The sequence below is a fragment of the Pinus tabuliformis genome, chromosome 9 (assembly GCF_031772625.1).
Source record: "Pinus tabuliformis cultivar Carrire ecotype Pingquan chromosome 9, CPIR1, whole genome shotgun sequence".
NCBI classification, from domain to species: Eukaryota; Viridiplantae; Streptophyta; class Pinopsida; order Pinales; family Pinaceae; genus Pinus; species Pinus tabuliformis.
Window position 1 is genome coordinate 758,616,690 of NC_142307.1, and position 72,089 is coordinate 758,688,778.

Genomic DNA, 72,089 nt, shown 5'->3' on the forward strand with positions numbered 1-72,089 from the left:
AGGAAGCAAAAATAAAATTGGAACCTGGAGTAGTCCCTGAAACAAGAACTCGATAGCTATGAAATCAATCAATTTCAGAGTATCTCATCAAGTGGAAGAACTTACCCACTGAAGATTCCACATGGGAGGACAAGAATTTTGTACAGAAGTGTCAAGAACTACTCAAGCGTTGAGGACAACACTTTTTGAAGGAGAGAGGCATGTTAGGTCCCTACACTACTAGTGTAACCCCTTATTGTTATTAATACAATCCCCTTATTATATTGTTGTGCCCATTTAGTCTCCATATTTTTATTATTGTGACCCATAGAAGCCCACTATTGTTATTATTGTGCCCTTACATTATTATTGTTATGTCAAATCTGATTATATTATGACCCCTTAGACTCCTATATATAGAATTTAGGATGTCTTGTCATTTGTGTCATTCAAGAATTGTTCATTTTTGTAATGTAAAGGAGGTTTCCCCCTCGAAGAGGCTTATTTCTAAGGCGTTCATCTATCTTTTCTATCTTTTTGTGAGCTGGTTTCATAACAAAATATTTTTATTTTCATGGAAGAAAGAGCTACCAAGTTACATTTGAAAATTTATTTAAATACAGAAATTACATGATTGTGTTTTTTAAACCAAAGTTGATTTGCAATCGCTAAAATCTTGATTATCGCAATGTTGGTTAACATATTATCACTAATGTTGAGTATCATATTATTTACCTTACTAAGAATCCTGCAATGAAACTGTATGTATACAAAAAATTAACAGAAAAGATGTTGACCTACGATATAAAAGTTTCAAATCATCATAATAGGCCATAACTTTGATACATCCTAAAACAATGATGCAGCTGACATAATATGGCCATGAAACTATTAGGAGAGTTAGATATATTTATTGATCCAGGGAGAGATTTTGCAGTTATTGTAAGCTTGTAATTGAAAAAAGTAAAATTAAATATCGTCAAGATTAAATTCTTTGGTGGTTCACATTTAGATACACGATAATTAAAATATTTTATAATGGAGGAGTTGAGTGGATGCATACCTAGGACAGGTGGTAATGAAAATATTCCTGGCTGCAAGTGACATGCAAGGAAGTGACCATTATTTTTTCAATTGCAATTTTTAATATTTTCCGCAGTTTGCTTCACACTCCCTCGCAGGAGAACCGTATATATGCTTCTCAGACGAAGCATATTCTAGGCATATCCTCTCTAGATTTAATCTTGATCGTTCAAATTTTTTTATTTAAAAAATTCAACGTTGGCTCTTACACCCTAGTTTGAAATAGGGAAGCCTTCGACTAATTAAAGACATCACATGATGACAATGAATGATATAAGATGTAACTTATAAATTTTGGAGTCCAAAAGGTCTTGGTGGCCATGCCATCCACATTTTTTGAAAATTTATATTGGTTATGGAATGGTCAACCTCAAGCTCATTATATACCAAGAATATATACTACAACGTATGAATTATAACCTTTGTACACATGCAAAGGGTGGTATAGTGGTGTTTGATATTTAACACAATATAATATTTAAATATGATATTATATTTTGTTATGGTAACATGAGTTACATATAATAAACATTTGTGAAACCATACAGCAATGTGCATAGGTCGTGAGCTGATCATTTATGTGATATGTTGTGCACTAAAAGGTGAGCCACACCCTAGGTTGCCAATTATGTGAGGATAGTTGGCAAGCCTCATTGCAATCCCATAGTAATAATTTGGCCCTTCACTTCCTAGTGAGAGCTTGGAGCATTGATAAGAACCATAATTTGACATGTCAAGAGATGAAGGAACCATTTGTAACTACATATTGACACCATTTAAGTGTTTATATAGAGGTATTATTCACTTATAGCTCTAATTGTGAGGAACTAATGGACATCTTAACATGTAATTTTTGAGTTTTGATCTATTTATTGTTTTATGATGGGTTAATCCCATTTCCATCATCTTTTCTTGTTAACGTTTCCCCATGTTGAAATTTCTTTTCTTAGCATGCAAAAAGAAACTTTTTTATCTTGATTGCCTCACTTGTAGCCTATAAATGTATAGGTTTCTAGTATTATCCATTTTTCTCATTTTTGGTTGCACCCTCAATACAAGAATGGTTGTTTGCATCTACAGATAAGCTTCACCTTGCATCATGGTATATAAATATATAAACCTGGTTTAATTTTTGATACATTATACTCTATTATTAGCCTTATTTTGACTTTTTTGTGCACTCCTAAAGGATAGCCTGCTAAATTACCGATCTATGGAAATAAACCATGTTTTGAATTCATATAATACTAAAGTTATAACTCCCTCTTTTTTGCCATACTTTTGAAGCCCTGCATTATTATATTGACAAGTTGATTATCTTTTCAAATTTTCCTTGTCTTCATGGCTACCACGACCTTTCAAAATAAAGAAAGGGATGGTCATTTTCAGATTTAGATTGAAAAATAACCCTATATGGAAAATAAAATAGAGCATTCGTCGAACATTTCCTTTCCTTTGTCAGGTACATATGGAGCTTTATTATGTAAAACATCTCACGACTTAATATTTTTTAATACCTAGGAGTATTATCTTGTTGGCTACAAGTCGAAATGTCCTACACTCCCTCTACGCATAACTCAAGTATTATCCATTTGTGGCACTACTCTTAAACCCTCATTGCAATTTTTGATTACTTCTTGGTCAATAAAAATATCCCATTCAATAACATTCTTGATAGAAAATTTGAAAGAGATCAGAGAGAGATTGATCGCACACAACAAAACACACTTAGATCCTTTTATTGATCACCAGAGGTACAAATATATAGGACATAATTTACTGGCTTCGACACATCTAGATCATGACTATGACTAATACATTGGAAACAACAACTTCCATATTGACTCCTCGTAACTCCTAATGACAACTACACATGACATGGAAGCATTACTTCCAACAATTCTGAGTTCAAACAAGAAATCAATATTACTATGAGTGAACCATCAGATGAACGATAAGTAATTCTCCTCCTATTCCATATATCTCATAGCACATGTCATGCATACCAATCAAGTTATTTCTATGAAACACTCTATGAATTTAGATAATGTCCAGAATTGATTTTTTTCTTTACAAAAAGGAACTCATTCTGGACCAATCATAACGAGTCAATTGTCTTTGTATGGGTCAAAGAAAATGCATGTTTTTCAAATAAACATTTTTATCTTGTCATTATAAGTAAGACATACATAGACTTTTTCACTTGACATGCTATCACTTTACATCACCTAGTGCCACCATGGCGCCCCCTACTTCACATACTTTCTATTGTATTTCTCTTCCATGGCTCACAATAAGGGTATATAAAATATATGTCACCTCCTAATAAGACCTGGGAGTATTTCCTCAAATGATCATCATAGTTGTACACACATAGTTTTGTGGGAATTACCCAATGAGAAGTATGCTATAAAAAAATTATCTTCATTACTTATGTAGTTGTTCATTTATATTTTAGTTTCTATCAAAGATTTATTTACAAAAAAAATCCCATTGTGTTTCTAGAGAGGTATGACCATCTAGTTATTTATACATAGACACTTCGCCCAATCTCATATGAGACTGGATCATGTATTAATCATTTTTTTGGATGCATGGTCTTATTCTTATTTTAATTCACTCAAACAAAATCATGTAGTTCTTCCATACCTTCCACTTGCACTAAAGTCACAGTTTCAGTAAAATCAAGATACAAATTATGCCTCATTTCTCTCCAAAGCTCTAAGAATTAATATGCTTCAACCATGCATATGAGTATTTCTATTTCATTCAGAAATTTCTTTCCAACCGTGAAAAATAATGTTATTCTAACATTTCTTTATTTTTTCATGCATAAGCTCTCTCCTTCCCTGTATATGGTGCTTTCCCCTGGATGTTTCATCAAAAAGCTCCATTAATTACATAAGCATGAGTTTAGACTAGATATACTTTGTTGATTTGTACACTCATGTTTCAAGATCCACATTGCATAATAAATAAATTTCACTACTGCAGATAATGATTTTTTTTAGCAAAGGTTCTCGTGACAATAGGAGAGGACATGGTAGAAGAGGAAATATGTCATCGAGAAAGAATAAGAAAAAAAGGATCAGATTCTCAATTCATTTTGATTTGGATTCTGAGGAATTTGACCAATTTACTCAGACTAGTCACATTTACCTTAGAGGCCCTCCACTGCATCCACCTAACCCATTGACCTCTCAAAACATACCACTACCTCATCCCAACATAATATAAATTCCAAAACCATAACCACAACAACAGGCTATACATTATTGTGGATGGGATAAAAATCTCCTTAAACCATCATATAGACATGCACATCAACATTCTCTTTCATATCACCGAGTTCCTCCCCTCATCACCACTCATCATGCACCCTTAGTTTTCTCACAGGCCATGTATCAACATCCTAACCAACCTCTTCATTCATTTTCTCACATAATGGTATGAAAACTCCATTTGTTTACAACACTTGCACACTTCTCTTTAGAAGCCACTTTTTCATATTCTCATACCAATGCATGAGGGACAAATGGGCGGAGAGAGAAGGTTTAACCGCGAATGTAAGAAAGAGTGAACCCCTATATATCCATCTTATCTGTAAACACATGAGCCCCTACCAGTCCTCTCCTTAACAGTCGAGCCGATGGCGGCCTTATTAATTGAGCATGCTACGCAGGCTGTACTTTTCATTCGATTTGGTTACCACGTGCTTTTCACTTTATGATCATGGTCCCTCAGCTCTAAGAATCTTATCCCCAAGCTGGGGACCTAGCTGGGGACCTAAGGAATAGCCTAAAATGGCCATTTTCACTTCCACTTAGGAATGCCCCAAACAACATTGGATCAGATAGAAGTAGAAGGGCTGGCTTCCTCCCTCCGTATTGAGATGAGGGGCCTTATTCTTCATAAAAAGTTTCTCTCCTTCGAATACATGCACCCAAGGGTATAAGGAGGATGAGGGAAATATAAGAGTAAGGGAAATGATCAGGAGACCATCTACAGTAGATGCCATGAGTTAACATAATGCTACAATTTTATTTTATTGTCTATTTCAATTTATGCAAACTTATATTTATCTACAACATACTTTTATCTTCGAATAGCATATCATTTTTGGACATGATATATACTCTAATGATATAATTTTTTTCGAGGCACGAGGTGTTCTCTACCAGTTTATACATGATGGATGACATGGTATTTTTGATATATCCATGCTTTCATTTCATAATGTTATGGATATACATGCTACATATGGGAGTCACAATGATGAATTTTTAACTTATAAGATATATGAGGGGGGCCACCTACCAATGGTAATAAAAAATTAATTATAACTCCTTCTAAATGCCTCTTCCCTAATAACAAAACATGTTTGAAGTAAATTAATTAAACAATTTTCATGGAAATTGTATTTTCTAATTTTCCAAATAAAGTACAAATCTAGAAGAAGGCAAGGAAGGAGGGGATGGAAAAAATACTGAGAAAAGGTATGCTCTAAGTTTAAAAAGCTGTCATCTTCCTCTCTGATTCATATTTTTCTTGAGTACGAAAGGTTTATCTATTTGTTGACAACAAAACTAAAGAGAAAACACATATTTTTCTTTATTAATCTTCTTAGGCTATCAATTATTTTCCTGCATTATTTTATGCTAATATAAGATTCAATATTTGTTATGTCAATTCTAGCCTCAAGGATTAGCTCAATTGGTCGAGCCTCCATCGTTAAAAGTACATTTTCTATTAAGAGGTGATGGGTTCAATTCTCTCGAAACCTTCGGGTCAAGCCATGGTTGATCTACGGAAAGTAAATCATGATCGAGAACACAAATCATTAAAATGCATCAAGTTTCAACACACATACACCGAGATTTATCTAGGGGAAATCAACTTCTCAAACCCCTTACTATTTTTATTTCATTAATCAAAGAATAGAGAAGAAATACAATGCTTGCTCAAGACTAAGCATACCATGCACTACTATAATCTATCTCATTACCTCACAAGCTCGCTCAAGCCAATAATTAGCCAGTTTCTCATCCTACCAAGCTCCTATTTCCTTCCGTTGTTTGATGATGAATTATCCCCCTATTAATTAGGTAAATTACTCATTGAGAATTGCACAATTCCTTTAGGACCTTCTTTGACTGCATGCACCACATGTACAACTTGGAATATTATACAACTGATAGTACACTACCCTTGAACTCCAATCTCAACTTGGTATCTTGAATTCTCTGCATGAATGAGTTAATTTAAGTTGATTGATCTATTTAGCTGGATGATCACTCAATGTGAAAAAAGTTAGACACCCTTGACTGAACCTATACTAGTTCTACTAACAATGAGAAATAGTTACACTGAAAATAATTCAAATTAATTGATTTAAATTTCTACAAATTAGCAATCAATCATGTAGAACTAAAATCAAGTCTCTCCAACTCAAATTAACTGAGTTAATTGAGTGACAAGAGTTATGTCACCTTTGTTAACTACCTCCAAGTATTCCACTAAAATTTAAATTTGAATTTATCCTAATTTAATTAAGGAAAATCTAAATTAGGAATTTCTTGTGCCATTTTCAACACTCCCTCTCAGTAAGAAAGGGATTCACATTTACCCTGATCCAGCATCTTTGTAATGTACTGCATGCAACACTTCTCTCTGTTTTTGCCGCTACTACAACATCTGTAGCTGGGAAGCATCCAAAAAATGAAAAAATAAAATAAAATTTAATCAATCTCCAATTGTCCACTGGGAAAATTATGTTTCTACTGAATCTGCAACTGAGCCTCATGCTCAACCATCAACACTGCTATGCCATCCTAAGTATCTTACTGACACTGATCCTCCTACTACTGAATATTGTGGTCCCCCGTAGCAAGGTAAGGATCCATGAGACAAACACACCTCAATGGACCCTGCCCAAATTTATGCAACTTTTGGATTATGGCTTCACATCGCCCCATCTCACACCTCGAGGTATGGATGCATGTGCTCCTCTACCCACCTGGATCGAACTTCCCCCCTAGTGGAAGTTTTTTCTTAGGTGGATGACTCCACTTTGTCTCCTCTCTTCTTCTCCATTTGTGGTTGCTCCACAACTTCTTGAGGTTGCTTCTAAGGCTCCATTTTGAGAGGAAAATTATGATCCCTCTCAACCACCAAGTCTCTAACCTTTCCATTTCTCCTCAAGGCTTTACATGTATCTTCTACCTCAAGTGCATACATGTTATTGAATCTATCACTGATATGTTTCACCTTCCTTGTAGCTATGAGTCTCATAAAGGCTTTACCTTTATTAAAGATCACATCATAACCACAGTCTTCCAACATCACTACGAAGACGAGATTATTATTTTGACCTGGAAAAAACAACACATATTTGAGCTTGAAAGGGGAGCCCGACTCCCTCTGAAAAGTAATTGTACCAATACCAGTTGTGTTGTACCTTCCATCATCTCCAAACTCAATGTCCCTCTGGAGATCTTTCTCCTCCAAGTCACTGATGAATTCTCTATTCCCCTTCATGTGGAATAAGGAACCACTATCTATATACCACACACTCCCCATCATGTTGCTGACCATGCATGTGTTGAGAGTGAAATCAAGCTTGAATTATGAAGCCAAAGCTTCACTTGCTGCAGCTACTGTAGGTTCCTTCTTTCTTGCCTTATTTTGTGGACACTTCGTGGCATAGTGCCCGAATTTATGACGGTGAAAGTACTTGATTTTGGATAAGTATTTCTTCTTTCCCTCTTGGATGGAATCAACCTCATGATGGGACTTTTTCCCCTTGGCCTTTATTCCTTTATCAAAAAATGGAAAGTCCTCCTCCACTTCCTTGGATGATGTCCCATCTCTCTTATTCCACCTTATCTCCTCCTGTACCAAATCGGACCTTAGGTGTTACCAATTTGGTAGATTCTCCCTCCCATTTACCTAATCCTAGTAGTTGTGCAAACTCTTGGGAAGTCCTAGAAGTGCTAGGCTTACCAAATCATCCTCTGCTATGGTAACACAAACTTGAACAAGTTCATCACGACATTGTGTGAACTTGCTTAGGTACTGCCGAATGGTGTTGTTATTTTCCATCTTGATCTTCTGAAGCTTTTCCTTGAGTTCCATCTTCCTATGGTCACTAGTATTCTAGAACAAATCTGTCAAGGCCTTCCACATTGGAAATGGAGTCTCTTTCCCATGGATATTCGATAAAATATGGTCTTGAACTCCCTCCAATATGATCCTCCTCACCTTTGATACACAATTCTTCAATTTTTCTAGATCTTGAGCATCAAATGTTGAAGGCTTCAGGATATCATTATCTATGAATTCCATTAGCCCATTATATTTGAACACTGCCTCCATCTTATCCTTCCAAGAAACATAATTCGAGCTACCCTCAAGGGCATAATCGAGTCTCAGTCCATAGAAAGCCATCTTGCTAGCTCTAAAGAATTGATCCTTCAAATTCGATTGACCTGCAGAGACAACTTCAAATTCTCTTCTCTACTATGATTCCTACTCTGATACCATGTAGAAATTTAATGTGTCGATACAAAATTTCTCATGAAATTTACTTTATCATAAAACTTGAAGCTAGTCTACTCATCTGCGGAAAGTAAATCATGATCGAGAACAAAAATCATTAATATGCATCAAGATTCAACACACATACACAAACATTTATGTAGGGGAAGCTAACTCCTCAAAACCCCTTGCTATATGTATTTCATTATTCAAAGAATAGGGAGGAAATATAATGCTTTCTCAATCGTAAGAATCCCCTGCACTAGTATAATATATCTCGCTGCCCCACAAAATCACTCAAGCCAATACTTAGCTAATTTCTCATCTTGCCAAGATTTTATTTCCTTGCACTGTTTGATGAGGAATTAGCCCCCTATTAATTAGGGAAATTACTCATTGAGAATAGTGCAATTTCTTTAGGCCCTTCTTTCAATATATGGACCACCTATACAACTTGGAAAATTCTACAACTAATAGTACATGACCCTTGAACTCCAACCTCAACTGAATAACTTGAATTATCTGCATGCATGAGTTAATTTAGGCTGATTGGTCAGTTTAACTGAATGATCACTCAGTGTGAAAAAAGTTACACACCCTTGACTGAACCTCCTCTAGTTCTATTAACACTGAGAACTAGTTACACTAACAATAACTCAAATTAACTTAAATAGATTGCTATAAATTAGAAATCAATAATGTAGAATGGAACTCAAGTGTCTCCAACTCAAATTAACCGAGTTAACTGAGTGACAAGATCTATGTCACCACAATTAACTACCTCCAAGTATTCTGTTGAAATTTAAATTTAAATTTCTCCTAATTTGATTAAGGAAAAATTAAATTAGGAATTTCTTGTTGTTGTTGGGCATGGAATACCCCCACAATATGTTTTGGGGCTCAAAGCCCAAGTTTTGGTCAAATGTATTGTAAAGACTCCACGTATTATGGGCGCGGAGCACGAACTATAGGTTGGGTCATAGGGTTGTCCGCCCTAAGTATTGTAAAGTAATGTAATGTCATGTCGGCCTACCCATGGTCTGCGGACCATAGGATTGTATAAATAGAGCGAGGCTCTAAGTTGTAAAGAGAGCATATTAGGGAGATAGATGAATACGAATGGTTCAAGGATAGAGTAATAATCTAAGTGTATTGGGTCGTAGTAGTAGGAAGAGGATTTGCAGCTGAGTGTGCAGAGGCCTAAGTAGAGTTTGCAGCTGAGTGCACGGACCCGTGTAGCTAAGTGCGCAGGGCGGTGTCGAATCTGTAAGATGGAATGAAGAATAATAAAGAGAAGTTGATTCCACCTTTTGTGCATCTGCTTGTGTATTTTCTTCTTTACATTTACACTATGTTGTTTATTGCGCACACTTATATGATTGTTGGATATACTGTTAATTATCTCTAATATTACACAAATAAGTTGAGTAATCGGGTGATAACAGATTAAGTAGCAAAGAACTTGCGTATAATATGGGTCGCGCCCGAAGTAGGGCTATGCGAAAGTAGAATCACAAGTTGCGAGGGACTAACAGGTGCACGTAGAGACGTACCGCGGACCTCCAGAAGCTCATCAGACATCCCTAGGGTGTGGAAATCTAGTTCTAGCACCCTACCATACTACTTTGGGTGAGACCTCAGTCCGCGCTCCGCGAACTGTTGCTGAAAGGGCCTGTAGTACTAGGATTTGCTTGGCTAAATCACCTCTGAACTTGGGTCAGGCCCATACAAGCCAACAAATGGTTCCGTTGCTAGAACCAAGATCTGCATAAGGGATGTCTGATGCCATGCCACTGGAATCCAACAAAGAAAGAATTTGAAGAGTGGTTGGACAAGAGGATTCATGAATTCGCGGTGCAGGAAAACAGAAATTCATGAGTAACTAAGGAATAGTGGTTGGAGTGCTACTTGTATATGGAAATCCACGAAATTTTCTTTGCATCCTTTCCTTCTGAGCTGTATGAGTGGATTGCAAAGCTAGCAGACAGTCAGGGAAGGTGTAGTCTCGAAAAACCAATCGTGTGGACTCCAAAATTAGTGTGTAGATTAGAAGCGTCAGGAGATAAGATCGCACGAGCTGTGGACCATTGGCTCGACCGAATTATATGAGGATTTATGACTGAGTTTTCGTAGACATGACTATCAGCTACAATGAGGCAGAGTGACGTTTCCTCAAGGGACCACAAGGTAAGTATATTAAAGCTTTAACACTTGGATTAAGATGCTATTGTGTGAAAAGCGGGTTATGCGAATAAATTAATGTTTGGGACTACACGAAGTGGGAAGATATACAGAAGCGAAAGTAGTGAAGAATTGTGAACCAATACCTTAATTTCCCCCTCGCGAAGAAGCGAGGAAGAGCTCGCGAAAGTTTCTTCGAGAAGAGCGGCCAGTTTGATAAGGCAGTGCATTCCGTGGTTACCACCTCCACACATACTGCCACTTGTCTCACCCTCCTCACCTACATCTCCACCCACCCCACCTCCGCCACCACCAAAATTCAGTATGGTGAGTGTGATCAAACTACCGATATTCAAAGGAGTAGGAAATGAAGATCCAGACCAATTCTAGTTCGTGGTAAGAGCAGTATGGGAAGCACAAGGCGTCGCATATGACAATATCAGGAAGGCTATGAGTGCATTGTAGGATCGCACATTAACATGGTACATCAAGCATTCTAATGACCATCCAAATGCAGGAATTGCAGAGATCCAGGCCGCACTGAACAGGGAATTTAGCAGGCCAAAGTCAGAAACACAATCAATCATCAGGTTTAAGGAGATCATGATGCTCCCAGGTGAGACCCCCTAGGATTTGGACCAAAGACTGAAGGGTATGATTCGTGAAGCCAACATGACATTGATAGATGGACATCACCGCACATGGTTTGTAGCGTCACTGACACCGCCCTTAAGGACAACGCTGTCATAGCAAAAACTTTCCACCCAGGCTAAAGCTTTAGAGATGGCGATGAGATTGCATGAGACCCCTATACAAGACCTTGGTCTGGGAGTCCAACAAATCTATCCACAACTGCAAAATCTATGTCTGGAAATGCAAAGTTTGAAACAGGACAGGACACCTCGACCGGAGGTGCATGAGGAGGTATGGTGCATAAAATGCAAAGGCTAGGGGCATGACAAGGACCATTGTCCATTGTTCACGAACTGCTTGGCAGGAGGAGGGTTGATGTCGTTAAGACTTGAGGCATAGGCAAGGCCGAGTGTGGTGCCTGCATTATGGTGCGCGATCTATCTGATAGGAGAAAAACACACTATGAATAATTGTCATCTATTTCAAAAGTACACGCAGACGTCCGAACAATTATTTTGTAACTTCTACAAGTCGGTAGGCCATGATGAACGCACTTGTAGAAGCTATGAACTAATGATGGATCAGACTCCTGCCTACAGGATGCAGGCATAAACGCGAGCCCTTGACCCAAATGCAGGAATCGCGTGCGCTGGATTTCAGGGGCGCAGTTGAGGTCGAGGTGGAATGGGACCAGGAAGGGGTCATAGACAGTTAATTTGTTATAATTGCGGAGGGCCATGGCACTATGTCCGCGATTGTACAAACTCGATGAGGACATCATGTTTATACTGTACTTAGTTTGATCATGAGGCAGAAGACTGCCCTACCTTGATAGCAAGACTATGCATAAAAGGGGTACTTCAGCCCCCTCTGACTCAAAATTTGCAGATGATGAGGTCTAAACCGTGCGAAGAAGACCTGAATGTAAACATGATGCTCAGGAGTGGTATGACCACTAGCGATGATAAAGGTAAGTATCCAGAAGAAAGTGTGTGGGTTAGCAAGGCTCCTACTAAGGAACCCGAATTTGATTTAGAACGCGCGAAGGAGACATTCATGGAAGCTAAGAAGAGCTTCATGGAGCCCTCCACTTCAAGTAGTAAGGATCAATTAGAACTAGGAATGGATCCTTCAATGCTCACTACCTTTCTGGAGACATGCATGAAACTGCTACGCGACAGCAAGGCAGTAAAAGGGCTACAAGAACTTATCACTAGGTGCATAGGGTCAGGAGAACCGTGCGTGGTCCAGAAACTTGTAAAGCATGCATTGCATATAGGAAGGGAAACAAGGTTTACTACGCAAATCAGCCAGTATGAAATGGATCAGGTAATCCTGGATCTGGGATCGGATGTGAATGTACTACCAAAGAAAACATGGGAACGCATGGGCAGACCTGCACTACAGTGGTCTCCTATTCAGTTACGAATGGCGAACCAACAGAGGATCTTGCCCATGGGAAGATTGCAAGGGGTAACAGTAGATATTGAAGGTGTGAGCTTGCAGGCAAATATTGAAGTGATAGAGATTGTTGATGATTGTAATCCCTATCCCGCCCTTTTAGGAATAGACTGGGCCACTGATATGAATGGAGTCATAAATTTGAAGAAGCACAATATGATCTTTGAGAAAAAGTCACTACGCGTAGTAGTACCGCTAGATCCAGCCAAAGGAGCGCGATACATTGAACCAATGCGCGATGACGATCTTGATTGTATTTACAAGATAACTGCATGAGAAGAGGATTGGGTGAATCTGATTGTAGATGCAAGGATTTCATGGGAGCACGAAAGCTCCCACACCTCGGATTCAGACGAAGAGATAGAGCGATGGCAGAATCGGCTGCACGAAGTAACAACACTTAATTGCAACATGATGGTTAGATCACTGCTCTACGTGACAACAAAGGCAAGGGATCTGCCGACATATGATGGGTTGACAGTGGTGGATGATTTCCTGAGCAAATTTGAAAGCGTAGTACCAAAACAACGATTGTAGTATTATCCATTTTTCTCGTTTTTGATTGCACCGTCAATACAAGAATGGTTTTTTGCATCTAGAGATAAGCTTTACCTTGCAACATGGTATATAAATATATAAACCTGGTTTAATTTTTGATACATTATACTATATTATTAGCCCTATTTTTACTTCGTTGTGCACTCTTGAAAGGATAGCCTACTAAGTTACCGATCTATGGAAATAAACCATGATTTGAATTCATATAATACTAAAGTTATAACTCCCTCTTTTTTGCCATTCTTTTGAAGCCATGCATTACTATATTGACAAGTTGATTATCTTTTCAAATTTTCCTTCTCTTCGTGGATACCATGACCTTTCAAAATAAAGAAAGGGATGGTCATTTTCAGATTTAGATTAAAAAATAACCTTATATGGAAAATAAAAGAGAGCATTCATTAAACATTTCCTTTCCTCTTTCGAGTACCTATGGAGGTTTATTGATGTAAAGTATCTCACGACTTAATTTTTTTTAATACCTAGGAGTATTATCTTGTTGGTTACAATTTGAATTGTCCTACACTCCCTCTATTCATAGCTCAAATATTATCCATTTGTGGCACTACTCTTAAACCCTAATTGCAATTTTCAATTACTTCTTGGTCAATAAAAAAATTTCCATTCAATAGCATTCTTGATAGAAAAATTGAGAGAGATCAGAGAGCGATTGATCACACACAACAAACCACACTTAGATCCTTTTATTGATCATCAGAGGTACAAAAGTATAGGACATAAATTACTAAATTTAAAACATCTAGATCATGACTATGACTCATACATTGGAAACAACTACTTCTATATTGACTCCTCGTAACTCCTAATGACAACTAAACATGACATGGAAGCATTACTTCCAACAATTCTCAGTTCAAATAGTAAATCAATATTACTATCAGTGAAGCATCAGATGAACGATAAGTGATTCTCATCCTATTTCATATATCTCATATCACATGTCATGCATACCAATCAAGTTATTTATACGAAGCACTCTTTGAACTCAGATAATGTCCAAAATTCATTTTTTTCTTTACAAAAAGGAATTCATTCTGGACCAATCATAATGATTCAGTTGTCTTTTTATGGGTCAAAGAAAAAGCATGTTTTTGAAATAAACATTTTTATCTTGGCTTTGTAAGTAATACATACATATACTTTTTCACTTGCCATGCTACCACTTTACATCAACTAGTGCCACCATGGCACCCCCTATTTCAAATACATTCTATTGTATTTCTCTTCCATGGCTCACAATAAGGGTATAGAAAATATATGTCACCTCCTAATAAGACCTGGAATTATTTCCTCAAATGATCATCATAGTTGTACACACATATTTTTGTGGGAATTACCCAATGAGCAGTATGCTATAACAAATTTCTCTTCATTACTTATGTAGTTTTTCATTCACATTTTAGTTGTTATCCAAGATTTATTTACACAAAAAATCCAATTGTGTTTCTATAACGGTATGACCAACTAGTTATTTATAGATGGACACTTTGCCTAATCTCATACGATACTGGATCATGTATTAATCATTTTTTTTAATGCATGTGTTAGAGAATTATATATTACGGAGCAATGGAACACATAAAATATTGCAGAAATATAAACATAGAAAACGCACAAAACAAGAGAGACACAGACATATGTGGTTCACCTAGTTTGGGCTATGTCCACCCCGAACAGCCAGTCCTTCCTTTCTATTATCCAGCAAAATGAAGAGACACAACCTACAACAAATCCGTTGTAATATCCTTTGTTTTCTCTCACAGTCTCACATGTCTGTTTCTCGCTCACACAGAATACACATATATCATACAGCCTCAAATACAATACCCTCATACAAAGAGAGGGGTTGCCTTCTAGGGCAAAAAAACCCTAAACTAAACATAAGTTCTACCGTCAGATCATCCGCCTAATGAACGGCTCAGATTGACTAGAAATTACTATACTTTTACAAGGCAATTTTACAGTTGTTTTTAGCTTCGGGGGCGCTGCCGCCAAAACCCCCCGCCAGGGGGGGGGCTCCCAAAGGTCGTAGCCGCCCCCCCTGGACCCCCCCTGCAGTGAATATTTTACGGGCGGCGTTGCCGCCCCCATTTTGAACTGGGGTCCTATGTGGCGATACCTTTGAATATAGAAGATAATCAGGCTCCACACCCAACAATCTCCCACTTGGAGACTGATTGTAGCAACTCCACCGCTGCTCCATTTGCTGGACAATGACTCCTCTTTGGACCTGGTTGTTTCTCATCTTCATCGTCATCCTTGAAGACCAACTGAAACTGAGCATATTCTCAGTTTCTCCCTAGTTACAACTTTTGTTAGCATATCTGCAGGATTCTGGCTAGTGTGTATCTTTTCCAGCTTCAACTCTCCATCTTCCAACACTTATCGTATGAAATGGTACTTGAGCTGTATGTGTTTAGTCCTGGAATGAAATGCTGAGTTCTTTGCAAGATTAATGGCACTTTGGCTATCACTATATAACGTGCCCATATCATGCTCCTTACCAAATTCACCCATAAACCTTTGTAACCAAATCATTTCTTTACTAGCCTCTATAGCAGCAACATACTCCGCTTCTGTTGTTGAAAGTGCAACAACACTTTGGATTTTTGAAACCCAACTGACAACTGTTCCTCCAACAGTAAATACATATCCTGTAGTGCTCCTCCTGTTATCTCAGTCACCTGCCATATTTGCATGAACATATCCTTGTAGGGAGATGTTTGAACCACCAAAGCATAATGCTTGGTTTGTGGTACCTTTCAAATATCTGAGAATCCATTTCACTACCATCCAATGTTCCTTTCCTGGATTGTTCATGTACCTGCTTACAACTCCCACTACATGTGCAATATCAGGCCTTGTGCATACCATTGCATACATTAAGCTTCCAACTGCTGATGCATATGGAACTTTAGACATATAATCCATGTCTTCTTGGGTCTTTGGGCACATTTCCTTGCTAAGTTTGAAATGGCTAGCAAAAGGTGTACTAACTGGTTTTGCATTGTGCATGTTAAATCTTTTCAACACCTTTTGTATGTACTCATTCTGAGATAATGTTAATTTACGATTTTTCCTGTCTGTAGTTATTCTCATACCAAGGATTTGTTTTGCAGCTCCCAAATCCTTCATTGCAAATGAATTTGCCAATTTTCTTTTAGCACATTTATTTCCTGCATGTTAGATCTTGCAACAAGCATGTCATCTACATACAATAACAATATAATATAGTTGCCATCATTTTTCTTTTTCAAATAAACACAATGATCAGAGTGACATCTAGTATAACCTTGTTCAGACATAAACTTGTCAAATTTTAGATACCACTGCCTTGGGGCCTGTTTTAAGCCATACAAGCTCTTCTTCAACCTGCACACTAGTTTCTCCTTCCCTTTCACCTCATATCCTTGTGGCTGTTGCATATATATCTCTTCCTCCAAATCCCCATGGAGAAAGGTTGTCTTTACATCTAACTGCTCAAGATGCAAATCTTCAGCTGCTACAAGACTTAAAATAGTTCTGATTGAAGTCATTTTAACAAAAGGAGAAAATATTTCATCAAAATCAATACCTTTCTTCTGTGCAAACCCCTTCACCACAAGTCTAGCTTTATACCTCTGTTTTCCTCCATCTTCTTCCTTCAGCCTGTAAACCCATTTATTCTTCAATGTAGTTTTTCCTACAGGCAACCTAACTAAATCCCAAGTCTGGCTATGCATTAAGGAGTCCATCTCTTCTTCCATGGCTACCTCCCACTTCTTCCTGCTTTCAACCTGCATTGCTTCTTCATAACATTCGGGTTCACCGGAATCAGTCAACAATAAATAATATAATGAAGGAGAGTATCGTTCAGGGGGTCTACTTATCCTGGTAGATCTTCTAACACCACTTTCAGGTGTTTGGGGTGCCTGTTGTTGTTGTGATGGTTGCTGTTGTTGTGGTTGTTGATTATTATTATTTTCAGGCACCTTTAATTTTTTAGTGATTTCATCAAGAACTGCGTATTCCTTGTTTTCCTTTTCCTGTTTCTTTTCTTACAACTGATTCTTATACAAGACCTTTTCATTGAATATTACATCTCTGCTCCTAATGATTTTGTGATTTTCGTAATCATATAAACGATAACCAAAATCACTAACACCATATCCAATAAAGGTACATTTCTTTGACTTTGCCTCAAGCTTTGTTCTATTTTATTTATCAATATGGACAAAGGCCTCACAACCAAAAGGCTTTAAAATAGAGTAGTTTACCTTTTTACCTGTCCATGCTTCCTCTGGAACATCACCATCCAAGGAACTTGAAGGCCCTATGTTTATTAGATAAACAGCAGTATCTACAGCATCTTCCCAAAACTGTAAAGGCAATCCTGCATGCAATCTCATGCACCTTGCACGCTCCATGATTGTTCTGTTCATCCTTTCTGACACACCATTTTCTTGTGGTGTTCTTGGAACTGTCTTCTCTCTGTGAATTCCATGCTCTGAAAAGTACCTATCAAACTCTTTTCTGCAATATTCACCTCCATTGTCTGATCTAAGACACTTCAATTTCTTTCCTGTCTCAATCTCAACCAAAGCTTTCCATTTCTTGAAAGTATCAAATACATCAGATTTATTCTTAATACAATAAATCCAAGTTTTTCTAGTTGCATCATCAATAAAAATAACATAATAACGAGAGCCACTGAGAGATGATACCTGAGTAGGTCCCCATACATCTGTATGCACAAGCTCTAATTTTTCATTCTTCTTTTCCTTCCCAACTCTGAGAAATCTGACTCTCTTCTGTTTTCCATAAATACAATTCTCACAGAAGTCCAAATCAACATTCTTCAAACCTGGCAACAAATTCCTTGAGTGAAGAATCTTCATCCCCTTTTCACTCATGTGTCCGAGCCTATGATGCCATAATGCTGCATCTGCTCCTTTGGAAGTTAAAGCATTAACATAGTTAGAAATACCATTGCATAAATACAATGTACCAACCTTTTCGCCTTTTGCTATTACCAGGGCTCCTTTGGTGACCTTCCAAGCTTTATCTGTGAAAGTTGTCACACAACCTTCACCGCCTAACTGCCCTGTTGAAATCAGATTTTTCTTTAGATCTGGAACATGCCTTACCTCCTTTAATAGCCATTGGTTTCCATTCTACTGTTTTACAAGAACCTTACCCATTCCAACGATTTTACAGGGTTTATCATCACCCAGACGAACTTGTCCAAAGTCTCCTTGAACATAGTCATGAAAATATTTCTTATCAGGTGTGGCATGGAATGAAGCCCCTGAATCTACCACCCAGGAATCAATAATATTTTTGAAAGAAAGAATCAAAGCATCTTGTAACACCTCACCTGTCACATTTGCTTCATGATTGTTTTCTTGATGTGCATCTCCTTCTTTTCCCTTTCGAGATCTACAATCTTTCTTTAGGTGTCCTTTCTTTCCACATTTCCAGCACACTATCCCCGATCTGGACTTGGATCTGCCTTTCCTTGATTTACTGCGATATCCTGAGCTCTTTTCTCTTTCCATTTTTCTTCCTCTAGACTCTGCACTCAAAGCATTTCCTGATGTCTCACCGGAGCTTTTTCGTCGCATTTCCTCGCGCTAAGGATAGAACCGACAACATCATCAAACTTTAAAGTACTAGATCCAGAAACAGAGTTACTAATGGCCATTACCAAACCATTCCAACTTTCTGGTAATGAGCACAAGAATAACAGAGCTCTAACTTCATCATCAAAGTTTACCCCTACAAAACTTAACTGACTTGTAACTGTATTAAAATCATTTAAATGGTTTGCAACAGATCCACCTTCCGACATATTCATATTAAATAACCGTTTCATAAGAAATACCTTGTTTGAGGCCGAGGGTTTTTCATATAGTTTCGACAACGTTTGCATCAAACCCTCTGTCGTGGTTTCCTTCGAAATATTGAAGGCGACTGACGCAGCAAGGCACAACCGTATTGTCCCGAGTGCCTTTCTATCGAGAAGGTTCCATTCTTCGTCTTTCATACCCATCGACATCTTTGTTTTTCCGCCCAATGGTAGGTATAGATCTTTCTGATACAGATAATCTTCCATCTGCATCTTCCACAGCGAGAAGTTTTGGCCATTAAATTTCTCGACCCTAAACTTACCATCTTCCGCCATTGCTCCCACTCGAACTAGGAACCCTTCTTTCCTGCGAGTTTATCAGCCAAATAGACCTTCGGCTCTGATACCAGTTGTTAGAAAATTATATATTACGGAGCAATGGAACACATAAAATATTGCAGAAATATAAACACAGAAAATGCACAAAACAAGAGAGACACAGATATACGTCGTTCACCCAGTTTGGGCTACGTCCACCCGAACAGCCAGTCCTTCCTTTCTATTATCCAACAAAATGAAGAGACACAACCTACAGCAAATCCGCTGTAATATCCTTTGTTTTCTCTCACAGTCTCACCTGTCTATTTCTCACTCACACAGAATACACATATATCATACAGCCTCAAATACAATACCCTCATACAAAGAGAGGGGTTGCCTTCTAGGGCAAAAAAACCCTAAACTAAACATAAGTTCTACCGTCAGATCATCCGCCTAATGAACGGCTCAGATTGACTAGAAATTACTATACTTTTACAAGGCAATTTACAGCTGTTTTTAGCTTCAGGGGCGCTGCCCCCGAAACCCCCCGCCAGGGGGGGGCTCCCAAAGGTCGCAGCCGCCCCCCCAGACCCCCCCTGCAGCGAATATTTTACGGGCGGCGTTGCCACCCCCATTTCGAACTGGGGTCCTATGTGGCGATACCTTTGAATATAGAAGATAATCAAGATCCACACCCAACAACATGGTCTTATTCTTATTTAATTTCACTCAAACAAAATCATGCAGTTCTTCCATACCTTCCACTTGCACTAAAGTCATAGTTTCAGTAAAATCAAGATAAAACTTATGCCTCATTTATCTCCAAAGCTTTGAGAATTAAGATGCTTCAACCATGCATATGAGTATTTCTGTTTCATTTAGAAATTTCTTTCGAACCGTGAAAACTAACTTTGTTCTAACTTTTTTTAGTTTTTCTTGCATGAGCTCTCTCCTTCCCTTTATATGGCGCTTTTCCCCTGGATGTTTGAGCAAACACCTCCATTAATTACATAAGCATGATTTTAGACTAGATATACTTTGTTGATTTGTACACTCATGTTTCAAGATCCACATTGCACAATAGATAAACTTCACTACTGTAGATAATGAATTTTTTTAGCAAAGGTTCTCGTGACAATAGGAGAGGACATGGTAGAAAAAGACATATGTCATCGAGAGAGAATAATAACAAAAAGATCATATTCTCAATTCATTTTGATGTGGATTCTGAAGAAATTGACAAACTTACTCGAACTAGTCACATTTACCTCAGAAGCCCTCCACCTCATCCATTTAATCCATTGACCTCTCAAAACATACCACTGCCTCATCCCCACATAGTATCAATTCCAAACCATAACCACAACAACGAGCTATACATTATTATGGATGGGATCAAAATATCATTAAAACATCATCTAGACATGCACATCGACATTCTCTTTCATATCACCCAGTTCCTCCCCTCACCACCACTCATCAAGCACCCTTAGTTTTCATTCATTTTCTCACATAATGGTACGAAAACTTCATTTGTTTACAACCCTTGCACACTTCTCTTTACAAAACAATTTTTCACATTCTCATACCAATGCATCAGGGACAAATGGGAGGAGAGAGGTCTCGTTCGAATACATGCACCAAAGGGGATAAGGAGGATGAGGGAAACATAAGAGTAAGGGAAACAATCAAGAGACCATCTACAGTGGATGCCATAAGTTAACATAATCCTACAATTTTATTTTATTGTCTATTTCAATTTATGCAAACTTATATTTATCTACAACATACTTTTATTTTCAGATAGCATATCATTTTTGGACATGATATATACTCTGATGATATAATTTTTTTTGGAGGCACGAGGTTTTTTCTACCAGTTTATACGTGATGGATGACATGGTATTTTTGATATATCTATGCTTTCATTTTATAATGTTATCGATGTACATGTTCCTTATGGGAGTCACAATGAGGAGTTTTTAACTTATAATATATATGAGGGGGCCAACTACCAATGGTAATAAACAATTAATTATATATCATTCTAAATACCTCTTCCCTAATAACAAAACATGTTTGACGTAAATTAATTAAATAATTTCCATGGAAATTGTATTTTCTAACTTTTCAAACAAAGTACAAATCTAGAAGAAGGCAAGGAAGGAGGGGTTGGAAAAAATACTAAGGAGAAGTATGCTCTATGTTTAAAAATTTGTCATATTCCCCTCTGATTCATATTTTTTCTTGAGTACAAAAGGTTTATCTATTTGTTGATAGCAAAATTGAAGAGGAAGCACATATTTTTCTTGATTAATCTTCTTAGGTCATCAATTATTTTCCTGCATTGTTTTATGATAATAGAAGATTTGATATCTTTTATGTCAATTCTAGCCTAAAGGATTAGCTCAATTGGTCGAGTCTCCATCCTTAAAAGTACCTTTTCTATTGAGAGGTGATGGGTTCAATTCTCTCGAAACCTTTGGGTCAAGCAATGGTTGAGCTAATAGGAAGTGATCCCATCAGGTGGATCTTCCTAGTACAAATATTTTGTTGGCGTAGTAGTCACCGATCTCTAGGTATGTGAACCACATAATATGTGTGTGTAAGTGCTAACTAGCTTGATTTTTGCAAAACATTTTTTTGATTCTATCATATCAGGGAGGTTCTAGAAAACCTACATATATTGTTTTACTTGAATTTTGTCACTTTAATGTCTATGTATGGGTCCTTTTACATCTTAGACATTTTAGAATTGAATTTTGGTCGAGATTCTTCTATGAATCGACTAAAACAACATGTAATCATTTCTTAATAATAAAATCATCTTTTGACAACCATCATTTTCGCATATTTCTCTGAAAATTTATATTTTTTTTTAGTTATGTAAAGTATGAGTAGATTTTTCTAAAAACTGTAAATTTTACTAAGTCATATGTTTTTGTCCATTATGTACCTGCTTAGCCCTGTGGACAATGGGGTATCACCTTAATTCTCCTTAATTTATTATTTATTTTAGTTATTATTGTTCATGTCTTTTGTAATTTACATCAAACCCACACCTTTGCTAATAAACATCCCTTTTCATTTCATTAGCATAATTGTGTATATATTTTATTTCACCTTTGTTAGCTTAATATGTTAAGGGAACTAACCACATGTATATTCTATTTCTATATTACTGCATTAGAGGTCATTTTCTTTTATTTATAATGGTCTATTGTTGGATATATTTTCATTTAAATAGGGTGGCTATGCCACTCCACCACCAAATCGAGAGTTAGGGAATTTTTATTATTGAGTCTAGCATGTTGCAACATTGAAGACCGATACATAGATTATGTTAATTTTTGGTTTGGCCCATAATTAAAAGGTTTTGAGGCATTTGGAACTCATTACCATAAATGTGGCAATGATTTTACATACCATTATGCTACACCACTTCCTTAGGTTTTAAATTTAATTATTTCACACCTCTACAACGTAGATCCATGTGATTCGATTTATGAGGCTTGCTCCCTATGGTGACACTTGGGCATTCCCACATGATGGTTTGATTGGGGATAGTATGGATGCATCTGGAATGATTTAGTGGTGGAGATATTTCTACATACAATTAGGGTTACTAGACCCAACCCTTCCCTAGTCAATCTGTCATTTGCACTATTGATTTAGGACATTGAAAGCTTTGCAACTCTAGTGAAGGTTTCTTTTATTGAGGTTTACCAAGCTACTTTGTATTTTACACAATTTATATACTGATGTTGTACTTTATTTCCCTACATTTGGTTAATTTCTCAGAGAAACAATGGTTCTTAGGAATAAAATCCCTGAACTATTTCATACAACAATGGCACTCAAGAAGTTTTCAAATCTAGGCTTTATATATTTGTTCTTTTTCCATTAGTTACTAATGGTGTCTTAGAGATTTCTTTCTCACAATTTCATGAGGATTTTTGGGCTGACATGATTTGGTTTCCTTTGTTCAGGTCTGAGGAACTTGGAAGACTTAGGTCCTTCCACTAATTGTCTCAGAGTTTTTCTTTTATTATCTCTACTATAGAACCCTTTAACCTTTCAAGCTAAATTTGTAAAGAGAAATGTAATTTATATTTTTGCCTTGCAGATGGAAAAAACTTTCATCATGATGTAGGCCATATTAGGTAAATTAAAAAGGGTTTTACATTTTCCCTAATTTTCTCTGCATTTTTTATTAATTTAATTTAAGGGTTTTAAATTCATTGTGGTTATGTTGCTTCTAAAGCCCATAGTCTACTTCACAAGCTCAAGTGGAGCTTCCATGACACTCTTATCTATTTCTATGTTTGCTAGTCTCAACAACAACGATTTTAAGCCACACTATAGGTAAAAAAAATTGCACTAAGGTTTGTCATTCACTAGTTTCTTTCTTTCTTCTTAAGTCTTTTTTAGCAAAAATACCCTCTTGAGTCTTTGTTTGACTAAGGTAATATTTCTCTTTTCTTGATAGGTAACCTATTTTGTATCTATTGTAGAAATTTAATGTGTACATTCAAAACTGCTCATGAAATTTACTAAATCATAATACTTGAAGCTAATCTACTCATTCGCGAAAAGTAAATCATGATCGAGAACACAAATCATTAAAATGCATCAAGATTAAACACACATACACATAGATTTATCTAGGGGAAATCAACTTCTCAAACCCCTTGTTGAGCCTCAAAATTACTCTTTCCCTAGCAACTCTTCTCACTCCTTTTCTTTGTTTTTCCATGAGAAAGATGCATTCTCATCACTAATGATGGTATATACTGTGTTGAGGAGGACATTTAGTGATTTACATGTTATGCTTTTATGTTTTGTTGTTTGAATAAATTTGTGTATATTAGCTAGGGAACACAACCTATTCTGCAGCTAATCGGCTGTTCCGTAGCTATCTTCATGCTCTAACAGGTTCCAAGTGTCAAAAGGAGAAACTAGCTACATGGGCAGCTTGGAAATCATTGTGACATGGACCCTGTCCTATTCAATTAGCCCAGGTCGAAAAAGAAGATGGAATAAGACTATGGTAAATGGATAAGTCAAACGCAGAGACCAAAGGTAACAAGACTCTGTTTTGTGGTTAATTAACACGTTTCATAGTGATGGGAAACGTTATTCAGAACAACTACCTGTACCTAAAGTTAATAATAAACTTAATAATATTAATGTTATAATATATTAATATGAATATTAGATTTAATAATAATAATAATAATAATAATAATAATAATAATATTTTAATATTAATATTAGGGTTAATAATATTTTTTTCATGGTATTAATAATAATTTGGCCCATAGGCTTGGTATATAATTAGATGTTGATTTCTATTCCTATTTGATATATTTTTATTTATTTAACATACCTCTTTATACATATTTTATATTTATTTATTTATCATACCTCTTTTATAAATATGGTATTTGGCCCATGGTATTTAGCCCATGGTATTTAGCCCATGGTATTAAAATGGTATTTGGCTCATAGGCTTCACCTAAATAAAACATGTTTTTAAGTTTGCCTAAATATAAAGAGGTTTATGGAGTAAATATAAAAAGTGGTTTTATTTATTTACCATACCTCTAGTTTATTTATATTTTTATTTATTTATTAGTCCTCTCGAGTAACTATAAAAATAGGTTTTATTTATTTACCAAACCTTTTTTTAAGTGTTCATAAACCTCTTTATATTTTAAATTTATATTGTGTTTATACATAATAATAATTAGATTGATTTTTAAATAAGGCAAACATTAAATTAAAAATGTTAAATGTTAATGTTAAACATTACATGTTCAATGTTTAAGTTTACATTTACATGAGATCTACCTGTTCTACCCCGATCTACCCCCATATTGGGTTGTTAGATCCCGAGGGTTGTAGAGGGTGCCTCTCGACACAATTAATTATGATTCCACTTCAAACTTTTTTTCAAATTACCCCTTATAGATCCAAGAAAGGGTTAAATCTTATGATTACTCAACCATTTTCTTCAAATACTAGGTTGGAAATATGATTTTGTGAGCCTCATTATATGTGTGTGACCTTACAGGTCACAATAATCAAATTAGGACTCTTAGTTCATCCTCCACAAGCATTCTAGCGTTGTATAAACATATTGTTGAATCCTAAATCTTATCAATTGTTAGGACTCATAGCAACTAGTATGTAACATGCCTAACCATAACAATAAAAAAAAACTATTTGGAATAAACCCAATAAACAAGTTCATTTGATTGAATTTGTATTCAATAGAAATATGTTGTATTAGTCGCCACACAATATTTATATATGTTTAAACAACTCATATACCATCCACAACTTTGGGTTATAATTTATATCATTAAGGTGGAAATGTTGTTAAACGAGAACCTTCCAGGGATTTACCTGTGTCTTAACTCTCATTAGCTAGAAAGTCAATATTACAAACATGGAACGTTCTCGAATACCAAGACTGCAACTAGCAGCTGTTTGTCAACTGACAATGGAAAATGGGTAGATCTATGCTGCAGATTATGAGTCTGTGGATCTAATGATCGCTACTTGCTCGAAAACAGCTAGGGTAACAAAACCATACCCCATTCACTGTTTGGTCTTGTCATTTTCTCTGATGCTCGACTCTATTCCAACTCTACAACTTTTCCTTTGCCAGTTGCAGTTAGAGGTCAGAGGATACTACCACCCACCCATAGGTAAGGTATGAACATGTGCCATGGTTTTATTAATACAACTTGGTTAGGGTTAGAAGTACTTACTTAATTAGTTATAGATGGGTGAACACAGGTGAAATTCTAGGGCCAAACCCCACTTCCCAGCTAGATTACTCAGCAGCTCAGGCTATTTCTCCATAGGAATCGTGGTCTAGCATATATAGCCTTGCATGGATTGACAAGTATGCCCTTAGAGTTTCATTCCACGACTTAAGCACATTCGCTCTCCTGTAGGTAAGGTTATTTATAGGTTACTTACAATACCTTTTTCCATTTTAATTATAGGTTACGAATGCGGGTTCCACTGCAGAGGTTATAAAGGAGACCTTACAATCACAGGGTTCCCTTCACATTTTTCAGCGAGGGTTAAGGCCATGGCTTCAATACTTCCTCATGGAAAGTCTTCCGACCCCCTGTTCTTGCTCAAGATTACATGCATGGTTTGTTTTTTTATTTACTACTTAAGGATAACCCTTGGTTATTCATTACATGTCACCACGACATTAGCCGCATGGAAAAAGAAATAAATTCCCCAAAAAATTATATCCTTCTCCTTGTCAGGTGCTTGAATAATCAGTCTTGTCTCTCATGAATATGACTACAACTATCTCCTTTTAATCATTAACACTCGGTTTTCATATTTAGTGACCAATGTACCCCTCAATGGTGGATTATACTCTAATTCTTGGGTCTTCATGTGCTGTCATTTTGGGCATTAGAGGAAATTTCAGCCTAAAAGTGGCCTCCTAAGGAAAAATAATAAAATAATAGTTAAAATAATAAAATAAGAGTTATGAATTTTGGAGGGAAAAGAAAAAAACTACTATTTTTAATTGTATTTTTTATTATATCCCTATATTTTTACTCAAATTTCAAGTGTAGACACTTTTTGGATGTGGAATTAAATTTTGCATCTAACGAGTACCCATTATGCATGCTTTTGAAAAGAAACACATTGACAAAAATTGCAAATACATTAAAAAAACATTTTCAAAAACATTTTTTTAATGTATCTGCATTTCTTTTATTAATGTGGATCTTGTTATCACCCCAAGAAACTCACCTAGGTTGTATATCAGTGATGCTCGGGAACATTACAAAATCAATGAAAAGTTGGATAAATTGGTGGATGAATGAAACAAATGTTTCATATTCAAGCCAGATAACCACTCCTACTATGCTTAACCCTAGACATGGGTGAACACCCCCAGACTACAAGGCTTTCAACCACCAATTACTCATAGTTTAAGAAAAAGGTGATAATGGAGAACACTGACCACACCAGCAGATGCACAGGACCCTGTGATGGCCGGCTGCAACCAGTTAAGAGGTCTGTAAATCTGTTTCCTAATGCATAGACAGGATGACAGCCCTGTGGCATTAAAACAACAGAAACCTACAAAAAAATTCAATGTTACATGCTAAAACCTAACACAGAGGTGGGATGATAGCCCCTCTAATGCTAAACATTAACAACACATGAATAAATGCAAGATAGGCACAGCCTGGAACAAGAAGAAGAATTGGACAGTGAGCAATTAATAGCAAAAGAAGCTTGCATTAGCTGAAAATGAAGACCAAACGCTGTAGGTATCATAGTAGTTACAATCTCCAGAAGTTGAACCTTACAACAAAATAATACTCATCTAACACTCATCAACCTATTACATTCTGTCTTCTGAATATATATAGAGGTTGGTTACAAAATATCTCTACTACTATGCGTGGAGGTGTCAATAAATGACCACCAACCACATTTACAACATGAAATGGGCCTCTGCTGCAATTCTCAGATCCTTAATGGACAAATCGGCCTTTTCTAATATTCTGATATCCTTCTCTGGCAGCTGGAGTGAATTATGAATTAAGTTCCATGCCTGATAAATGCTTTTCACTGCTCAAGGTCGTCCTATTTGTCCTCAGCCATGCTCTTCTTTAAATGCGATTGGTTGTAGATTGAATGCTGGGTGCAGGTAATTGATCGTTGTTGTCCATCGGGAGCTCCAGACAGTCAAAAACATGGCAGAAGCATGAGTAGAAGGTGAAAATAGATATTGGTAGTCGGATCATAAAAATCTACAACCAGGATCGCGTGGGAGAAGTTATCGGGTGTAGAGGGGAAGGAATGAACACTGACCGTCAGATCATATATACGGACGGTCGAGATCAGTTCGGAATGGCTTATTAGGAGGTGACAAAGAGGATGCAATGAGGGTTGTCGGATCTGGACGCGACAGATTCGACAGTCATCGCACACAGAAGAAGCATGGTCGTTAACGAGCGGGAGGATGGTTTTGGGAGGCGGGCGGTATTCCCCGCACCACCTTCCGGGGCTTGGCGGTTTCCGTATAGCGAGCCACGATCCAACAATAAAACGCCGCGTGGCAGCCCGAAACCGCTGCCCCCGTGAGTTAACGAGTGCGCGGTTTGCAGGCTAAAGGCATGCGACTATCGTCAGATCTCTGATGGACAGTGAAATGGCGGGCAATATGCGAGAGGTTTAACTTGCACGGGCAAATGAGAATGACTGTTAGATCGAGGCAGATGCGATCAACAGCTCAAAATAAAAGCGAAAAGAAGGGCTATGGCGCGGGTGATGTGAATATGGTTGGATGGACCTAAACCTTGCGCCTGGGGGTTAAAACAAAAATAGGTTAATACGAAGGTTTCAACAGGTTTTACAGGTTTTAAACAAAAAGGCCCGGGAGCCGAGAAAAGGATTTTGGCGGGGTTTTGCAGTGTTAAAACAAATTAACAGAGGTGTTGGGGTAAAGAGAGAGTAAACAAAGGAGTATGGATAAGGCAAGGAATGAAGAAGTTTAAGGAGGAAAACAGAGAGACAAAGGGCTAAGATTTTACACAAAATTGAAGGAGGATAAGGTGAAAAGACTACTACGAGCTCCTTCAAGCACCAACAACACTGTCAAACTGTCATTGACCCTAAAAAATGCTCAAACATGTAGGAGAGCTAACATTGGCTCCTTCTGGGGATGAGATCTTCCCTGTGAGGTCTCAAGAACCTGCAGGCCAATGCCTTCATGCAAAAATCAGCTTTAAAAATACCTTCCTAGTATCCATTGGGAATGGAGTCAACTAATCATACAACAAGAAACTATAAAAGAACTTGATTACAATCATTAAAACCTGAAAACTTAAACTTCAAAAATTGCCCATCTGTTGGGCCATCAAAATTGTTGCCTGTCATCCGGTTCATCATAAATCAACAAGACCGGATTTATTTGATCCTCTACCTCAAAAACTTTAGGAGGTTTAACTTTGATAGGCAGGTAGGGATCAAATTTCATTTCCCTTCTATGTATTTTCCTCTTTGGATGTTCTTTAGAGGAGCCTTTGTACACCTGCTGAATAATCATGGCTACTATGTACTTGTTCTTGTCTTTTGTGGCCTGCACAACCAATATGAATGATGAACCATTGTTTTCTTGTGCAGGGGACACAGAAACAACATCTGCTCCTTCATTTTTCTTTAAACAATCCTCATCCAAGGAGGAGTCCCATAACTGTACATTTCCTTCCTCTATCATGTGATAAGCTACCCTTTCAGTCTGTGTGGAGGCCATCTAAGCAGGTTTTGGAATATCAAAACTAAGGTGATCAGTCTCAGCTTTGAACATTGAGTTGTTTCCTGCCTCAGTGTTCAAGGGGCAACATGGAGGGATTGTTTTTTGAGCAGGCAGAGGAGCAAAAGATGATGGGTAGCTTATTTCTCCCTCCTTGATTATTGGACTGGGGACAAAAGCAGGCTGGTTGATTTGCAGATTTGCATAGCCATGCGAAGATGTGCTGGCCTCAAGCTCAGATTCTTGGAGGAAGGGATCTGCTGCTAGCTGCCCCTGCTGGTCAACTTGTTGTTCTGCAGCTACAACAAATTGGTGAGTAGTGCCTCTTGAGAATGCTTCTTCATAAGCAGCCCTTATTAAGAAAGGAGAACCTTCCAAAACATGGACCTCCTCCTCATGCTGCACTTCTTCCATGATTATATTCTGACAAAGGGTCTTCACCCTTTGATCTTCATTTGTATCTCTGTTTCTCTGCAAAATCTGCACATGATCATGTGTTCCTCTACATGGATCTAGAGTTGGAAAAGAAATGGAACAATGAGCTCCTACTTCTTCAAAATGCTGCTCAGCCTCTAACTTGGAAACTTCAGAGGCCAAAAGCTCAATCATCCTGGCTAATTCCTCGATCTTAGGATCATAGGATGATGAGGATTCACCTCCCTGCCTTCTACTTTCATCATCACCTTCGAGTCTTTCTGCAGCAATAATGTTTTCTTCTACTTCAAAGGCTACAGCATGCATCTCAGCCAAAGAAGTGCATCTTCTTTCTCTTAACAACAGGCAGAATTGAGAATCGAAGGCATTAGAATAAGTAATCATGGCAAAAGTAGGGGTAGGTCTTATTTTGGTTGGCATTCTGTTGTACATTGATTGAATCTGATGTTAAAATTAGACAGCGGCTCACCATCTTCTCTCTACAAGTTTCCAAATTCATCATGATAAAAGAGCATATCTTTATTATTTCCCTAGTGCTTTAAAAATACATCATCTAAAGCATCAATGTCTACAATGGACCTAGGGGGTAAATCTCTAAACCATTTTCTAGCTTCCCCTTCTAGGCTTTGGACAAAAACCCTCATCCATACATCCTCTTCATTAATATCCAGGTTATCAGCATAGCTATAAAAGGCTTCTAAATGCTATTTAGCTATTATTCCTTCTGCACCAGTAAACTTTGGCATGAATTCTTGATAATATCTTGCAGGGATGGCATTTAAAGGGACAGGCAAGACCAGAGGTCCATACCTAGCAGCAACTATCCGTTCTATCTTTGTAAGAGCTTGCTGACTTGCCATGGCTTGGGTGTATGAAAGGATACTAGTGAGCCAATTGGTTTGAATCAATGAAGAGTATGACAGAAACAGAGGAATATAATGGACAACATGGATGCTTCTTTCAACTGAGGTTTGAAAGGGAAATGAAAGACTAAGGAGCTGTATGAATCTCTGAAGGTATTTCTACACTGGCAGAGATACATAAAAATTCTAATGCTTACCTGATCCTGATGCTCCTTACTTCGATATTTTCTTCTGCTGAACGATCTTCTCAAGATCAGGCACTAGTTCAGATGTTGATTTCTGAAGATTTCTATGAGCATGCCTCACCAACTACTCCAGAACTTCAATGTGGAGTGGAAAAATGATGGTCTTCCTCCAGTGGAGTTTCCAGATAGATGATTACAACCAAAATATGTGTTCAAACCTTGTCTATCATCAAAGCTTGAAGCTGTGTTGTTCTCCTAGGGAAGCTGAGCTTCAATTCTCCTCTCCCCGGCAACGGTGCCAATTAATGTTTTCACCCCAAGAAACTCACCTAGGTTGTATATTGGTGATGCTCGGGAACATTACAAACTCAATGAAAAGTTGGATAAATTGGTGGATGAATGAAACAAATGCTGCATATTCAAGCTAGATAACCACTCCTACTATGCTTAACCCCAGACATGGGTGAACACCCCGAGACTACAAGGATTTTAACCACCAATTACTCATAGTTTAAGAAAAAGGTGATAATGGAGAAGACTGACCACACCAGCAGATGCATAGGACCCTGTGATGGTTGGCTGCAACCAGTTAAGAGGTCTGTAAATTTGTTTCCTAATGCACATACAGGATGACAGCTCTGTGGCATTAAAACAACAGAAACCTGCAAACAAATTCAATGTTACATGCTAAAACCTAACACATAGATGGGATGACAGCCCCTCTAATGCTAAACATTAACAACACATGAACAAATGCAAGACAGGCACATCCTGGAACAAGAAGAAGAAGTGGACAGTGAGCAATTAACAGCAAAAGAAGCTTGCATTAGCTAAAAATGAAGACTAGATGCTGCAGGTATCACAACAATTACAATCTCCAGAAGTTGAACCTTACAGCAAAATAATACTCATCCAACACTCATCAACCTATTACATTCTGTCTTCTGAATATATATAGAGGTTGGTTACAAAATATCTCTTCTACTACGCGTGGAGGTGCCAATAAATGACCACCAACCACATTTACAACATGAAATTGGTCTCTGCTGCAATTCTCAGAGCCTTAATGGAAAAATCAGCCTTTTCTGATATTCTGGTATCCTTGTCTGGTAACTGGAGTGAATCATGAATTAAGTTCCATGCCTGATAAATGCTTTTCACTGCGCGAGGTCGTGCTATTTTTCCTCAGCCATGCTCTTCTTTAAATGCGGTTGGTTGCAGATTGAATGCTAGGTACAGGTAATTGATCGTTGCTGTTGATTGGGAGCTACAGACAGTCAAAAACATGGTGGAAGCATGAGCAGAAGGTGAAAATAGATACTAGCCGTCGGATCATAAAAATCTACGACCAAGATTGTGCGGGAGAAGTTATCGGGTGCAGAGGGGAAGTAATGAACGCTGACCATCGGATCATATATACTGACGGTCGAGATCGGTTCGGAACGGCTTATCGAGAGGTGACAAAGAGGATGCAATGAGGGCTGTTGGATCTGGATGCGGCAGATCCGACAATCATCGTACGCAGAAGAAGCACGGTCGTTAACAGGTGGGAGGATGGTTTTGGGAGATGGGCGGTATTCCCCGCACCGCCTTCCGGAGCTTGGCGGTTTTTGTATAGTGGGCCGTGATCCAACAATAAAACGCCGTGTGGCAGCCTAAAACCACCGCCCTCGCAAGTTAACGAGTGTGCGGCTTGTGAGCTAAAGGCATGCGACTATCGTCAAATATCTGGTGGATGGTGAAATGGCGGGCAATATGTGAGAGGTTTAACTTGCGCGGGCAAATGAGAATTGACTGTTAGATCGCGGCAGATGCGATCAACGGCTCAGAATCAAAGCGACAAGAAGGGCTATGGCACGGGTTATATGAATATGGTCGGATGGACCTAAACCTTGCGCCCAGGGGTTAAAACAAAAATAGGTTAATACGCAGGTTTCAACAGGTTTTACAGGTTTTAAACAAAAAGGCCCAGGAGCCGAGAAAAGGATTTCGGTGGGGTTTTGCAGTGTTAAAACAAATTAACAGAGGCGCTGGGGTAAAGAGAGAGTAAACAGAGGAGTATGGATAAGGCAAGGAATGAAGAAGTTTAAGGAGGAAAACAGAGAGACAGAGGACTAAGAGTTTACACAAAATTGAAGGAGGATAAGGTGAAAAGACCGTTGCGAGCTCCTTCAAGCACCAACAACACTATCAAACTGTCATTCACCCTAAAAAATGCTCAAACATGTAGCAGAGCTAACAGGTCTTGTCAAAATTATTCATAATCGGTACTTATTGGACGCAAAATTTAATTCTGCATCCAATGAGTATCTACACTTGAAATTTGAGTAAACATATAAGGAGATAAGCCAAAAATACAATTAAAAAAAGTGGTTTTTTCCTTTTCCTTCAAAAATATTTATATGTACCTCTTTTTAAATTTAAAGGATTTTGATTGGTTTACATATTATGACATGGAAATTACCTAAAAATTTCATGGGAACTTTTATTTTGAAATTTCCTCTAATATTTACCATTGAACTGGGTTATGACTTTCGATAAGCCTAGTACCCGAGTCTGTCTCGGCTAGGGAATTACTTGGACATTGTAATTTTGATATATTAGTATTAGAATTCAAACACAAAACTATTTATTGGTTGCAGAGGATATATTTTCATGCTCTTCTGTTATAATTTAGTTTCGTTTTAGTCAGGGTTTCTCGACTAGTATAATTTGATTTGTTATTTAAATTACTTGCACCTGTGGCCATATGCTATTAGATGTATGCTTCTTCTGTATTCTTTATATTTTAATTTTACAGGGAATTATTATGACGAACTGGGGAAGATCGGACCAAGCATCTGGTTTCTCCTGTGGCTAGGGTCTAAACTTCCTCAAGGTGTCCACATCAATTATAATTCGTATGTTGTACACTAATTTTAATTAAACTTACAACTTCTATTAGACAGATTAACTCAACCTATCAAGACATTACCTCAGTTTTCTCAAGTGTCGTAACATTAATTCCTCTCAGCCAACCATGACTATGTAAGTGTTGTCAACTTGTTTATTCTTGGATTAATTTAAACATCTACTTAGTTCTCCCTTTACCCTTCAAGACCTCTCTCACAGTCTCCCCATGTGAAGTTATGTTTTGCATAAATAATATTACAACAAGCTACCCTTCCATCCTGACACAATGTATATTGTTTAGTCTGTGGTTGTTAGTATCTTCTCTCATTCAGAGAACTATGTGACCCTGTACCTCTATCACATGATGGTTCAATGGACTTATTCAGGTTTTAATTCTTTTAGTTACAAATATAATTTGGTTCATTCACCATATCCCATTAACAAATTATGGTCTTTCTTGAAGTCATTTATGTATAGAGAAAAGGAAAGTGCAGTGTTTATATTTCCTACAGAAATTGAATTTAGAAAAATTCATATCATTCAAACATAGATACGTATTTGATTAATCACGAATCCCATGAATTCCATAGGGCTGGACCTGTTCCTCTCGTCCTTGAGAAGGGAAATTACATCCACTCCTCCCCCTAAGCTCCCACTCCAGAACAGTAAGCAATGATGTAGAAGTACAATCAGATATTAAATATTAAGACCTTTTTCCAATTTAATGCCCTCTTCCTGTACAAGAGTTCTCCATTGGCTCCAGTCCAGTGCAATATTTCCTCCTTGGCAGTGTCCTGCTAAATTACAAATTGTTCCCTTTTTCCTTGAGAACCAGGAACAGAAATAACAATCCCAACCAGGGAAAAATTTAGGGGCTAATATTCATAGGTGGGCTAATTTTCCATGCTTTTTCCAAAAAAATGATTCACCAATTTCCATTTTTTCCTAAAAAGGATTCACCAAAATTTTATAGCACAAAATTAGTTTACCTTAACTATCGCCAAAATTTTATATAGACTAATATAAAATCATTGGAAATATAAATATTTCTACAAAAATATTGCCAAATTTGTTATATTTTGCATATTAGGGACTACTAAGATTCGCCAAGGTTTCTAAACTTTAAGATAAACTTCCATCCTTAAAATTTTACCTGATCCCAACCCCCTTATTTGCACCGAGATCCTTCTTATCTCCAGGGAATGAAGGGTAACCATTGTAACTATTCTGGAGGTTGGAATTTGTTACAGGTCAACCCTCATGAATCCCAAGATTTCATAATCAAATAATATTATTGCATAACTAAATATTTAAACAAAAGTTTCACTAGCTTCCACAAACCCAATTACTATGGTCTTAAGTAATTTTGTAATGTAGTCACTCATTCAATGTCATCTAGGGGTGTTACGCAAAAAAAATAGATAAATTAGCGGCCTCGCTAGACACAAGATTTAAATAAAAAAATTAATTCATATAGTGCACACAATATTTACATGGAAAACCCTATCCGAGAAAAAAGAAGAGAAAGGATTAGTATTTTTTTATTACAACAACAATGAAAAACATTACAATTCACTTGCTTTCTATTTCTTTTTCACCCACCTTTTTAATTACACCCCTTTAAGAAATAGATTTCATTACAATACCATGGGCCCAATACCATTGGTTATGAATACCATGAGTGTGGACAACTTTGACTTTTATTAGCCCTCACACTTCACATGTAGTTCCCCACTACAAAAACTCATTTAAACTAAGTTGATTAGTCAAGCAAATCCAACCGAAACATTAAGTTTTCATGAGATCACAAGGGAAAAAATAAAATTCATTGGAATTTTATGCCTTTAAATAGGCTACATTAGAGAAGAATACCATGGGAAAAACCATGGGTTGTCAGAGTCTGAAAATATTTAATGGTTTTTTTTGACCAAGTCAAAATGTTTAATAGGACAATACATGACATTACAACATCTCTTCCATAATGGCCTCATGCAATTAATGCAAATTAAAATTAATATTAAAAGTTTATTAAATAATAATAATAATACATGTACCTAAATAACTTTATTAATGAAAATATATATATATATATATATATATATATATATAGATAGCAAACCAACCTCAATTTTATATAATCGTTCATAAACCCCGATGGGGGTGACTAACTCGCAATCGAGGGGGCCTTGGGATCCCCACTGTAAAGACCTAGTTTGGGAAATTAACCAAGCCAAATAAAACTTGATTGCTCGAAATTTAGACTTTTAAGATGGAATTTATCAATTTCATACACAAAGACGTACTTGGTTTCCACGGTTGAAGTCTATCTCGGTTGTCGTAGCTCCAATTTTTCCCAGTTACCAAAAGACCAAAATGTCCCTACAAACCGAGCACAACTTCGGTACCCAACTCCAGAATACTTTAGAATTGCAACACTCTGGTGCCCATGCCAAAAAGAATCAAGAACAATCAAGGCTCAGTGATCCTCACTCTTTCTGTGGCTTTCTACTATAATTTCCTTCTCAATCGCTTCGAAAATAACTCTCCAAAAAAATCCTCCTCGTCTCACTGCATTACCCTTTTTCTTATACCTTCCCTACCATTGTCTCCGTCTTTCCCCGTCTCCATCTTTCCCTGGGTCTGATGTCTCATTTACCTTCTAGCACGTGGAGGAGCAGCTTGGTCATTCATCTCCCATGGCACTCCAAAGGCGGTGTCAAAATTACCTTCGTAATGTACCAAGAGCCTTATATTTATAATGTTTTTTATTTAATTGTTATTCATAGTTTTATCTAATTTTATACTTTAAGTTAAACTATTTTAATTTAATTTCTATTGTTATTTAATCCTATACTTTAATTAAAATGTTTTTAGTTTAGTTCATATTCATAAATTTATTTTTAAGAAATTTAATTATTTTTATGATTTTAATTCATTAATAAATTTAATTTGATTTTAATTTATTTTCAATATCTTTATACATATACATATACATATACATATATAAGAGTGGTACCTATATCAAGTTCTACTTGATATATTTATAATATTCTCATGAGTTGGGAATTTATTTTGATTTATCAAACCTAAATTTAGACACTTTCCATATTAGCCAATATGTATGGTAGTGCAATACATGTGGTTCATGCATATGTAGCTATCATATGCATGCCTCGTATGCTTGCTAATATTCCAATGTTCTCGGTGATTTGATGGGTCGTTACACCCACCCCTATCCAGCTGTGATCCATGCATGAGTTAAAGAGAGTAGGTGGAAGGCACTTCACCCAACAAAGGAAGTCTCTGGAGAAGGAAGAAGTATATTGTCGGATCAGGCGAAGGAAGGTTACAATTTGTTTGTGGCGGGCCATGAGAAATAACATCGAGTAAGGTGGTGATGGTTGCGCTTATTGTTCAGGTCTACGACGAATGTTGAAAGACCGTGGTGGTAAGGAGTTAGTTGCTACAATTGGCCCTTGTGAATGGTTTTGTCCTCAAGACTTTGTTTGGGATCCAGGTGCACTGAGGTCAGGGAAATTTATGTTGGTGAGCGTCTGCTTCCTCTCTAGGTTATGGCTTCTTCACTTGTTGGCATCCTTCCTTCTGTGTCGAGGGCAATCTTTCTTCAAGCGCGCTTAGGTAACACTCTGTCCTTTAGGCCATGTTTGTTGGTTATATTTGAGCTCCTTTCTATTGTTTTTGTTTGGACTTTCGTTCCAGTGAGAGGGCGACCTTGCTGAGCTAAGTCAGTCGTCTGTAGGGTTTGCAGGACTAGGTTTTACACCAGTGGTCATGCGAGTTATTGGTGGTGGGAAGTATTTGGTGATAACTCTATGGTGTCTCAGACCCCTAGGAGAAGAAATCTGAGCCTCCAACATTGGTATTGTGATCAATTGTACCCTTCTCTCGTGTTTGTGGTCCCAATTGGTCCACGGGCACAGGAAGAGTGTTGTCTTGGGGGGAAGAGAAACTTGGTCTTTGTGTTTCATGACAACTCAGTTCTCAAACTACGAGGTCTCCAGTGGCTGGATTTTCAGAACTATATTGCTAGGTTGTGGGGGTTATTTTCTCTTGAGGGGTTTAATTGTCTTTGTTGTGTTGAGGGGCTTGGGGCGGTTTGGTCCTAGTATGGTGGAGTTGAACCCTTGATCCTCAGGTGTTGTGTAGTCTTGTGGTGGGTATTTGGTACTGTGTTGTGTTGTGGCGATCTCAAGCTTTGGTTGTATTGGGGTCTTGGTTTGCTTGGAATTCTTATATTCCTTGCAGGTATGCCGAGGTAGAGAGGTAGAACCCATCAAGGAAGTGGATACTACAGCCATATAGATGGCAGAAGGGGAGGAGCCTCATCCTCTAGTGAGGTCCATTCATCCAACCTTGATAGGGAGGATGAGATAACACAGAACTTAGTGTACCCCCCTAGTCATGTTGTTTAGGTCGCCTCCTTGGAATCAATTGTCACACAACTGCGAGGGATCCAGGACAACCTAGATAGTCTCTGTGATCATCGGTATGAGGATTGTAATGAAAATGTGGCCTATTGAAATGATATTCAGTTCACTCAAGAGGAAATCTTGGAACAATTGACAAACGTTCATAGAAGCCAGCGATGAACAAATGAACGTTTGCAAGAGATTGAAGCTCGACTGAAGCATATCGAATTTCACCAGCATGACTAAATGGAGCAACATACTCATGCAAGTAAGCACCCACCACGTCCACCACCCTGAAATAAATGCGACATGTTGTTTTCTTATTTTGTCATTTTTTTGAGTTGTATAATTGCATAACCCTCCAGAAATAAAATACATGTTGTTAAATCTTCAACACTATATTCCAACTCATATCACCAACAAATCCGATTAAAATAAAACCAAACAAATTGATGATATTTTGAATATGCTTATTTTTTCTACAATAATATAAATTCAATATTTTTAATCAACAAAAATATATATATATATATATATATATATATATATATATATATATAATTATAACTTTATATTACTTAAATTATATTTTTATAAAAAAAATCCTTTTTATTTAAATAATATTATATCAACTATCGGATCACGAAAATATAATATATTATATTATTTAAAATAAAACACAAAAACAATCTCATCATCACCCACGTCTATAGCACAAAGTCATTTATGTTAAACCTGTTGTGTTTGATTAGGAAAAGGAATACTCAAATAATGAGTATAAAATTTCGTTTTTTAATTTTACTCTAAATATTAATGGTCTTATAATAATCTAAAATAATAGTTAATTTTTTAATTGAAAAATAAAAATATCTTAATACACAGTTACTTCGAGGAAAAACCATATTTTATAAACCATGTTTCATGAAGCTCATGCTTTTCACAAAAATATCACATAAAACTTTAAGAAACAATTTCTATCGCACAAGAGAAACACTATCGCCACCACCTCCCTAACGAACAGCATTAAATAAGTGGAGTTGTATATATTTATAATTAGCATCGCTGCTTTGACCCCTGTTCGAGGGGTATATCATTTCAAGTACAGTGTGTATTGCAAGAGTCGCGTCTAAAGCTATTATGTTTCCCCGCAGATTTTCTTTGATGACAGTCGCCGCAATATAGCTGCAGGAAAGCGTGCAGGCCTCCATACTGTATTGGTAAGACCATATAATTCTAAAAGTGATATTGTGCCTTTCAAAAAAAGGCATAATTGGTCGAATCTTCATCTAATTTTAACATCGACTTTCACTGTCAACAGGTGGGCACTTCGGTCCGAACAGAGGGAGCAGATTTTGCACTTTGAATGTATTCACAACATTAGAGAAGCCCTGCCTGAGATATGGGAAGAAGATGATGCAAAGAGCTCTAAGAATGTTGTGGGTTCAAGGGAAACTATTGAAAATGTTGTCACTGCATAAGCCATAGTCTGAATGAAATAATGGGGAACTGAGCGTTTGCCTCTGCTTATAGAGGAAACTCCTATTCTCTGTAATCATAGGTTTTGCCTCTCGCCAAAAGAAAATCCCATTGTCTCCAACCTTGCTAAAGTGTGTAAACAGGTTGAGACCGAATCCATGAGATAATATGCTTGTTTGGAACAATATCTCTTCCTTTAATATGAGATGCAATGCTATTTTAATTTTTAACCATTTTGCTTTTCATTTGAAAGAGCTGCGTTTTAGTGTTGTACCCTTAGTTACAATCCTTTCTTCTCGCTTTGTGATTATATTATATAATATTTTTTTTTAAATATAGCAATGGAATTACAAATTTCTCTCAAATTTCTGGTTAACATTTTTTTAATTGAACATATATATTGAAATATTTTATTGATGACTTACATCATTTTTTCTTAATTATTAATGTTTTTCAATATTATATAACTGTATATTAAAAATGAAAAAGGTGGAGATATAACATTTTTTTTTTAAATTTAAATTATGTTATTTTTTCTATATAAAATTGATATAAGATTATGTTATACAATAAGATATTAAAATGTTTTATTTATGACTGAAACTAATTTCTTTGATTTTTTTTATTGTGTGCGTCAATTGAATAGAAGATGAATTACACATTATATAATAATATTACTAATATTATTTTTACATGTCATTTGTTAATTTTATATTAATAAGTGAAGAAATTACATATCATTCTCACACTAAAATGTAAATTACTTTTTTCTTTATTTTCAATAACTTTATCTTTTTATATATGAACTTGATATATAAAATTAGAGTGGAAATTGAAAATTTTTAGATAGCTTACATTGATATTTTTTTGTTAATATTATATTTTAACTTGTTAGTTGTGCTCCACCCAATATGGAACAAATGGTTTGTCCTCTCCTCTCTGGTTCTATGTAAACAAAAATAGTAAAATAATAAAATAATAAAAATAATAAGTTAAAATAAAAATAACTTTAAACTAAAGTAATAAAATCCTACATTATTATCATTATATTTATTAATTTTTGCTAGGTACTTAAGGTAATGATGATTTAGTCAAATTTCTAGCAGCATTTTAACTGAAATCATAGTATCCATATGCAATATAACCCATTTAAAAGGGTGAAATTAAGCCAATCTAGATTCATCTTAACTTTGGATGGAATCTCTTTTGCACTCAATAAAGATGTTTGCACCCCCTCTCACCATGTGATAAATTAGGAGTTAAGATGTATCTAGGCTAGTGTAAGGATTATTTTATTATTTTTAAATATCTGAAGGTGCAAACCTCTTTTTTGAGTCTAAAACCTAGGGAAATGTTTGCAACTCCAAAGATTTGATTCCTCTTGGTTCTTGATAGATCTAGTGTTAAGATAGACCTAAGTTGATTATGAACAAAACACTAATAAAATGTTTTAACTATAAGTTTTTATTTCAATTGTTTCATATAATATATTTTATTTATGATTCACATTATTCAGATTAAAATCTTAATACATGCCCCCTCATATCTCCACACTTACTTGAGGATAGGTTCACATACACAAATTGAATTATTTTTCTTACTAATATTTAATAAAAAATGTTGCATGACAAATGAAAAAGAATTAAAATCTCTCCTCTCTATATATTTGGTGTTAAATATTTTCTTCAACATACTTATTGAAATATTTAATTTACACCTCACATTATTTTTTGCTCTATAAAGTTAATATAAAATTATGTTATTTATTATGGACATTAAAATATTTCATTTTTACTAACTCTAACATTAAGATCAGACTTATCCTTGTTTTTTGTTTTGTTTTGACTAGTGTTAAAAAGAATATATATATATATATATATATATATATATATATATATATATATATATATAATGAACTACACATCATATAATATCAATAATATTATTTTTACTTAACTTTTGGTAGATTTATATTAAAAGAAGTAAAGAAGTTACACATCACCCTCATACTACAACATAATATTTTTATTTTATTTATTTATTTTTTTCTATTTATTTATTTATTTATTTATTTTTTATTTATTTTTTTCAGTTGCTTTATCTCTATAAAGAAATTTGATGTCAAAATCATGTGGAAATTGAAATATTTTATTTATAGTTGACATTTATTGTTTTGTTATTATTTATTATTTTTTAATGTAAGTATTATTTTATTTTTTTAAAATCTCCCAAAGTGCAAACTTTGAGGAAAGATTTGCACCTCCACATATTTGATACCTCATGACTCTTTGTAGATTTAGAGTTAAGATGGATCTATGTTAGTTCTTATTAAAACACTAATACAATGTTTCAACTGTAATACTTTTTTTTATATATATAATATATACATACTTGACATTAAATATTTTATTTATGATTCAGATACTCCACATTAAAATGTTAATACATGGTCATACACACACATTGAATTATTTTTTTATCAATATTTTTTAAAATGTTACATGTCCCCCACACACACTTAATTTTTTTTGTTATTAATATTTTTTAAAATGTAGTATGTCAAATCCAAAGGAATTGCAAATCTCTCTTAGACCTTGAATTGACACTTATCTCTCTCTATATTCATTTGATGAGAACATCTTTTATTGAACATGTATATTGAAATATTTGATTCATGATGCATATTAATTTATTTTGTTATTAATATTTTTTAAATATTATATATCAAATCCATATTAAAAATGAAATAAATTAGAAATCTCCCTTGGAATAGAAAAGTGGAAATACATATGTTTTTTAAATTTAGGTTACTTTGGTTTTAGTTATATAAAGTTGATATAATTTTGTTTTTTAAATATGGACACTAAAATATTTTATTTGTGACTAATAATAATTATTTTGTCCATCTCAAGGGATTGGTAGCTCTAGAGTTAGGATGGATCTATGTTGGTTTTAAGGAAAACACTAATAAAATGTTTTAACTGTAAGATATTTTCTTTTTCTTTTCATTTGTTTCCTAAAATATATTTTATTTATGATTCACATTCTCCACATTAAAATGTTAATACATGCTCTCTCTCTCTCTCTCTCTCCACACATACATTGAATTATTTTTGTGATCAATATTTTTTTTAAAGTTGCATGTGAAATGAAAAAGAATTAAAATCTCTCTTGGACCTTGAAATTACACTTATCTCTCTGTATATATTTGTTGTTAAAATCTTTTATTCAACATGTATATTGAATTATTTTATTTATGGCCCACATTATTTTTTTTGTTATTAATATTATATATCCAATCTATATTAAAAATGAAATAAGTTACAAATCTCCCTTGTCATGGAAAAATGGAAATATAACAAAATTTGTAATTTAAACTACTTTATTTTTTTTATATATAAAGTTGATATAAAATTATGTTATTTAACATGGACATTAAAAGATTTTATTTTTTTCCCCAATTCAGGTGTTATGGTAGAAGGGATAGGACCTAGGGCCTCGTGCCCACTACCCTCAAGCACTTAATCATGCATTTAATGTTGTTGGCACCCGGTGGGTGCTTTGCATGCATGAACATGCAAATATACATTTGGTTGGGTTCTTTGGTTATGACATCAAGAATTAGAAATTCCATTTGCGAGGAGAGATCGAGTGTTAAGGGGGAGACCTCAGCCTAGCTGAGTTTCCTATCTGAGAACGTGAGGTGGGAAGAAGCCCTAGTGTGGAAAGAGTCAGTGTTTTACACAAGGAATGGAAAAATATTAAGGAATATTGCTCTTTGGTGTGTGGAGGTATTGGTGGCATTTGCAGTTGGTTATGCTGGGAGGCAAAGCTTGAACCATCACAATCCAGGTTGAAGCACTCAATAAGTCAATTTCCTTTGGTCTAGGCTTTTGCCTAGTCTTGATAGATGTCCTACTGGGTCTATGTGGTTATTTGGGTCTAAAAGGGCGTGTCTCTCATTCGTGGCATATCAATTTTTTTATTGAAGTTGCATATTTATTTTGAGTATTTTAGGGTTATTGGGTGTTTGGTTTTGTGTCAGCATGCCGATGCTAGTGGTGGTTTCAACTGGCTTTTGTGGCAATAATCAACTTGGGTGGTTTTATTTGTTTATCACGTCTAGTTTTGTGAGTGGGATTTGAAGCAATCTCTTTTCACTGGTTCACTATTGGTATATAGGCTTGTTATGAGGTTTATTTTGTCCAATGGTTGAGGGAGTTAAGTTTGTGGATGAAGTAGAGTTTCCTTCTACCTTCTCTAGTGGATTGTCGCCAAAACTTCAACCCTTCGAATGGTGTTATTCTGATGATATTGTGTGTTGGTGTTTGGATCTTGTTGAGGGGGGATCATGATGGTATGTGTGTCCTTTTGCAAGTAGGGGAAATCCCCAAAGAGTACCAGAGCTATCTCTTTGTGGCTCAGATATGTTGCCAAGACAAAGATAGATGTGTAGACAGGGTGGCAATGACAAAACTCATCCTTGACTGAGTGGGACAAGGCTCTTTTCCCATGAATCTATTGTGACATATTTTAATGCAATTCCACCAGAAGCACATTAAGAGATAAGGGAGATAGTCTAGATAAAAGATGTGGAGGAGAGGAAACCCATGCCTAACTATGAATTGCTTGAGGACCTGATAGGGTGGGTGCAAGACCCTAGTCACACTAGTACTAGAAAGAAGCAATACTTGAACTCAATTGTGCTTCATTGGCAAATGAAGACATTTCTGGGTTTTGTATTGAGGGAAAAACGTGTAGAGAAGTACGACATCTTTTCCTACTTGGAGGATGTTAAAATAATGTTGAGAAGCTCGAGGTTTTTGCATTGGCATAATGGATGCTCACCTCACGCATGTTAACAACCATGTTACTTGTGAGCCTAATGTGAGACAATGATCAATCATCTTAGGTGGTGGGTGATGGGTTTTGGCTTTTATAGGTCCTTGGAAGGCCTTTCATTCATTGGATTATGACGACATAACAAAGTCGAGACCGAGTGGTTTTTGGGTTGGATGTGTACTTTTTTACAGATTTTGGTGCACCTCGTCTTGTTTGGGGTTCACAATGCTAGTGTTCTTCTGGCTAATATATTTGGCAACGAGGACCTATTATTTTCTCGGTGGATGGTTTTATCTTCTTGTCAGTGGCTTGGCAGTTTCACTAACACCCTCAGGGGCTCTTTCATGTAGCATAAGGGGTGGATCTTTGATGTAGGAGCATCTAACATTGGGTAACATGTTTACCAAGGGAGTTGGTTTCCTCAGTTAGGATTTAATTATTTAATTTATTTTCCTATAGTTTAAGGAGAGAATGAAAGTAATTGTAAATAGGAGAGAGTTAGAGAATATTTGGGAAGAGTAGAGAGATTTGAGGGTTAGTTAGATCTCATCTAGAGATAAAGGATTAGGTGAGAGTTTTATGGATCATGGGAGGATCTAGAAAAAAATGATAGAACTTTGTTTAGGATTTACAACCAACTTTGGGTTCAGATCGATTTGTATAAATCAATGAGTCATTTGAAGGGGTGTGTGTGAATGAGAGAGAGGAATGAGAGCCATTTATTATTCCAATAATTCTCTTGTAAATATTTTATTCTTTGATGAATTGATTTGATTTTTAGAGTGCATTAGTTGTGTGCATTTTTCCTTGTTTGTAGATTTTTAAGTGCAACACTATGGTTTGCGCCATCATTTTTGGTATCAAAGCCAAAAGTAAGAACATCTGGGATCCCTGCTGTTTCTAGATCATTTTGTTAACCCTTGATGCTATCCATTGGACAAAGGAGTTGCACCATCAAATATGAGAGAGAAGTAATGTCTCCTGGAAAAAAATGTTGAAGCCTCCTTTGCCAATCACATTCTTTGCTACGAAATTTTTATTGGCATCTTTTATCTCAGGAATCATGAAAACTGCTAGTATCATGCCTAGACTTAATAGTTAGTATGCCAACATCACTAATCAGAGAGATCCTTAATTCAGAGAGAACATGACTGTTGGAATGTTGCGTTAAATAGTGGTGATATCGATGATGTTTCGCTAAAATATTTGTGCCGGAAGAAGTTGTAGTCCACCATGAGTCCTGATCTCAGTAGAAAAGGAGGGGTCAAGGATGAGGCTACATAGAGAAAGGAGTTGTCTTTGAACATCATTCTTGCTAAAAGAGGAGTCTTCCATCACTGTTGTAGATGAGAATGAACTGTTGTGTCATAATTATTCTTGATGGAGATTAGGAGATGTGAAAGGATCTCATGTGAAAGGTAGAGAAAGTTATTTTTGTGTATTTTTTTATGACTGATTGTTGAATAGTCGTCAGAGCTAAATGGTGTCAATTGAATATTGCAAAGTATTGCTGATCCAAAAGGAGCTGATGGAGTGAAAGAAGTTATTCCAACCCATAAAATTGGTTGGAACCCATATCTACCATGTTTTCATGCCCTCTTCTTCAAAAGCTTCATTTAGCTTCATGCCACCAAATTAAAGTAAACAAAAATTTAAATTTCAAGTTACAAAAGTGTGCTCCCTTCATTTAAAAAAAATTGTGGAAGACATGGATTCCAAGCTTTCCTTACCTTTTTTGTATTTGAGTGCGAAGAAAAATGTGTGCCACTCATATTTTACCATAAGGCCTTGAACGTTATTGTAATGGAGTTTTCCTACAAAATGATGTAAGAGTCAAGTTATGAAATATATGAGAGTCCTTAGAAATTTATATTAGGAAGATTTGAAAGTTAGCAAAGTTGTAAAGTCAATGTTGTTTTTGATGAGTCAAAAAGAGTCCAAGTTGAATACTTGAAAGTTATTGGGTTAATTTAAGAAATTCATGGCAAGTTTTTGTTGGCAAGTCCACTAGAAATGGTGATAAGTCCTTAGAATTAAAGTCTCTCGATGTAAAAGTTGCAAAGTTGAATTCATAATTCAAATAAAAAATATATTGAAGCCATTTTCGTTTGTACCCATCACACAAGGTGCATTGATGTAAAGAGTTGACGTCAAATTAGAAATCTAGAGTTAAAAGGAAAATTAGAGTCATAAATCAAGTCAAAGTGCATTTAAGTTTGAGTCATTAATTGTAGTTGGGTGCATGATCGGTGGAACCCGACACCCAAAGTATGGTCAATTTATTGTAGAGAAAATTAAAGGGAATATTACAACACTTTTCATCTTATGCAAGGGAAGAAGGAGAAGAAGATAACTATAGGATAGTCATTTGCAAAACCTAGGGAAAAGGAAAATTAATTCCATAGGAATTGGCGTAAATGATGAAGAATTTGAGAAAGAGATTGTTGAGTTGAAGGCACAACTTGATGTATTGATGAATCTACTAAAGAATCAAAAACATGGATGGATAATGAAGAGGACAACTAGACGACCAATCAAGTATTGATTGCAAGAAGGAAAAAGCACAAGTTGAAAGTTTTGTTAAGGGAAGTTGAAAAACTCCAGATAACTAAGATGAATGTATACATTTGTGAACCAGGGCAAGGACCAATGCTTGGCGAAGATGATGAGGAAGCAATTTGTATTTTTGAACTTGAACAAGGGTCGATATTTGGCAAAGAAAATGACTTAGAAAATCAACATAAAGACTTGAGGAAAAAATCATCTGTTGAGACTATATAGCCTTATGTTTTTGAATATGATAATTGGTGTGTGGATGTAGGATGTGTTGTAGATGATGGATGAGACACTAATTCTATTTCATGCAGGGATGAAAAAAATTCTATTGAAATGATTTTTGAAAGTGACTGTAAAATGCTTCTGAAATGTGAAAAAGAATTACAATTGCTAGAAAATATGTTAATGGAACCTGGATCTAAGCAAGTTGTAAATGAAAAAGAGAAATTCTCAAGAATTCTTAATAGTGAAAATGTGGAACCTGAGATAAAATGTAATTTACAATTTAATTTTGAGGATGATAAATTATTGTTCCAAACTAGTAACAATAAAATTCAACTGGGAACTAAATTGGATGATGAAAATGAAGAATTAGGAAAACTGATGGAAAAAGCACATAAACTAAGATATTCCAAGATGAGGTAGATGGAAAACAACATGATACATTTGACTGCTTGTGTATACATCAATAAAAAAGGAGGAGAATTGCAACATAAATTTTGGAATCCTAGAAGATGGGAAAGGGAAACCACAAAAGAACAACAAAATAATAGAATGCATGATCAACGACAAACTAAAGTTTGAGATCCAAGAGGAGTTGAATCAGTTTATGAAGACATATGGTTAGGAGACCATGAATTTATTCTACATCAAAAGTCTGATGCAAGAGCATCTAAGCTAGGGTAACATGATTACCAACGGAGTTCGTTTCCTAAGTTAGGATTTAATTATTTAATGTGTTTTATTATAGTTTTAGCAGAGAATGAGAATTATTGTAAATAGGAGAGAGTTCGAGAATATTTGGAAAGATTAGATAGATTTGAGGGTTAGTTAGATCTCATCTAGAGATAAAGGATTAGGTGAGAGTTTTATGCATCATGGGAGGATCTAGAGAGAAATTGTAGGAGTTTGTTTATGATCTAGAACCAAATTTGGGTTAAGATCCATTTGTATAAATCAATGTCATGTGAATGGGTGTCTTTGAATGAGAGGGAGGAATGAGAGGCCAATTATTAGGCCAATAGTTCTCTTGTGAATATTTTATTCTTTAATGAATTGATTTGATTTTTAGAGTGCATTATCTATGTGCATTTTTTTGTGTTTGTAGATTTTTAAGTGTAGGCCCTATGGTCTGTACCATCACTCTTGCATAAGATCAAGGTGAAGGTTCAGTGCCAACTTTTGCAGCTTCTCAGATGAGGGCTCTTTCTATGCTTTAATGGTTTCTTGCTTGTTTGAGTTCCATGCCCATTGAAGCCCAGATATAACAAATTTTATATATGTGTAATCAACAATAGATTGTACAGGAAAGAGGTTAAGATATTTATTTTGGAACTCCCTTTGTGTGTATATGGCAGTTCTTTTGATTAATACAAAGTTTATAAATTCACAAGCAAAAAATTAAAATTTAGTAACAATATTATTAAAATCAGACTTATCTTTCTCTCTTGACTAGTGTGTGTGTGTGTGTGTATATATATATATATATATACTCAACATAAAATGAGTTACACATCATATAATATCCATAATAATATTTTTACATAACATTCCTTATTTTAAAATTTGTTAACGTATGTATTATTTTATTGTTTTTAAATCTCTCAAGGTGCAAATCCCTTTTTAAGTGCAAAACTTTAGAAGAGGTTTGCACCTCTAGAGATTTGATACCTCATGGATCTTGGTAGATTTAGAGTTAAGATGGATCTATGCTAGTTATGAGAAAAACATTAATAAAATGTTTAACGATAAGAACTTATTTTCTCATGTTTTATATAATATATACATACTGGACATTGAAATATTTTATTTATAATTCAAATTCTGCACATTAAAATGTTGATACATGATCCCTCATGTCTCCATAGGATATACATGTCAAATCTAAACTAATTGCAAATCTCTGGAATTAACACTTATCTCTGTCTATACTTATGTGGTGTTAAAATATTTTATTCAATATGTATATTGAAATATTTGGATTTGCGACTCACATTTTTTTGTTATTAATATTTTTTAAATGTTATATATCAAATCCATATTAAAGATGAAAAAAATCACAAATCTCCCTTGGAAAGGAAAAGTGGAAATATCACAAATTTTTTATTTTATATTATTTTATTTTTAGCTATTCAAAGTTAATATAAAAATAATATTTTAATACAGACATTAAAATATTTTATTCATGACTAACACTGATTTTTTTGTTATATGTGCATGTGTATGTGTATATCATAAAATGAATTGCACATCATATAATATCAATAATATTATTTTATATGTCATTTTTCAACTGTATCAAGTAAATAAATTACATATCTCCCTCATAGTAAAATGTTGTTGTTGTTTTTGTTTTTGTTTTTTTGTTTTTTTGTTTTTTGTTTTTTGTTTTTTGTTTTTTGTTTTTTGTTTTTTGTTTTTTGTTTTTTGTTTTTTGTTTTTTGTTTTTGTTTTTTTTTTTTGTTTTTGTTTTTTGTTTTTTGTTTTTTGTGTTTTTTTTTTTAGAGATAAAGTTGATGTAAAATTAAGATGGAAACTGAAATATTTTATTTATAGAAAACATTGATTTTTTTTGTTATTATTTTCTAATTTGTTAATATAAGTACTATTTTATTATTTTTAAAACTCTCAAGGTGACCTCTTTTTGAGTGCAAAACTTTAGGAAAGGTTTGCGCCTCCAAAGATTTGATTCCTCCTAGCTCTCGGTAGATCTAGAGTTATTAATGTTGTTTCTACGAAAACCACTAATTAAATGTATTAACTAAAAAAATAAAATCATTTTTTTATATAATATATACATACTTGACATCCAAATATTTTATTTATGATTCACATACTCTAGATTAAAATGGTAATACACACATTGAATTATTTTTGAATGAATATTTACAAATCTCTCTTAGTCATGAAATTAACACTTGTATCTCTCTCTATATATTTGGTATTAAAATATTTTATTCAACATGCATATTGAAATATTTGATTTATGACTCACATTAACTTTTGTTTTTTATTAATATTTTTGAAATATTATACATGAAGGTCATATTAAAAATGAAAAAAATTACAAATCTCCCTTACAATGGAAAGGTGGAAATATATTTATTTATTTATTTTATGTTATTCAATATGGGTATTAAAATATTTTATTTATAACTAACACTAAAGTTTTTCTTTCTTTTATATATATATATCTATATATATATATATATATATATATATATATATATATATATATATATATATATATATATATATATAGATACTAAACATAAAATGAATTACCTATTATATAATATTATTTTTACGTGTTATTTGTCAACTCTATATTAGATGTGAAGAAATTACATATCTACATCACATTAAAAAATAATTTATTTTACAATAACTTTATCTTTCTATGTATAAAGTTACTGTAAAATTAAGGTGAATTTTGTTTTTTTTAGCTGACATTGTTTTTTTGTGGAAGAGACATTGTAATGTCATGTCTTGTCTTCTCCTATCTTGACTTGTCCTATGTAAAAAATAATAATAAAATACTAAAATAATGAAAAGAAAAACAACCCTACATTAAAATAAAATTAACTTTAAACTAAAGTAATAAACATAAAAATTCTATGTTATTTTTATTAATTTTTGTTGGGTAGTTAAGATAAGCTTGACTCTTTCAAGTCAAGTTACTAGAGGTTTTTGAGCTCAAGGCTTATGAGAACCCATGTTATTCATGTATAATATAACATATTTAAATGAAAACAGTAAATCAACCTAAATTGATCTTACCTCCCCATATATCAAGCACTAAGAAGGAACACATCCCTTTTCACTAAAAAAAGAGGTTTGCACCTTGAGACTATGCTTGATAAATCTAGAGTTCGCATGGATCTACACTAGTGTAAGTATTATGTTATTATTTTTATATCTCTCAAGTTGCAAATCTCTTTTTATGGGAAAAACTTGAGGAAAAGTTTGCACCTCCAAAGATTTGATTCCTCTTGGTTCTTGGTATATCTAGAGTTAAGATGGATCTATGATGGTTCTAAGAAAAACACTAATAAAATGCTCTAACTATAGGAATTATTTTATTTTCACTTGTTTTATATAATATATTTTATTTATGATTCACATTATGCATGTAGACATACATTGACTTATTTTTTTAATTAAAAATTTTAAAAATGTTGCATGTAAAATGAAAAAGAATCACAAATCTCTCTCTCTCTCTCTCTCTCTCTCTCTCTCTCTCTCTCTCTCTCTCTCTCTCTATATATATATATATATATATATATATATTTGATGTGAAAATATTTTATTCAACATGCATATTGAAATATTTGATTTATGACCCACAATAATTTTATTATTATTAATACTTTAAAATATTATATATCAAATCCATATTAAAAATGACATAAATTACAAATCTTGGTTGCAATGGAAAAGTGGAAATATAACAAAATTCTTAATTTAGATTATTTTATTTTTCATTGTATAAAGTTGATATAAAATTATTTTATTGAATATGGACATTCAAATATTTTATTTATGACTAACACTATTTTTTTCATATATATATATATATATATATATATATATATATATATATATACACATTGAACATGAAATCAATTACACATCATATAATATCAATATTTTATTTATGACTAACACTAGTTTTTTTTCATTATATATATATATATATATATATATATATATATATATATATATATATATATATATATATATATATATATATATATATATATATATATATATATATATATATATATATATATATAAAGTGCACATTAAATCAATTACACCATATAATATCAATAATATTATTTTGCATACCATTTCTCAAATCTTTATTTAGAAGTGGAGAAATTACATATCTCCTTCATATTAAAAAGAAAAATTATTATTATTACTTTTATTTCCAATTACTTTATTTTCCCATATGTAAAGTTGATGTAAAATTAAGGTGGAAATTGAAATATTTTATTTATAATTGAAATTGGATTTTTTATTGTTATAACTTTTTAATATGTTAATGTAAGTATTATTTTATTATTTTTAAATCTTTCAAGGCGCAAACCTTTTATTGAGTGCAAAACTTGATGGAAGGTTTTTACCTATAGAGATTTGATTTCTCTTGGCTCTTGGTCGATGTCATGTATCTCAATTTACCAAGATATTTTGATTAAGAAGTCCCACAAAGTGTTTTTTTTCAAACTTTAATTTACCAAATTCATAATTCACAATTGCACTAAAATAATAAATATACTCCCTGATGGGGGTGAGTATTAGTGGAATCAGAGGGATGGAGGGGTGCCTACCACCCTCATCCACATGTCACAAGGTTTAACGATGTTTCAAGCATGCTTCCAACTATGAGTATGAGGCGATCTTTCTAGAGGAGGGGGATATATTTGGTAGACCCAATCCTGCAGAACAATGTTGGATGATTGAGGGTATGGGACTTAAGGTGGTGAGAGAAGTTGGATTTCTGGGCATGCAGGATGGCATTCTGACTATGCCATTCCATGTTACTCAAGCTATAGGTTTTTACCTATAGATATTTCATTTCTCTTGGCTCTTGGTAGATGTCATGTATCTCGATTTACCAAGATATTTTGATTAAGAATTCCCTCAAAGTGTTTTTCTTTTCAAACTTTAATTTACCAAATTCATAATTTATAATTGCACTAAAATGATAAATATCCTCCTTGATGGGGGTGCGTATTAGCAGAATTAGAGGGATGGAAGGGGGCCTTCCACCTTCATCCACATGTCACAGGGTTTAAAAATGTGTCAATCATGCTTCCAACTATGAGTATGAGGCGATCTTTCTAGATGAGGGGGATATATTTGGCAGACCTAGTCTTGCAGAACAATGTTGGATGATTGAGGGAATGGGAGTTAAGATAGTGATAGAAGTTGGATTTCTGGGCATGCAGGATGGCATTCTGACTATGCTATTCCCTGATACTCAAGCTATGGAAAATTGGAAAGGGGATAAAGTCAGTTCTAATGGTGTTGCCAAATTCTCTATTATGGTACGAAGCAAGTGGATTTGGTACTTGGGCTCAAGGAGCTCTTCTCAATCCATATTTTGGGTCCTCATGGTTTTGTCATGATAGAAGAGGTGGGGCTTAAGAGAAGGCGTGACATTGTTGGAGAAATTATTGGCTTTCAATCTTCTGGTAAATTTCCTAGGCCTTGTATTAAGGTTGTTTTATGTTTCCCTCTATCATTGGTTAGCTTGCATTTATGTTGGTTCTATGGCTTTGTTCTTGGAAATTATAGTCAAGCTTGTTGTTAGAATTTGGAATGCCTTGGTGGCTCGGGGGAAAAAACTCTTTGCATATTCATGTTCTAGGTTCTAGAAACTGAAACATGGTTGATTGTTGGGCCTCTTGGGATTACTTCTAAATATGAATTTTACTTCTTGGTTCGAAGGATAATTCTAGAAATTTATAGGCCCTATTGTAATTATGGCATGCTCTTCCTATTGTTTGGATATTTTTTGAGTCTCTGCATCATTGTAGGAATCATTATGCATGTTTGGTTAATTTCTTAGGTGGCTTGAAGGGGTTTCATTGGCATATGTCATTCACATTGGGGGTCATGGTTGATTGAGGCCTTGAGTTGGATGAACGGGTTGTTGAGTTAGTGTAACAAAGACACATTATCTTAGGGTCAACAAATTCAAGGGTGGGTGGTGAATATACTGATGAGCCCCAATTTTGGTACAATTTGGGCTCATTTTGGCCTATTCTACTTGCTCAAACCATTCATTTTTTATTGCTTATGCATGCATTTCTTAGTTTATTCATGTTGTTTGTAGGAAGAAGGGTAGGCACTCTCTCTACGTGACTGATGCATTTTGATTCCAGGTTTTGGCATTAAAAGGGAGCAAAAGACAACGAAAAAGGAGTTAAGGAGACAATGAGGTGGCACTGCGGGTTTTGGGAGAGGATGTCCACGGTTCTAGGGACATCACTTGTGATTCCCATCAAGAAATCCGAGCTCTAATCCATCTCCCCTCCGAGCTTAAAAAACGGCCAGCTGTTCTACAGGAACAACAGTTATAAACTGCTCTACAGGAACAGCAATTATGACCATCCTACAGGATCAGCAGTTAAACTCTAGTTGGACAGCCGAGCTCCTAAAATGTAGGACACTTGTTGGATCATCGTTTTTGTATAAGTATGAAGGCTTTAGCCTTAGATAGGTTGTTGAAACTCTCGTATTGCTATTGTAATTTTGGGAGCACAGTTCAGTTTTCGTTCCTTTTTGTAAGCCAATTTGGCATGATATCAGTTATGAATAAAGAAGGCAGTTTGTGATCTAGTTCTGAGTTTTTCTCAAGGAGACTATAGCTCTCAGGTTAGGGCCCAACCTGAGAGCCATAGATCCCCTCTGCTGTAGTGTTGTTTCCATTTCATTTCAGCACTGTGAGCTTTCCATTTACACATGCAATTCGAATTACAGGTTGTTGAGTTGGTCTTTTTCATGAGTTAGATAGGAGATTGCTTATAGTGAGTTTGTTTACAGTTGTTTAGTGTAGCAAAGGATAGATATAGTCCATTGGAGTTCCAACAAAAAGGTTGTTAAGGCTCACTGCCGTCTCATCTGGGATTGGAGTGAAGTCCATGATTAACCACCAAAAATACGCATTTCTTTATTCCATGATTGCTGCAACCACAGTCACGTTAAGTTAACTGCTTCTACATGATTCACACCTGCACCACACTTCCTTACCACAGCTTCATGCACGTTCTCTTTCACTTTTAGATTGCTGCTCATCGAATTTACAAGCACAAGTAGTTTAGGTTGATGCATTTTTGGTTAAGTGACAGTCATAAGCATTTGTTCCATTTACACTGCTCTCTCTCGTTCCATTACTTCATTCTCCATCTTGATCACGCATGCAACCACATCTTCGACCCCTGCTCCGCTCTGTTATCTCCCAAAGTCTTTCACTCCTCACGTACTTCCATTCTCTAGCCCTTTCATTGACCTAGCCCTCTATCTTCCAACCTACTCCCTACACTCACTTCCCATCCTATTCTTCCACTTCTAAAGCCATCACCAACCTCATCCCTACCTTACACATCTCCCTCCACCATTTCATCATCCCTCCATCACTTCAAACACTCACGGTAGGTCATCCTGTAGCCATTTATAGACATCCTGTAGAAAACAGAGTATCCTGTAGGATTCTCCACAGCCATCCTGTAGGAGGCCACTCTCTCGGTTGCTGAGCATCTGAATGCGAGGAACCTCTGTGGATGGGTGCTAAGGATCCCTAGGGACCTCTTCTAGCCTCCCCAACCTATCCCACGCTTTCCTTCCTTCTCCATCCCATCCGCACAACCAAACCCTAGTTAGCTCAAGATCACCATCATCCCACACACTTAAAAGAAAATACAAAAACATAACTTTCATGATGCAAGTAGTTTAGAACGATGCATTTTCATTTATCAGAGGTAGTGACAGCATTGGTAGAAGCTTCATTCACATTTCTTGCATTGTAGAGGTTAGACTAGTTAAATTAGGGTTTCCTAGGTTTACATGCTTTGATTTGCTTTCAGTTCATTTTTGTCAAGTAGAGTAGCTTTCCTTTGAGATTAGCTTTCGTCCATCAATTAGCAAGCTTCTTCTGAGAGCCTATAGAAGTTGGCTTGAGCCCTAGCGGACTTGTGCCAGCTGACTAAGTGACAGCTGCGACAAGAGCTAGTACTTGTGCATATAGCACCGTCGCTTCCAAGTTTGTACGAACTACCGGGTTGATAAAATGAGAGACAGGAAGCCCCAGGAGTTGTAGCATTATTGCTACAATACTGGAGCTCACCATCCTTTTTGGCGCCGTTGCCGGGGAAGCGTCAGAGTATTAGTAATTGTTGCTTTTCTTCTACTTCCATACTCTTACTTCTGCTCAGTAGTTTACTTCATTTCCCTTTTTGCAAAAGTAGCTTAGCATTTCTTGCTTTCCTAGATTAGCATTTCCTGCTTTCCTAGATTAATATTTCTTGCTTTCCTAGATTAGCTTTCCAATTTTGCAATTTCATTTGAGCAATATAGTTAGTTGTAGATCACTTTGTTTCAGTTTTGCAGGTACCAAAGAAAAAAAACAAAAGCACTCAAAACAAAAGAAAGAAAAGTCCTTTCCATTTCATGCCTCGTAGGAACCGTGATAGATCAGGCAAATTCCTACCAAACACCCCCACCACATCACTGAGTCACCCTTCACTCTTCTTTGGTGACCGTGACCCAGAGGAACCTATAGGTGAACATCCAAAGAAATACCAAGACCCTATAGAAGAAGAAGAGTTAGAGACCACTCCATCTGTAGCTATGGCTGACAATAGAGAAGATGAGAGAATAGAAGGAGCTTTCCCCATCCGAGAGACCAATGGGGAGATGAAAATGAAAAACATTAGCCCCTCTGCTTTGCCTCACTTCCATGGACTGACCACTGAGGATCCTGATACCTTCTTGTTTGAGTTTGCTGTCCTTTGTAGAACCTATGACTATACTGAAGATGAGCAAAAGCTGAAACTTTTCCCTTCTACTCTTAAGGATGCAGCCCTACGCTGGTTCATGGGATTACCTGGGAATAGCATAGCTACTTGGGCTCAGATGCAGCAAGCCTTCAATACCAAGTATAGGGATTATTGTAGGTCCAAGGAAACTAAGGGAGAGATCTTTCGAATGACCATGGGGAATGATGAGTCTTTAGAGGATTATGAGGAGAGGTTCCAACTTAGCTATAAACGGGCCAGGTGCACGCTTGACCCTGAATCCCTCAAGTTGGTTCTACTCCGAGGAATCCCTGAAGATCTCTTAGACACCCTTCACATGTTAGCTGGGGGGGACATTTACCAACTGCCTTACGAGGACATCAAGACTGTGTTCCGAAATCATTCTAGGGCAGCTAGAAAAAGAGGTAGAGGAAATATCCTCTCCACTGGTGTCCCTTTCTCCAAACATGAGTTTACAAACCAATTAGAAGATCTTAAGAGTGAGGTGAGACAGACCATTGCCATGCAGCTGGACACATTCAGGATCCAGCAGAAGAAAGAAGAAGCTGAGAGAGCCTTGGCTATCTTCTGTCCTAGGTGCACCAGAAGACACCCTAAGAACGAATGTCCATTGCATTCGGTTGAAGTGTGTTTCGTTTGTGAGGAGGACCACCCAACAAATCAGTGTCCAACCTTACCTGGATTTAAAGCCATGTACCAAGGGACTGAAGCCCCCACTGAACCTCTCTACTTCATCAACCAACGGAGGCCTCAAGGATCTAGACCTTATCAGCAGGGGATGCAAGGGGCATCTCAAGCTTATTACAACCCCAACCAATCGACTCCTATGCCTTCCTGGGGTCCCCCTGCTCATCCTTCTTGGTCCATGCCTCCTCCATGGTCTTATCCACCTCAGTATCCTACTCAACCTCCCTCTCATCCATATCACTCACATCCCCAGTCGCAGCCTCAATGGAGTGCTCCTCAGTCAGGGTGGAGGCCCCAATACAACACTCCTCCTGCTATTTTTCCTCCACCACCAGTTCAACCTCAGCCTTTACCTCCTAGGCAACCTCAGATGCCTGCTCAACCGAACCCGAACCCCAACAATAGACAGGCTCAGCAGGTATATACTAGGGAGACCTCATGCCCTACCTATGCTGTGGAGATCCAGGAGATCAATCTTAGATCTGGAAAGACTCTTCCAGATCGCCAACCTCCTCCCCCAGAGGATGAGGAAAACCATCAGGAGAGTGAACCAAAGCCTATTCCACCCTTTCCTGAGAGATTAACAGCCACCACACAACCTAACCCCGAAGAAGATGAGCTTTTGGGTGAGCTCAAGCAGTTGTGTGTAAAAATCCCACTTCTCCAAGCCATCAAGGATGTGCCTATATATAACAAGCTGGTTAAGGAGAAGTTTGTCAAACACCCAGGCAGACGGAAGAAAGATGCCTCAACTATCAATGTCATAGGACAACTGTCTGACCTTATGCTAGGACAAGTCATCTGCCCAAAGTACCTAGATCCTGGAAGCCCTGTAGTAGATGTTCACATCAATGGAACCATTATCCCCCACACCTTGATTGATCTGGGGGCAGCCATCAATGTGATGACCAGAGATACCATGCTTAAACTCAATCTTCAGGGTTCCTTGAGGAAGACCTCGACAGTACCGCAATTAGCAGACCGCTCCACCGTGACTCCCGAAGGGATTGTGGAGGATGTCTTGGTCTCTATTGATTCTTGGGAATACCCTGCAGACTTCCTGGTTCTGCAACCAAAGGCCAAGCTTACTGGATATCCTCTCATCTTGGGAAGGCCTTGGTTAGCTACTGCAAATGCTTACATAAGTTGTCGGGCAGGAAACATGACCATCAAGAATGGTCCCATGTCCAAGCAGCTAGTCCTATACCCTCCTGCCCAACCTTCTTTAGAGCATGATTTACCACTCTGGTTGGAAGAAGGAGAAGAAGACGAGGTGTATTCAGCACCTCTGTGTACCATAGAAACCAATAGAAGAAATCCCCCAACCGAGGATGATTTGATCGAGAACTTGATCCAGAATCCACCTACCAGTGCACTACCTTTAGAAAAATTGGTGGAGGATGCCCAAGCTAGCACCTCAGTGGACCTTTGTACAACCAGCCTTGTCACTCCCAGAGTCAAAAGTGTGGAGTTTGGCCCTGAGAGAGCATTAAATATCAGCTCCTCCCTATCTCCTTCCCGGGAGAAGGAGTTGTGTAGCCTATTGGCCAGCCACCTAGATGCTTTTGCTTGGAGCTATAAGGAGATGAAAGGAGTCCATCCCTCAGTCTGTACCCATCATATATACATCAAAGAGAATTGTAAACCAGTTAGGCAACCCCAGAGGAGAATGAATCCAGCCCTTAAGGACATTGTCAAGGAAGAGCTGCAAAAACTGTTGGATGCCGGATTCATCTACCCCATCTCAGATAGTGAATGGGTGTCCCCTCTAGTGTTGGTTCCCAAGAAGAATGGGAAGTGGAGGATCTGTGTAGATTACCGTGAGCTAAACAAAGCTACCAAGAAAGACCATTTCCCCCTACCCTTCATAGATCAAGTGTTGGATGGACTGGCAGGAAAGAAGTTCTTCTCTTTCCTGGATGGGTTTAGCGGGTACAATCAAATCCAAATCAGCCCGGAAGACCAAGATAAGACCACCTTCACCTGTCCTTGGGGTACCTTTGCCTACAGAGTCCTTCCCTTTGGGCTATGCAATGCTCCTGCTACTTTTCAGAGAGCTGTCTTGAGCATCTTCTCAGAGTTGGTCCATGATGCAGTGGAAATATACATGGATGACTTTACCCCTTATGGGGCCAACTTCCAGGAAGCATTGTCCAACTTGGGAAAGGTCCTAACCAAGTGCACTGAGATGAACTTGTCCCTTAGTCCTGAAAAATGTGAATTCCTAATGACTGAGGGGACCGTGCTAGGCCATACTATTTCTTCCCAAGGATTGCAGGTGGATCCCAACAAAATTGCTCTCATCAAGAGGGTTCCACCTCCTCAAAAAGTAAGGGATGTCCGGAGTTTCTTGGGATTAGCAGGATACTACCGGAGATTCATTAAGGACTTCAGCAAGTTAGCCTCACCATTGTTTGGTCTGTTGGCAAAAGATGTGGAGTTTAAGTGGACTGACGATTGTCAGAAGTGTTTGAATGAGATAAAGGACAAGTTGGTGTCAGCACCAATCTTGAGAGGTCCAAACTGGGCCCTACCTTTCCACATCCACACTGATGCCTCAAACAAAGCCATAGGTGCAGCCTTAGGACAAGTTGAGGAAAAACTTCCATATGCCATTTAGTTCGTTAGCAAAAACTTGTCCAAAGCCGAGCTGAACTACACTGTAACCGAGAAGGAATTCTTAGCTGTGGTCCATGCACTGAACAAGTTCCGACATTATATTACTGGTTACCAGACTTTTGTACATACTGACCATGCTGCTATTAGATACTTGATGAATAAACCAGATGTGAATGCTCGTATTATTAGATGGTTACTTTTATTGCAGCAGTTTGATCTAACCATTGTTGATAAACCAGGGAGAGAAAATGTTGTTGCTGACTTCTTGTCTAGATTGGATTTGTCTGCAGATGAAGATGGGACGGTGGATGACCAGATGCCTGATGAGCATCTGTTTGCTATATCAGTACTCTCTCCATGGTTTGCTGATATAGCAAACTACCTTGTTTCAGCTCAGTTCCCTCCGCACCTCTCTTCAAAAGAGAAGAGCAAAATCATCAGAAAGAGTGCCTCATTTACATGGATTGGGGGCAACCTGTTCAAGCTTGGCCCCGATCAGATCTTAAGGCGTTGTGTAAGGGAAGAGGAAGTCTTTGACATCCTCCTCACCTGTCACGATGGGCCTTGTGGAGGACACTTTGCAGCAAAGAGAACTGCCTTCAAGATTCTGCAGGCAGGCTACTATTGGCCCACACTGCATCAAGATGTCAGAAGATATGTCAGCCAGTGCGACCAATGCCAAAGAATGGGGAAACCGACCCAAAGGGATGAGATGCCCCTCCAACCTCAAGTGACTCTTGAGCCATTTGAGAAGTGGGGCATGGACTTTGTGGGTCCAATCAATCCCTCTTCGAGGCAAAGATCCTACATCATTGTGTGCACTGACTACCTGACGAAGTGGGCAGAGACCAAAGCCATCAAAGCAGCAACAGAAGAAAAAGTGGCCGAGTTCTTGAGAGAGAACATCTTCTATAAGTTTGGCTATCCAAGAGAGCTGGTCACCGATCAAGGGAGCCAGTTCACCTCCCACTTGGTTGAAGATCTCCTAGCTCATCACAAGATCAAGCATAGAACCTCCACTCCCTATCATCCTCAAGCAAATGGGCAGGTGGAGGTCACCAATAGAGCATTAGAGGGGATCTTGACCAAAGTGGTGAGCAGCAGCAGAAAGGACTGGGCAGATCGCCTGGTTGAAGCCACCTGGGCTTACAACACCACTTGGAAGACCACCACCGGCTTCACACCTTATGAGCTGGTCTATGGGAAGAAGGATTTTCTGTCCATTGACTTTGAGTATAACACTTTGAGGATGGCAGCTCAGCTGGACTTAGATCTCAGCCATGCACAGCAAGAAAGGTTGTTGCAGCTGAATGGGCTGGATGAGCACCGCATGCAGGTCCTCCTTCACTCAGAAGTGGTTCAACTTCAGAGGAAGGTGTGGCATGACCAACATCTCCATTACAAGCAATTTCAACCGGGAGATTGGGCTTTGTTGTATGACTCCAGATTCAAAGATTTCAAGGGGAAGTTGAGAACCAGATGGCTAGGACCATATGTAGTGGAGCAGTGCCATGACAATGGATCTGTCCTCATTCGAACCATTGATGAGGAAGCCATTCCCATGCTTGTCAATGGGCACCGATTGAAGATCTACAGGAAGCCTCCCTCAAGGCAAGAGTTTATCAGCACTATGGAAAAATCTGTTTTGGTCATAGAGAAGGGTTATGCCTCCACTTTGGGCATACCCTGAAAAGAAAAAAAAGAGAAAAAAAAAGAAAAAAAAAAAAAAAGAGGGAAAAAATAAAGATCCTTGGGTGAAAACCTCTCTGAGGCGCCCAAGGCAGGCAGTAGGGGTGAAAACCTCATTGAGGCGCTCCTATTGTCTTTCAAAAAAAAAAAAAAGAAGAAAGTTTAAAAAAGATCCTTGAGTGAAAACCTCTTTGAGGCGCTCAGGGCAGGTAGCAAGGGTGAAAACCTCTTTGGGGCGCCCCTGCTATCTTTTCAAAAAAAAAAAAAAAAAAAAAAAAAAAAAGAGAAAAAAGAAAAAATCAATAAGCACAATAAAAGTTTTGCATGCAGATGTTCTATGGAGGAGAAGAAGCCTCTCCACTCCAAGCCAGGGGCCTTCATCATGCTATCAAAGGATGTCATCAACACCTCCTCCAAGAATAACAATGTTTTTTTTAGGTATGTGCAATTTTCATCATGATTTGGATCTTCTACAGGAAGATACAGTTTTCTACAGGAACAGACAGTCTTCCTACAGGAAGACGCGGATCTTCTACAGGAAAGTGCAAAATTTCTACAGGAAGCTCTGTGTTCTACAGGAAACTTCCTGTAGAAGGTTGCGACGGCCGAAATGTGTTTCAAATGAAGATCTAGCGACTGAGGAGTGGATTGAATACATGCATGCCACTGATGGTACCCCTGAACATTGCTATTATCTTGCTCCACCATCCTCGTCGCCATGCAACCAAGATCCCTGCAGCAGCACAACAAAGCAATGAGTTCTCGTGAAAAAAACATCTGTCAAAGAAAAACCAAGCACCGAGAGCCATACCACATCCACGTTATGCATCAGAAGCGCTGGGATCGTGATCGAGAAGCCAGAACTGCCAGCATGCAGCATGCACCCAAGGAGGTGAGACTGTTGCAAGGCTCCCGCGGGAATCCTGTAGCAGTCAAACCTGCAGTAGTGGATGCCATTCATCACCCAGCCATCTGCAAGCAAAACGCGGGCGCATGCAACCAAAACGTCCACCACAGCGCCAGGATCCTATGACCACGAGCCTCCGGACTGTGTAAGCCACATGCAGCAGGTAGATCCATCGCCCAAAAACCTGAAAATCATATGCAGACGCGCGCAGGTAAGTGTTCTAATCCTTCTCTCCATCAAATCGCATGGATATTACTTTGATTTGTTTTGCATGGCATAAAGGTGAATGGTTGAGCGGCCGTAAGGCCAGTTGGCTGGCCACATCGGCTAGTAAAGGGATAGTAGGATGATGAGGTGGTAGCCACAACAAAGGACACATGCAGCATGCACGTGAAGATCAGTCCCGTCAACCGTGAAACGAGTTTAACCGAAAAGGGCGGCGGCAGATCTGTGGGAATGAATGCGGCAGCAAGTGAATGTGCAGGCGGATGATGGGTGACGTTACCCAACGGTCCGGCGGGGACAACTCAGCCCCCGCGCCACGAGCTGCGCCGATTCAAAATCTAATCGGCTCGATTAAGCGTGTATATCCATCAACCTCACTTCAAAACTCGAGTAGTTCCTCTGATTACCTCTGCATGTTGATACGCCAAGCTCTCGGCTACCTGAACGCTAGTAAGGCACCTCTCGACCGCTGTCCAACTATAGCTCCCCCCGAAGTCCGCGCACTGCTCCTACAGGAACAGTTTCTACAGTAACGCAGTCCTACAGGAAGCAGTATCTACAGGAAAGCAGTCTCTACAGGAAGGTGTAGTCTTCACGTAAAAAAGGTGGCGGAAAAGAGGTAACCCTGAAACTCCTTCCGCAATTGGTTTTCAAAGGTGGCAAGGTCATTATTCACAGTCTGGTCATAAAAGATATTGGATTACCGTGCCTATACTATCGCTTCTACAGGATAGCAGTATAATTAGACTGTGGTTTTGTGAATTCATTGCATGCTCTGTCTGTAAGACCGAATTTCCTTTGTATCTACCGCCTTTGGTCAAAACCACTATGTTCGTCATGCCTGGTGGGTTTATCAGGCGAGAACCCACAGATTCCGCCAAATTAAGGAGAAACCCAGCAGTGGTTGAGCTCTTCACCAGAGCACAATGGATGCCTTTTTGTGATAAGCTACAAGGCTACGATGATGAAGTAGCCGAGGAATTCTTGCAGGCCTTGAAGCCTAAATCCCTGACACTGGCCACGGTAAGCTTCAGAGGCCTCAGCCTCCAACTCACCCCAGAGCACATAAGTCGAGTCACGGAACTGCCCATGGGTCTGCCGTGGGATAAAGAAGAGCGGAAGCAGAGCCAGCAAGCAAAGAAGGAGTTCTTCCCGCCTGAAGAATCATTCACAGAGGACAAAAATGGGGTGAAAAGGACAAGCCTGTTGCCACCGTGGGACAAAGTCAGTTTGCAAATTATGAAATATATCACCTGTGAGGGTCGTTACATCATCATATATGTGTATCACTTCAGGCTGCTCAATGAACTAAGACACCAGATTGGCCTCCCTGCAGCACAGAGGCTGAGAATTCCTTACTTTTTACTGCAGTCCTTGATAGAGTGCTCTACAAAGCTCAAGGACGGAATCCCTGATCAGATAGCCCATCATGGGCTGATAAAATTGCTTGTGGAGGATGCTCTCCACTCATATAAAGTCCCCCTCGCATGGGAATCATTTAGGAACTTAACAAGGGAAGGGGACATAAAAATGTTGCTTGAAGAAACGGGTCCTCTAGCGGTGAAGAAGAAGAGCCCGTAGCCAAGAGTAAGAAAGGGAAAAGCAAAAAGGTCCCGACTCCAACACAGAAGAAAGAACGAAAAGAGAAGGAGGAGGGAAAGGATGACAGAGCAAAAGAAGACACCCCCATCCTGTCAGCAAGGGAACAGAGGTTGAAAAGCAGGGCAGTCAAAACTGAGGTGGTCCCTGCCAGCCCAAGCACCTCGTCAGCTCCTGCAGGCAAAGCCAAAAGCAAAATCCATGCAGCCAACAAAGAAAAGGTGGCGGAAGTTGCATCTGCAGGAACGCAAGCACAAGCTTCTACAGGAAGCCCGAAAACACAAAAACAGGCTTCTACAAGAAGCCCGAAAACAAAGACAAAGGCTTCTACAGGAAGCCCGAAGATTAGTAAGGAGCAGGCTTCTACAGGAAGCCCAAGAGCAACAACCAAGGCTTCTACAAGAAGCCCGAAAATCATTGGGGGACGGGCTTCTACAGGAGGCCCAAAAACGGAGAAAGAGGCTTCTACAGGAAGCCCGAAAGTGCAACCACAGGCTTCTACAAGAAGCCCGAAAGCGGGCAAAGCAGGGTCTTCCACAGGAAGCCCGAGATCTAAAAAGGAGAGGCCCTCTACAAGGAGCTCCGAGAGAGCAAATCGCAAGAAAGGGAAGGCTGGCATTCTTGAGAAGGAGGCAGCAGTGGCACTGGCTGCCCTCAGCACACCTCCAAAACCGAAAGAGAAAAGGGAGAGGGAGACCCCTCTACCACTTGAAGTCAGGAGGAGCAAGAGGATGACCATGGGCAAGCCACAGCCTCCACCCAGCAGCCAAACCACTTCAGGGGATGTCCCTACTTCACCCAGTCCAAGGACCCCCTCTAAAACATCAGCCACCCCAGAAAAGGGGAGCCCAAAAATAACCTCCTGGACTCGAAAGACAGGCCAGTCGCCTTCCGAAGCCCGACTTAAGGGAATGGAAAAGGGGAAGGAAGCATCACCTTCATCACCACCAGGGGCAGAGAAGGCAGGGCCATCAAAAGCAGAAAAGAAAGAGCCTGTTCCGATCCCGAGTCCTCAGCCAAGGACGAGAAGCAGGAGCAAGGTTGCTCAAGGATGAGCAAATGGTTCAGCTGGGGGGTGATGATGAGCCCCAATTTTGGTACAATTTGGGCTCATTTTGGCCTATTCTACTTGCTCAAACCATTCATTTTTTATTGCTTATGCATGCATTTCTTAGTTTATTCATGTTGTTTGTAGGAAGAAGGGTAGGCACTCTCTCTACGTGACTGATGCATTTTGATTCCAGGTTTTGGCATTAAAAGGGAGCAAAAGACAACGAAAAAGGAGTTAAGGAGACAATGAGGTGGCACTGCGGGTTTTGGGAGAGGATGTCCACGGTTCTAGGGACATCCCTCGTGATTCCCATCAAGAACTCCGAGCTCTAATCCATCTCCCTTCCGAGCTTAAAAAACGGCCAGCTGTTCTATAGGAACAGCAGTTATAAACTGCTCTACAGGAACAGCAATTATGACCATCCTACAAGATCAGCAGTTAAACTCTAGTTGGACAGCCGAGCTCCTAAAATGTAGGACACTTGTTGGATCATCGTTTTTGTATAAGTATGAAGGCTTTAGCCTTAGATAGGTTGTTGAAACTCTCGTATTGCTATTGTAATTTTGGGAGCACAGTTCAGTTTTCGTTCCTTTTTGTAAGCCAATTTGGCATGATATCAGTTATGAATAAAGAAGGCAGTTTGTGATCTAGTTCTGAGTTTTTCTCAAGGAGACTATAGCTCTCAGGTTAGGGCCCAACCTGAGAGCCATAGATCCCCTCTGTTGTAGTGTTGTTTCCATTTCATTTCAGCACTGTGAGCTTTCCATTTACACATGCAATTCGAATTACAGGTTGTTGAGTTGGTCTTTTTCATGAGTTAGATAGGAGATTGCTTATAGTGAGTTTGTTTACAGTTGTTTAGTGTAGCAGAGGATAGATATAGTCCATTGGAGCTCCAACAAAAAGGTTGTTAAGGCTCACTGCCGTCTCATCTGGGATTGGAGTGAAGTCCATGATTAACCACCAAAAATATGCATTTCTTTATTCCATGATTGCTGCAACCACAGTCACGTTAAGTTAACTGCTTCTACATGATTCACACCTGCACCACACTTCCTTACCACAGCTTCATGCACGTTCTCTTTCACGTTTAGATTGCTGCTCATCGAATTTACAAGCACAAGTAGTTTAGGTTGATGCATTTTTGGTTAAGTGACAGTCATAAGCATTTGTTCCATTTACACTGCTCTCTCTCGTTCCATTACTTCATTCTCCATCTTGATCATGCATGCAACCACATCTTCGACCCCTGCTCCGCTTTGTTATCTCCCAAAGTCTTTCACTCCTCACGTACTTCCATTCTCTAGCCCTTTCATTGACCTAGCCCTCTATCTTCCAACCTACTCCCTACACTCACTTCCCATCCTATTCTTCCACTTCTAAAGCCATCACCAGCCTCATCCCTACCTTACACATCTCCCTCCACCATTTCATCATCCCTCCATCACTCCAAACACTCACGGTAGGTCATCCTGTAGCCATTTATAGACATCTTGTAGAAAACAGAGTATCTTGTAGGATTCTCCACAGCCATCCTGTAGGAGGCCACTCTCTCGGTTGCTGAGCATCTGAATGCGAGGAACCTCTGTGGATGGGTGCTAAGGATCCCTAGGGACCTCTTCTAGCCTCCCCAACCTATCCCACGCTTTCCTTCCTTCTCCATCCCATCCGCACAACCAAACCCTAGTTAGCTCAAGATCACCATCATCCCACACACTTAAAAGAAAATACAAAAACATAACTTTCATGATGCAAGTAGTTTAGAACGATGCATTTTCATTTATCAGAGGTAGTGACAGCATTGGTAGAAGCTTCATTCACATTTCTTGCATTGTAGAGGTTAGACTAGTTAAATTAGGGTTTCCTAGGTTTACATGCTTTGATTTGCTTTCAGTTCATTTTTGTCAAGTAGAGTAGCTTTCCTTTGAGATTAGCTTTCGTCCATCAATTAGAAAGCTTCTTCTGAGATCCTATAGAAGTTGGCTTGAGCCCTAGCGGACTTGTGCCAGCTTACCAAGTGACAGCTGCGACAAGAGCTAGTACTTGTGCATATAGCACCATCGCTTCCAAGTTTGTACGAACTACCGGGTTGATAAAATGAGAGACAGGAAGCCCCAGGAGTTGTAGCATTATTGCTACAATACTGGAGCTCACCATATACCTCCCTAGCATGATTGGGAAAGTCAAGGACTCGAAGAGAGAATGTAGGTTTTAACCCCGTATAGAAATTACCTACATACGAATTCTAAAACACAGAAAATAAACAATGCGAGAGCATAAAACATAAAACACATATGCACATATTTTTCCCTGGATCCCAAAATCGGGACCACCAAATGTTACAATACATATTTATACATGCCGAAGTGATCCATGTGGCTCTAGAGAGACAGATAGGACAAAGATGGCTCAAAAATCAAAGTGTTTGAATCATGCTCGAACTAGGACCATATCGAAGCCCTTGTCGTCCTGATTGTGGTAGTGTAAACGGATCGTTAAACTGAGCTCGTATGTGAAAGATAAAGCTCTTCAAAGTTTGACATGACAGGAGAAAGTGGGGTCCATAGTGTGCCACATGGCATCCCAGTAAGCAGGTGGGACCCACATGGTAGCACATCAGCCATGGACACTTGGCATCTCTCATTTGTCTCTTAAGCCTGCATAAGAGACAAAATCATTTTTATATGGTTATAACCATATAACGAAATTTGTTTTAACATATAGTTATTAAAAGTAACTATATAAAACAATCAAACACATGGTTTCCGAATAGGCGGCAACAAACCCCGCCAAACCCTTTAAAACAACCTTAACACAATACAATCACAACAGTAAACATCTCTATATATACATATGGGATCCGGATCGGCCGCAATAACCCCCGCCAAACCGTCCTCCACATAACCCGCATATATGTCGTACCAATATAGATATATATATATATATATATATATATATATATATATATATAACATGTATCGGCTGATCTTTGCGCTGATCACCGACACTCCCCAAAGTTGTTATCACATATCGCCCCGACACCTATAAACGTGCTGATATTATCGGCGCTGATCGCTGACATATATATCAGTGATACTCAGTGGATCATGCCAATATATATGCTGACAACCGCGCAAATCGCCGACATATATACTGGTGATAATCCAATAATCGCGCCGATATATATGCTGATGATCGTGCCAATCACCAATTTCAAAGGCCGATCGCCGATTGCGATTAAATCTGCTGATATTTCAGGTAAAGAGATGATATTTATATGCCGACAGCTGTTAAGGGGTAATATGTTAAGTGCGAGGTTTAAGGGGTGGGTTGCCCAAAGCTGACCCGACCCCTATTTCAAATACATTATGGTTATAAAAGTGTTATATATGCGGAGAAGGCGGGATTTGATCTCCCGACCTCTCCTTAATCATATGCCTCCTTTACCAATGCACCAACCACTTTACCTTGGTGAATCCGCCCAAGGTTTTCCTATTAAAACAATCATTTTTACCTCTACACACAGTTCCAAGAGGAGAGAGACTGCAGGCGTGGATTTCGAGGTAGAAGGAAAATTAATTAATATTTTAATGAAGGAACGATGAATTTTGCAGGAGGGCGGAATTCTCACTTTGTCAGAATTTGACAAGTTTTATATGGTTTTTACACCTCTCCTTGCCACGAACACCATGGTGTTGTTTGTTTCTTCTTCAGAGGTCTGCATTTTCTATTCATTTCCAGAATGCACGTGGAACCATGATTTCAGCAAAAACAGGGAGCGGAACCATGAGCCATGAAATTTTCCCAAGGAGGTAAAATTTTGACATTTCAGAATACAGTCAAGTTTATACTTGTTTTTCATGGTTCTCCACAGGGATCGCAATGGCGGGATCAGATTTTCCATCTGAGTTGCAGATTTGCAGTCCATCCAAGGAATATAATCTTTGAGGAATCCCTGGGGACTTCAAAAGATTCCTTGAGCTTAGAATTCTCAACTTCTCAAAATTGGAATTTTGGATAGTCGATTCAGCACTACTCGACGCCAAAAATCTGATGGTGTCTTCAGTATTCTTATTCTCTCATTTCTTCTTCTAGTCACTTTTCTAAGTGTCAGTGAAGATGTCCACATTCATGTGCGAGCAACCATCTTCATGCGATCGAGGCCTTGAGAGCAGTAGTCTGAGCAACTTCAGTAGCATGACATCCACTTCTTTAGATGGACCTTGGTTGTGAGGTATATGATGTGTTCATGTACTTCTTATTTCTGCATTATGTTGTACAGATCCTTGATTGATGTTGATGCAGGATCTTGTTTATTATATGTTGTCATGATTCCTTGCTTCATGTTATGCGGAATATTTTATGTGATGTACTTGTTGTCATAACTCATCAGGTTATGTTTCGAGATCCCTTGTTGTATGTTGTTGGGATACTCTTGTTGTCGTCATGCATGTTTTGTCTTGACATCCCTTTTGTGCCATGTTGGTGGGATGTTCATCATGCATGTTTTTGTATCATACTGATAGGAGTCTTTTGATTGAGAGTTCTAGTTGTGGAATATCTCTTAGAGCCACTCTTGCATGAGGGAATTTTTCCTTGTATGATCGAGACATCATCTCTATGTACATCACCATTATTGACAACACTTAATGCAGTGGCCTACACCATCTTTACACTGAGGCCCGAAGATGTAGTCCCTCCTGGACGAACTCCATTATCAATGACTTTTGTTTTCATGTGTTGATGATTGTTATGTTCCTCTTCTTTTCCACATCCAGATGTATTCATTAATGTTCTTTTAAAAGCAGTTTTAACACATCACGAAAGTAAAAGGTCTTGGAAGGGTCCGTCCTCACACCCGGACCTAGATCACGAAGCATCCAATACCATGGACTAAAAACCATCGCATCCAAAACCATGGACCAAAAACCATCGCATCCAAAACCGTGTGCAAAAACGATGCACAAAATAATAGGTAGGTCCGCCCAACCTAATATAGGGTCCAAAAAGAAATTCCCTGGGGCACTACCCCAGACCCCATAGATGGGGTTACCTAACCCCCTCAAACACCCTGGACAAGGGGACCTGCCGCTGCCCCTCTAATCCCCCGGTTAACTACGTAGGTTAGTCATGCAAAGAATATAACACAACCCAACATTCTCCCACTTGTTGTTTTCTTTCCACAGGGGGGCACAAAAGACCTTAGTCATTTATCTATCCCTACAATGCCCATTGTTTCTCTACACCAAGAGAACTTATCATAGCTCACAGAATTGATCAATGCACCTGCAATATTCTTCAAAGTGTCCACCTTTACCAGCGACACCTTTTTGTCTTCTATCATATCCCTCACAAAGTGATACTGAACATCAATGTGTTTTGTCTTTGAATGGTAAGCAGGGCTCTTTGTCAAGAAAATTGCACTTTGGCTGCCACAGTCTATCCTTATAGCTCCCTGTACTAACCCCATACTTGAACACAATATTTGCAACCAAACTACTTCCTTGCTTACATGAGTGGTTGCCATGTATTATGCCTTTGTAGTTGATAATGCCACTACAAATTATTTCTTACTCATCCAATTGACTGCACCTCCAAATAGGTTAAACACATACCCACCTGTAGATCTTCTCTAATCCAGATCTCCAACATAGTTTGCATCAACAAGCCATGAATATCTAAAACTCTATCCAATCCTGGTCTTCCTTGGTAACACAAACCATAACCACTAGTGCCACGCAAATACTTGAAAACTCGCTTCACTGCTATCTAATGCTCCTTCCCTATTTTTGACATAAACCTGCTCAATACTTGCACTGCATGTGCAATGTCTGTTCTAGTACAGACCATCGTATACATCAGACTATCGATTGCACTTGCATATGGACAATGGGACATGTCCTATTCCTCTTCTTGTGTCTTGGGACACTGTTCAGCAGATAACTTTACAT